Source organism: Anser brachyrhynchus, assembly GCF_964034855.1.
Source record: "Anser brachyrhynchus genome assembly, chromosome: 2".
Lineage (NCBI taxonomy): Eukaryota > Metazoa > Chordata > Aves > Anseriformes > Anatidae > Anser > Anser brachyrhynchus.
In genome coordinates, this window is record NC_137695.1 from 120,978,512 (window position 1) to 121,050,600 (window position 72,089).

The 72,089-nt window shown below is 42.3% G+C and overlaps 2 protein-coding genes across 5 annotated transcripts; one reads left to right on the plus strand and one right to left on the minus strand.

Annotated features, from left to right (window-relative positions):
- Positions 1–468: 468 nt before the first annotated feature.
- Positions 469–51,711, minus strand: PLAG1 (PLAG1 zinc finger). 4 transcript variants are annotated; one of them, XM_080579403.1, is made up of 4 exons: positions 51,529–51,711; positions 11,420–11,519; positions 7,374–7,732; positions 469–6,799 (listed from the first exon to the last, which is right to left on the minus strand). In XM_080579403.1, the coding sequence occupies exons 3-4, from the start codon at positions 7,613–7,615 to the stop codon at positions 5,536–5,538; spliced, it is 1,506 nt and encodes a 501-aa protein (XP_080435529.1). In that variant the 5' UTR covers positions 7,616–7,732; positions 11,420–11,519; positions 51,529–51,711; the 3' UTR covers positions 469–5,535. The 4 variants fall into 4 exon arrangements, with proteins under 4 accessions (XP_080435529.1, XP_080435530.1, XP_080435531.1 ...); XM_080579404.1 differs by lacking the exon at positions 51,529–51,711 and adding an exon at positions 50,584–51,483; XM_080579405.1 differs by lacking the exon at positions 7,374–7,732 and having other exon boundaries at positions 51,529–51,702.
- Positions 51,712–51,925: 214 nt separating this feature from the next.
- On the plus strand, positions 51,926–56,492 carry CHCHD7 (coiled-coil-helix-coiled-coil-helix domain containing 7). The gene is made up of 4 exons (XM_080579410.1): positions 51,926–52,067; positions 54,674–54,747; positions 55,334–55,432; positions 56,260–56,492. Exons 2-4 carry the CDS (start codon positions 54,694–54,696, stop codon positions 56,359–56,361), a joined length of 255 nt encoding a protein of 84 aa, XP_080435536.1. The 5' UTR covers positions 51,926–52,067; positions 54,674–54,693; the 3' UTR covers positions 56,362–56,492.
- Positions 56,493–72,089: the final 15,597 nt, after the last annotated feature.

A 72,089-nucleotide genomic window follows, 5' to 3' on the forward strand; every position in this document is an offset into this window, starting at 1 on the left:
CAAGCCACATATTGTGCCTGTAACACACGCCGCACCCTTACAGTTTACCCTACAAACTATAACAATCAATGTGAACTACTTGCATTAATCCGAAGTGATGGAGAATCACTTGCCTGCTTCTCCCACGAGTAGTCCCGCCATGAAAACCCCAAACTCACCTTCTGGTTTCTGACAGCATTTCAAAGCGCAATTTGATGGCAAACAACTGCTTCCTTCAAGTCAGATCTGCCTTGTCACAGACACAGTAGCATCATCCAGCCTGTTCCTTGGTGAAATCATGAAACGCAGACATTTATGCTTTAAGATTTTCTGAAAAACTGACATTTTACCAGTCATAAATCAGAAAGAGTTATACCTTTGCAAGATCAGAGTAAGTACACCCAGCAAAACTTGATGTGTTTAAAATTACTTACTGTAATCCCAAACATGCAGACCGAGATTATCTATTGAAATGCCAGGCATAAGGTATTCATTAACTAAAACCATTCTGTAATTTTATTGATATATTTTGTGGAGTTCACATATTTTTGTACAGCAAACATAACACTGTAGGCCACAAGAAGCTGCAGCACTATTGTTTAATAGCAGCAAGGTATATTTTATAATCAGGGTATGTGGACAATAAATAGTCTGTTTCTTTGGATGTGAATGTTTAAAATGAAGTTCTGCTGCAGCTTCATAATGTGATTGCTATTTTACAGAGCTTATACACAAAAATATATATGCAATCTTTTTGTCTATATTTTATACAAATACAACAGTAGTTTGTGAATACATTTTAAAGTACATATACATGATAAGCAACTCGATTTCCCATATCACAGGATAGCAAATTTTAAATGCAAGAAACATATACAAATTCAGTCTGGAATGCAGGGTTTTCTGTGTTCTTTTTTTTCTATATTTTTGACTCAAAACTTTTATCATTAAAACATTTTAGCATATAAGTCCAAACAATTTTTCCACTAGTTAAAAAATATAATTTCAGCAATCCGAGTCAGGTTTGGGTGTGTCACCATTCCCCAATACACTCTTTTCCCAGTTTTTGTCTAAATTCAAAGGCTTTTAGTAATATACAGTGTGTTCTTCACTCCACACCGTACAAAAAGCCCACATTTAATTTTAATTGTCATCTATTTTTGTGAACAAGAGCTGGGCTTGTCAGCGTTTAAATTTGCATGTCCAAAATGTTACTTTTGCAAGTGCATATGAATACATTGTGGTGTTGTACAAAGTTCATTAATGACAAATTAAGTCACAGTATAAAAATATATCATACAACTATAGGTCTAGTATAGTCCTTTTTTCTATGGGTAAAAATACATCTGAATGAGACAGGGAGGTTTGTAGCACCATGAGAGGAGTTGTATCCCAAGTTACATTAGCAGCATGATCCAATATAACAATATTGCAGGAGTGTTTCTGAGGAGATAAACATTCACTCTGGTTCAACTGTACCACTGAAGCTTATACTGAAAAGTGTTTACATATGATTAGCAATAGTTCTGTGTCACTTCCAGGGCTAGATAACTGTTATCAAAAGACACTGCCTTCCAACAAAGTAAGACACCCTTATTACATAAAAAGCTTTGGGACTATCCAAACACATTTTGAGCTACTGTGGCGTTATTTGCATGTTGAGTGTCACGCTAAGTAGGCTATGGTTTTAATTGTACACTGGGAAGATGCAGGATGGGCAGCTAAGTCTATACAGTTTACTACATACCAGGTAAGTACATTTATTTCAGAGGCTTATCTAGAGACCGAGAAGAATACAGGATAAGCTGCTAAACCAGTGTATGAGACAGACATAACGAAGGATGCAGTCCTGCTCCCCTTGACGTTTACGGATGCAGGATCAGGCCCTAAGTTAACTTCAGACAGCAGCATAGCGTTGATAGCATAGGATAAAAAAAATCTGCATCAAATACTGCGTGTTAAGTATTTCTGCAATAGTTTACCATCCAGAACTCCAGAGGACACAGTTTACAATTGGTGAGGACAAACTCCTAATATTTTTTTTTTGACTGGTATTCAAAATGGCAGTAGAAGACAGTGTAGTTTGAAACATGTAAACCTAGTAAAAACCATTGTAAAACCCTTAAGAAAGACACACTGGTTCTGTGCAATATAGCAAATTGATAAGAAAACACTGTAAAAATGTACCTGTTTAAAATTACAATGTCTACCATTTTGTACACAAAGCATTATACCAAAGGCCTACATATATGTAATCTAATGGCACTTGAAACAAATTATAATAAAAGGTTTTATAATAAAAAGCATAACCTGTAAGAAACTTTCTTAAAAGGTTTAGGTTTTTCTTTTGAAAGTGCTATATCTTGTAATATGTGTAACATAGAGGTTGACCAAGCTTTATTTTAAAAAATATTGGCCTATAATACATGTTTAGCTCACTAGGCAAATGATCCTGAAAATATGTACTCTTAACATTCATTATTAGCTTAATAAAGCAATCAGCTCTGGCTCATGTTTCAGTCAGTATATGGTTTTTAAAAACCGCTACTGCCAAATTAACAATAAATCACTCTATTCCACAATTTACTACTAAATAAAGCACAAGCAACAAGTACACAAAAATATATATATTAAAGAAAAAAAAAAAAAAAGACCTTACTAGAAGTTTAGAAGTTGCACAAAGAGTGGTGCATGATCAGCCAGCCCTCCCCCCTCCCTCAAAGCATCAATTTGAAACCTAGAAAACAGGGTCTAAAAACTGACATTTTAGTAGCGGCCAATAACGACTCTGCCTAAACATTATTTGAAAGCACTAAGGTGTTAACATTGCTTACAGTGTCAAACCTGCTTCCACGTAATCATACATCCTCGCTCAGCGGCACGCTAACTTGGCCGACTGAAGCCCTGACTGAATGAGGTTCAATATCTTGTCTGAGGTCCCTACTTCTCGAGTGAAATGTACGTCTACCTCTGAAGTGAAATGTCAACCCCTGCTCAGGAAGCTAAGGCACTAACCAAGTGGTAAGGACTCCGGCTAAGTACTGAGAACTGGGTGTTGGCCGAGTGTTTGTTGTGATGTGTGTTTTTTTTTTTTTTTAATCAAGTCTAATCAGAAACGGAGACTGATAAGCAGGTGGCACTGCCTCTTGTTGCATGTTAGATGCGCCACATCAAATCCCTTCCGCGACTTGTCTGGCAGAGCATCTGGCAGCGGCAGGTGAGATTAAACTTACTGGCGATGCCTGAATGAGCAAATTCCTCCATGCCATACCAAAAACTCCAGCTTTGAAGCTCCTGGTGCCTGCACATTCCCTGCCCAAGAGGAAGAGTGCTGCCCATCAAATCTGCAGCCGCTGCCAGAGCCGCCCGTGAGATGGGGAGCGCTCGCAGCTTCCCTCTGCCAAGGGGAAGCTTCACGCGGGGCAGAGCCCACCGGAGGAATGAAGTCCATTGATCTTCATTCCTAATTGATTTAAAAGACTGAGAGTAAAGCCAACTTCTCCCTATATGCATTGTGGTTGCTGATTTAAACCAGAATTACATTCTGCTGCATTCACCTTGTGCTCTGTTCACCTGTGTTTTTCTATCCTTTATAAAGGTGACGAGAAAAAAAAAAAAGCAATATTGAACAAATCATTCAACTAAAGATGTAAGTAAGCAAGCGATCTGTTTCATAGAAACCAGAGGAAGCAGTCATGAAGCAGAGCTAAAAGCCCACTTTGAGATAACATGCTCCTAAACCCAAAATCTAGGAGTAGTTTGTAGAATTTCAAAAGGTATTTTCCTTATTAATACATCCTTATTTTAATGCCTTTGGAACACAAACACATTTATAAAAATGTTATCTTTCAGTAATAAAATTTAAATACACATATGTATAAAATAGTAAAACTACACCTGCATATTGCTCCTAGAATTAAAAAAAAAGTAGGAGCTACTGATAAAACATCCGGAGCATGAGCTCCTTAAATGGGAGCAACTTTTGTTTCTGTGAAGTATATTTAGTTTAACCACTTAAAACCTTGTACGAATCCTCATTATTGTTTGAGAGATACTAATGTACTTGATTTCTATTTTTTAATTCCTTGTACAAAAATGACAAGGAAAAGCGTGTTATTGTTGAATTACAGCAAATCTAGTTTGCTTTCATGCATCACAGGTTTGTTTTTTTTTTTTTTTCTTTTTCCTCTTTTGGTTATTAGGGGTTGGGGAATAGAATATATTGCATTAGGTAAAAGTGGTGTAAGCAATATGCTTTTACTTCACTCCTAAGAGTCCTGTCTTTAAATCTTGGCAGTGGGCAAAAAGTCCCTAACCAAGTACCCAGGTGTAGAAAGTATGATTAACATCTAACTTGTTGCTTAGGAGGACATAACACACCATGTAACACAACTGAAAAGTTCATTCCAATAAAAAAAAATATTAAAAACTGGTATTTGCAAATTTACATTCACTCTCTGACTGCACACTAATATTGAACTGAAAATAGATACACACTTTCTGGCTGGACTCGATCCACCCTTTGGCGGTGGCAGCTGGGAGAAGACTGATGCCTACAAATGTGAATACGCTATTGGAAGATTCCTATGCAGTACTCTTTCTATGCTACTAAAGAGAAAAAACAGCAAGTTAAGAATTAAAACAAGAACTGCGACAAAATATTCTGCATTACTAAATTACAACACTTTTATATTTCAAGATCAGCCATTAATTTTGCCTGTTTTCCTCTACCAGAGTCATGAAAGCACAACACAGTTCCAAATTCAACTTGAAACTTTTGTCATTTAGGCAAGCAGAGATTCTCTGTTGAAATTCTGTTCAGCCATGATTTTACAAAATTAAACTATATTTTTTCTTCCAATATTCATAACAGGCCACAACAATTTAAGCCAGAAAATGGCAAAATTTGTAACACCTTTTATAATGACTTCAATACAAGTCAAAATGTTATATATATGTACATGTGTATATATGAACTTCTATATATACACATACAAGTTTTCAGAAAAAATCTGAATTCTATATTTATTTAAAAATTTAGAATTGTCATTATAGAACAGATCAGATGTCACCATTTGGGAAAAGTTTTTTTTTTTTTGGAAAGGGACTGGGGAATTTTTTTTTCCCAAATCTTTAGGAATCTTTGCGATACATGTTTGAACTGGATTCTTTGCAAATGCTGTAATATATAAAAGGTAAAAACGGTAGTTCCACCACTGACATCAATAAAACAGAGTGGCTGGTATGGTTGAAAAATTTTTTGAAAAGGGATGCATGTTGAAAGTTTGCTTGGGATGACTTTCTAGTGAACATTTTAAATGTGTTAATTGGCAGTGAAAATGAAAACAATACAATGAGACTTTAAAAAAAAAACAACAAAGTAAACACAGCTGAGAATAAACACTTTCAAAACATTAAAAAATTTCTTACTGGCTTCATGAGATTGGTACTGTACAAAAGCAGAGAATTTATAATGTCTTATAGTAGGCACTAAGTTAAAAATGGTCACCTAAGGCATTTCTACAAATAGACAGTAACAAGCCAGCTTTGTACATCCTATTGGAAAGCTTGATGAAATCGTGGTAGGGTGGTGGTTGTGCTTAAACTGCTCGTGAATGCTGCTGACAATGAGTGCAGAGACCCAAGACCTATACTATTGCTAGGATCTTGTGGATCCTGTGTTTGTGGTGGAAGTTGAGTCATAGAAGAATGTGCCTCCTCCTGCGTATAACTCATTCCAAGGTTTCCCACTGAAACAGAAGGATTATAGGGAGGGCCATTTACAGGTATGAAGTTGAACAGCTGAGAAAAGTCCAATGATGGGGTGTTTAGAGGTTCACTAATAGGAACAGAGCCCTTGGAAAGGGAAACCTCCCCAGACCCATCATCTAGTGGCCCTACTTGTGGATCCAGCCCTAGTTTTGATGAAGATGCTTGAGAATCCTGGGATGAAGAAGGCATACCACTTTGCAACTCCATTAAGTAACTTTCTATTTCCCCTTTCAATGGCTGTTCTTTTTCAGGCATAGAAACTGCGTATGAGGTAGAACTGAGCGGATATTTCAACGATAGCTGGTGAGAAGGGTGGACAGACTCCATATCTATTGGACAAGGCATTCCCAATGGTAATGATGTGGCAACCATTTGGTGTGCAGATGCAGAACTCTGCATGGACTGAATCTGAGTGTTGTAGAGATTTAATTGCAAAGTGTTTGTAAATGGCTTTGATGTCAGTTCACTGGAAGGTAAAGACATCACTGGAAGCAGCTCATCCTTAATAGGCACAGAAACGTTGCAGGTAAAGGGATCTAGAAGGTCCATTGGCTCTGTTTTGACCTTCAAAAGTTCTTGGTTGTGACTTTTCTTCATGTGGCGCGTTAGGTGATCCTTCCGCCCAAATCTCTGTGCACAGTACTGACAGAGGAAGTCCTTTCTTCCAGTGTGCACTACCATGTGTCTACGGACATCCTTTCGGGTGTAGAACCGACGATCACAGTGTTCACACTGGTGTTTTTTCTCCTTCACTCCACCCGATGACTTGCCTGCATGAGTTTTTAGGTGCTCCAGCAGCACTCCTGTGCTTTCAAAAGTCTGCAAACATACCTTACAGGTGAGGTCACCGCTTGTTGCTGCATGCAAAGCCAGGTGACGTTTGAACCCAAGCTTGGTATTGTAGTTCTTTCCACATTCTTCACACTTAAAGGCCTCTTTGTTGGGATTGTGTGTATGTAGGTGATTCTTTAGGTGATCTTTTCGGTGAAACATTTTCTCACAATAATTACACTTGTGGGTTTTCTCAGGAGAATGAGTAGCCATATGCCTTTAAACACAGATATATTCTGTAAGTAATTATTTTGATCAAAAAACACACGTGCTCATTTTTTAATGGCAGCTAAATACTACACTAAGGTTGCTTTGCAACAGAACCTTTTAACTGAAAGCATGACACTACAAAGACAGTTTGACAAATTAAAATATAGCAAAACACGAGCCATTTCTCTTAAATTGACACTTTAGTTTTGGTGGGTTTTAGCTACTGTAACAGGGGTATAAGGGCAAGTATGAAAGTACTTGTGTAAAAGTCCATAGCCAAAAAATTTCAGTCCATACTCTTTTCTTGTGACAATTCCTTATACAAATGAAAATTCTATTCTCATTAAGAAAACAAACAAACAGAAAACAAAAACAGAAAACAAATTAAGAAACAAAATCAAAGACATTAGCTTGCAAACTTATGTAATTTAGATTTCTAGAAACAATCCAATGGCTACTTTTAATTAACACATCCTCTCTGCAATCAGCTGAAGGCGTACACAAATATATACTTTTACACGGCTTAACACGGCCAACATAAAATAGATAATATAATCTGAAAGATAAATAGAGTTTAATACCTTAGTAATTTGTACTTAGAAACAAAGGCCTTGGTGCAGTCTTGTTGTGTGCACTTGTAGGGCCTCTCTCCTGTGTGAGAGTATGAGTGAACCTTTAATTTCTCAACACTGTTAAAGGCCTTGTCACACAGTTGGCAAGGAAAGTTTTTTCTTGGTTTGGTTTCACCACGCTTACGTTTCCCTGAAGGGACTTTCTGGGTATCTCTTACTTCTGACAAATCACCAGGAATGACAGTGGCCATCGCAGCCTAAACCAGGCCTTCTTGTTGGACACTTGGGAATTGCCCAACTCCACTAAATGATTTAGCTTTAGATGGCTTCTCAAGTTTCATGTGGTCGTAAAAGAAAGCAAAAGGGGACTGGAAAAAAAAAATAAGAAACAACTAGTTTGTAACTAAACTTAAATTTTGAAGTTTACTTGCTATGTGATGCTTCTGAATAAAACTTAAAAATAAAATTAGGTTCAGCTGGTCTAATGTAATACCTGTAGGTTTCTTTACACTATTTGCTGCAACTCTTAAAACGCATTGCTCAGGATGAACAGATCCACATATGCCCTGAAATTACACCTCACAACTTTCCCCTCAGGCATTGACGGAGAACAGCAAAGTTTCTGTCAGATTTCAGGAGGCATCAGACAAAGAACTCACTTCAGAACATATGAAGATGGCTTTTGGCAGCTTCAGGTTTCAAAGGAATTAAAGCTGTGCCTGTGGTGTTTGTACGGACATACACACACATGCACGCACACATGCACATACACAGTTATCAAAATGAAAATCTGTACGTCTTGAAACGCAACTGGGTATTTGAAAATCGATGTGAAAAGCAGTGTTTTGACAGCCTGGGGTGGGGGTGGGGGGCGCAAAGCTCATATTCTCTGATATACCGGCTCATTTTGGTTACTGTCTGTGTGCCTATTCTAGCAAAACGCACACGTTTCCAATAATTTGTAATGCCAAGTGAACTTCTCCTCTGCTAACGGAGGCTCAGTGTGTTAATAACAGAAACCTCACAGATTAGGCTTTTTATCAGCCCGGCACGGGAAACCCACATCCTCCTCACACCACCCTGCAAGGCACAAGGGTTTTAAGCGTTGAGGTTAGCTGGGGATGAAGGCTCCTGGCCCTCCGAGAGGACCCCAGCCCCTCCTGGGGTTCTGCACACTGTGAACTAAACCGGCAGCCTTCAGCTCCAGGAGGTGGGTGATGCTCACGTCTGAGTTGTTGCCAAGAACGGCTTTAAACTCGCAATCTGGTAACATATAGTAGCAACTGGGCGCCTGTGATTACAGGGTACTCAACAATCCTCCATTGTCAGAAGACGCTGACAGCTTTTATTTGATCGCTGGAGCACAATTGCTACTTTAGATACCCAAACCGGTGCTACCCGTGATGGAAAGGGTCAAAGGCGAGGTCTGCAGTGGCAGGGGCAGAGAGGAGGACGGCGGAAGGGCAGCACCCAACGCAAGCAGCGGGCAGGGCCGAAAAGCCCCCAGATTTGGCCTTTCTCTGGCAAAAGCAGCAATCCCCCCCACCCTGGTGTCACGGCCCTGCAGCTGCCACCCGACATGGCCTCCGCTGGCACAGCTGTGCGAGGGGAGGCCAGGCGGCAGCAAGGCCGGGGGCAGAGGCAGGGCTGGGGGCTCGGTGGCCGGCCACCCCCTGTCCCCTGGCAGCAGGGCTGGGGAAGCCGGCAGCTGTTGGGACAGGTGGAGCAGGGCGGCCAGGAGTCAGGCAGGGAGCACCAGGCAGCAGCTGCTCCGGCCTTGTGCCACCTCCCCAGTAAGCAAAACAAACACATCCCAGCTGGCAGCCAGGGGAGGCTCGGTAGCTCGGAGGTCCCTGCCATAGCCCCAGCGTGGCACTGGAAGAAAGCGGGGAGGAAGGAAAGCCTGTGTTTATGTCAGGACGCGGCAGGACAGGACATGAGGGGTGGGGTGACAGGAGGGGGAGAAGGGGATGTGCCTCTTTAATATCTGCATGTGCATTTTTACGAATGCTTCAGATTCGAGATTTCCATTTGAAACGCATATACAGAGCATGTCTTTGTCTATGCCTCTTCCTCCCTCCTCCCCGTAACTTCTCTCTTGTCTTTGTAAGAGGAGAGAAACACTGGCAGAGCAAGATGGAAACCTGCTACCTTTCAACCCTATAGTCTTTGAATAGCAGATTAAGCTATACTATACTCTTAAAGCAAGAAGTTTTGTAAGACCACCTTTCCTCCCCCAGATTTTACACGGAATCACTAGCCTCTTTAAAGATACCCAGCAACAGAAAAGGTGTTTCTTTAAGGACTCTTATTATTTCAGATTTGCCTCTGGCCCATTCCCACTCATGGGACGAAGCTTGGGGACAACGATTCCACGAGTGGGAATGTGCACAGGTCTTCAAAGAATCAGCTTAATTTCAGTTTCTGTCTCATAAGTGACATTCTTGTTTATAAGTGAAAAAAATTACAGTTGTTTGGAGACTTGAGACCAAAGCACTTCTGCAACAAAAGTAAATGAAGACCAATTCCAAACACTTCAATGGAGCTGCCAATGTAATCAAGAGGAGGATCTCATTCACATCAAAGTTGTGATAAGTTTACAGGTTGAAAGATTTTTCAATATAAACTTTAATGAGAATCTGGTAATAAAATTTACTGTGCGTCCATAAACAAATACACCGGTCTTCTATGCACATTGGCCTGAAGATAGAATGAAATCTCATTTTAGCCTGTTCTTTCCTGACAACTGAAGTTCTGAGGGAGAAAAAAAAATCCAGCCCCCTCTATGTTTAGATACAGCCTTGTGGGCACCTACGAGACCTGGTTCCCAGAGCGTCCTGAAACACCTACTGCCTCAGTGTGGGGAAGCAGGGCTACCACCTAGTGCCTCCCAGCCAAATCCCCACCTAGCCTGAGGTACAGGCAGCGTTAGTGGCAAAGAGCGAAGGAACTACCTCTACTGCTTGCTGTATGAGAGCGTGCTTGATTTGACCATGCTGGGCCACGGCAGCAAGTGGCTTCCATGCCAAGCAGATGACAAGAGGAGAAGCAGGCACAGCTGGCAGGATGCAGGGAGGGCAATACTGGGTTGAGACGGGACAGCGGACAACAGTACGGGGGTGCACAGACAGTTGTGGGGAGCACTGCATGGGGGTAGGAACATCTAAGGACAAGAGGACAGGGTACTCTGGTAACGCTGAGGGGCAGGCAGGTGGGGAGCTGAACATGCGTCGAGCTGGAGAGACACAGCATACCAGGCCATGCAGAAGGGCGATGCGCAGGGTCTGACGCGAAGCCAAAGGCAGTGTTTGTTGTGGAACAGCATATGGAGTTTAACTGTTAATTTAAACAACTATCAGCTTCTCACTCCTGTTCTAAATGCAAGGATCACATCTCAGGCTTGAGGCCATCCTATATTCAGGCCAATATTATGTTACTTTCATCTTCTCCAAAATTTCAGGTGATCTAGTTGCTGTACCAGATGCAACTCAGCACATTCATATGGATGACGAATTCAAGTTTTGTTTCTCTATGATCAAAACTAATTAAGCTGACTTTGAACTGTGTTTAAGTGTCCTTAAAATGCATTATTAGAACAAATATAGTATGGATTCAATCTTTGGCAATGACAGTGTTTTATTAAAAAAAAAAAAAAACATGTAAGTACTATTATCTCAGTATCATTTCTCAACAGATGAAGCAGTTAAGAACTTCAGTATTGGTTTCTGAATAGCAAATAACCACTTTCATTTTTTTTTCTTGTGGATATATAGACTGAGCAATGGAGATAAAACTTAAAAAAAACACTGATCCTCAAATATTACACTTTCCAAAGACCAGCTGAAAGAATTTTATGAGTAATATTGCCTCTCTGTGTCTCAACATAATATCACTTAAAATCCTCATTCTTATTGGTGCTTTCACAACTGCAGGATGAGTGATTATATGCAGTATCAAATATAACAAACACATTATACAAAAGCTCATATATAATACTATTTTTAAAGAAGCATATACTTAAAGCAGGAATAAAGCAGCCTCTGTTCAATGCACACCTGATGTTTGCCCACTAAAGTCCTCAGATTTTGGTCTTAACCAGTTCCGCTGACTCTTCTTGGAGGAAACCAGAATCCAGTACTTCCCATTTTTACTGGTCTGAAAAACAAAAGGAAGAATGGACTAGACTCTAGTGAAACCAGTATATTCAGAAAGTCTGGGATGTGGTAAGACCGGGGGTTGAAAAGGATCAGAAAGGAAAAGTTAAAAGGGATACAGCCAACCCATGCACAGAACATTAAGTACTGTTAATTATAAACTTTATGAATCAATTGCTCTTGCATTATCAGTAGCAATTAATGCACTTCAATTTCCAGTATACTTACATCATTTCAACTAACTCTACACTGGACAGTAAAAAAAAAACATAAATAAAATTAGACAAAAGCAAAGGAGTTTTCAATAAAGTTAAAACAAACCAAGAAATCCACAGACCACAAATAATTTAGAAATAGCAGTGAAACATGTAAAACGCTGGGCCCAGACTTGAGTTTCTTACTCAGAAAGGACTGAATAAGAGAAGATTTCTGGATTAGGCCCAACTTTACTAGAACCTAATGCCTTTATTCTGCTTAATTATACAGGAAATAGCAGCTTAAAAGGTGACCTGCAAAGGAAAATAAAATTAATTTAAAAAAAATAATAAAGCATCCTAATGATGTACGCGCTACAGGTAAATCCCACTAGAGGGCAAGTCTAGGTGTGCCTGAGCAAATCCAGAGGGCCTTTCTGGAATTTCCCTTACATCCCCCTTTTCCCTGCCACCATCCTTTTTAAAATTGCAGTACATCTTCCTTTTCTTGCCAGAAGGCCTCCTGGACGACACAGGTGTATACTGAAAACATGCTCAATGCCTGATTTTGGTGGAGAGGTTTATCCCCTCCATCTCCTCCAAGTATGCAAGGGCAAAGCCCTGTATAGCGCACGTACCCTATGTGACCTATTCAGCTGAAGGTATCTGATAGGAGCCCTGGAATAACACAACATTGACCCCCACACAGTTTTCCAGTCTCATTTTCCATTCTCTCTGTTCAAGTTTTCTTTATTTTGGTACCAAATTCAGCTTTGCGCAGCCCCAGCTTCCTCTGCTGGTAAGCACAAACGTAAGCTAACTGGCATGCTTGAACACCTGTCAAAGGCAGAACTGCTTCACAGCAACCCACTGAAGCTTTCTGGCAGCCGTGCAGCATTTATGGGGGGCTTTTTACGTACAGGCAGGTGGCAGAAACAGCTCCAGTACCCAAACCAAAACTGGAAGCTTTGCTTTCAACTAATGAGAAAGAGAGGAGACGCAACTCTCGCCTCCTCTTTCAGAGGTCCCCGCATCACTCTGTTTTTGGGAGAAAATGCTGATGACTCCTTGCTCCCTCTCCCAGCAAGACCATTGTAAATCAGTTACCCTGTGATGCCTATCTCAACATATCCCCCTGTCACAGCAGAAAGGAAGTGCTTCATTATCCAAATGTTTCTCCTAAAGTAGCTCACAATAAGCAGACAGCATTTCAGACAGCCACAAAAATTTAATGAATTAAGTCCTAAGGGACTCAGTCCCTTCACTATTGGTATTTACAGACTATTTCCAGTTAAAAAAAAAAAGTGTAAAATAATATAACAAATATAATGCTCTCTCAACTGTATTCAACGTTTTTCATTTAAATGCTTACGGTACTGAATTCTCACATCTGAAGGAGCTCTAGCAAAAAGTAGATGGCCTTAGGGACAGGCCATCAGAGGCATGGAAAGACTATCCTAGCAAGGGAAACAGGAGCAATGGGAGCAAGTAAGGATGGTAAATGCCAGATGTACTTAAAATACTGAACGGAATGAAGGTGGAAAAGTCAGGTGCTCTTTCTTATTCATTACCTCACAAATATAGCTAAATCTCAATGCAGTGGATCCAGATGAGGGCAATGCAGGATCTCAACTTCTACAAGACCATTATTAAGTCAAGGAGTTCAACAAGATACATACAAAAGAGGAGACGTTTGAATGAATGGCAAGAAGATCTGCCACATTTGATGAAATTAAACGAAAACACAAGATAAAAAAAAAACAATGCTTCATGGCAGTAAGTCAGCTATTGGATAAAGGACTTTCTCCTATACACAGGATACCACAGTTGTCCATTATAATGCTGATTTTTAGACCACCTTCTTCAGAAGCTTTTGGTGCTAGAAAATCTCTGAGGCGGAATACTGGACAAAGACTTACCATTCTTCTCGTAACTGCTTATAGTGTTACTAAGCTTTCCTCTCAACCAGATGAGATAGGAACAATTTTTAATGAATATTAAAGCTCAAATTATTCTTCACGTGAAGCAGAGAAGCATCACAATGCAAAATGCATTGTTACATGCACATACATGCCTGAAACCCACATGGGAATTTGTACCAAAACAGACTTCCATAATTTATCAGATTATAATTCTTAGAAATTATCAGATTTCTAGTATCCATGAGGCGTTAATTTTGCCAACCCTACAAACACTCAGATAATTGCCAGTTAGACAATATTTTAATTTACCAGGTCTAAGGAGTCAAAGGAAAAAAAAAGCCCCCAAACACTAGACTAAATCACTTATTCCTGCTTTCGATAATAAAAAGAGGGACATTTGTTTTTTCAAAATTCGCAGGTCATCTTTAAGAATCTGGAAAAATAGCTGCATTTGGAAATGTTTTAAAACATGATTTGTATATGTAAACTAAAAGGATAATGAAGACATTAAACAAACACAACCAATAATCCTCCCCCTAGCTTGCATTTCTTACATTTGTTGAGAGCGTCCAAACACAATAAAGGAAAATGTCAGTGTCGTGGTTATTTTCTTTCAAAATAAGGGAGTTATAATGAGAACACAGTATTGAGAACACAGTATCTGTCAGCAAGTGTCATTGCATTTTGAATACAGAGCAGTGCATCAAGTTTCGATTCTTGAAATTCACCAGTTTATAAAGCAGAACAAAGGTCTTAGAAACATCAGTCCTAATAATGACAGAATTAAATATTCAACAGCATTACAGAGTCATCTTGGGTTTTAAATATTTCTTTAAGGAAACAAAATGAAAAATGGTTACTTACCCTATGGAAACCGTGATTCTTTAAGAAGTGCTGTCCGCACAGATCCCAGGTGAGCAAGTACTCACGTGAACAGGACCAAGTTCTCTGAAGACAATAATGTCCATCCAGGCTGTGCCTGTCTACCCTCAACGACTGCTACCATCAGTGGCGTAAGGCAAGGGACTCCCAAACTGTGCTATGCACATCCTTATGACACCCAGCGTGGTGTGCAGCAAGAGCATCTCCAAACTCTGCTTTCCACGCACGCTGTGGGCTAAGAGCCATTTTGTACACGCTGCCACCAGCACGCTGCTTTGAAAAGTGGCCACCTCCAGCTTCAGCGTCTGCTCCCGGGTGGAAACACTGCCTGCTGCAGCCCTGCCGGTCCCAGTCCTGTGCTCCTGCCTCAGGAGTTTGGATGCTGGATGAGAGGGGGCTGGAAGGTTTGTGGTGGCTGATAAAGGAGCCAGGCCCTGGGCTTGGCAGGGAGAGGGAAATACGTGGGCAGAGGTCAATGGCCTGGCTGGGAGTGTGGCATGAGGTCAGGAAAGCTGAAACACAGATGGACATCCCAGTTTGGGAAGATGGAGGATGAATACGTGTAGCCAAGGAAGACAGGAGCTGCAGCTGCTAAGGATGGTAATGGAGAAAACCATTACCAAGTTTAGGATGACCCAGTCTGACCTCCCTCAGATTTGTTACTAAGGAGTAAAAAGATTCCTTCAGAGTGAAGGACAGATCGCTTGTGGTGCCTCTGTGGAGAACACGTCTGGAAGAACCACAGTTACTGTAGCAGAAAAGCCACTTTTCTTCTTTTCTTTATCGGGTGACTAATAAGTATTGGAAGAGGAGCTAAAATACTGACTGAGGAAACCTGCTCTGGCACACCGAGCAGTCAGGCGATGGCAGTGGTAAGGAGTAGCAGGGGGAACAGAGCTGAGGAAGCATCCAGCAGTCAATGCAGCCGCTTCCTTTGGTGTAGAAGAGCCAAGACAGCAGTCAGACAGCACCCCCACTACAGAGAAGCAGAACTGAACTACGAAACTCCTCACCAGGTCTGCCTGTCTCAGCCAAGGCCATCAAAAATGTGCAAATATCATCAGAGCTCCTGAAGATGAAGGAGTGGGTTAAGACAACTGAAGAAGGAGCACCACTTAGCCTCCTCACGCTTTCCTTGCTCTGTGGGCTTGCACACATGCTTGTCATTAGGCAGTTCAGTTTGCGGAGGTGTGGATTTAACCCTCCTTCCATCAAACTCCTCTGCTAGGCCACAGAAGGGGCTGTGAGCACAAGTGGCAAAGTGCTTGCAGTGCTCCAGGACAGCACGCTGGGACCTGCAGGCCTGCAAGGCTCCGCCATCCTTCCCGGATCATCAAGGGTCACCAGGCCTACTGCACACTTGCTTTGACCTCAGGGCAAGCGGTAGGTCTCAGTCCATCTGACCTGGTAGAAAGACACTTGACTTTTGCAGGAGACTTATCTTAAAGCAGATGTAGGTAGCAGGTCAGCCTCCAACATGGGTCTTCCAGAGGTGCCTCTTACTGAGAGCGATCTTTCGGTAAGGGAGAATCTCAGCTGGAAAAGTTGATCCCACCAATGGAAACAGTCAGGCACGTAAGAAAAATCCATGCTTAACTGGCAAAGATGCTGAAGTACTGATGACTTCAGGGCTGCCCTTCTCAGTGCTGAATTAAAATCAGTCTTCTGACAGATGCAGGGGTCTATGACACTCTTTGTTCTTGGCAGGTGATCTGATACACATTTATTTGAACGGCATGTCACTTTTTAAAGGAAACAGCCAGTAAAGCCTATTCACCTTTGGCACCCTTGTTTAGAAGGACAATCCTGTCACTGGTAGGAAGATTCTCCCCAGTTTGCTCCAGTGAGACCGATAACCAGAAGGTGCTTTAACCAGGGAGCTTACCGAAGCCAGGAGAGGCTCACTTCTGCATTTCCACAAAATGATACTTCATTTAATTTTCTGCTTACTTTATTGTGTAATTTGGAAGAGATTTGAACAGCAAACAACATGTACGCACATGCTTCACCCCTAAGCAAAGAAGACACCTGGCACGACCGTCTATAAACACGGCACTGCCAAATGGCAGGAGGGACAGCTTTCAAACCCCCAGAGCCCTGCCTTCAGCCATCGTGGCCTTTTGTATGGGAGGTAGCGAGAGGAAGAGAGCCAACAGGTACATTACCTCGTAGTAACAGAACTGGTTGAGGTTTTTACAGCTGCTCTTCTCTCACAAGCCTACGGGAAGAAGTGAAAAGTCCAAGGGATCCACACAGAGGCCCTTAGGGTTGGTGAGATGGCATTGACAGGTGGGTCTCAATGTCATCAAACTTGGCCTTTTATAGTTTTAGACAACAGATATCATAAATAATTGTTCAAAGATGTAGACACTAGCCCTATTGTACAATAGCATTTCATGTAAGGGGAGCACACACATAAACAAACTAATCACAAAAGAACTGATAAGTGTTGTTTTTTTTTTTTAAATATATATATATACACGGCCGTATTTATCTTATCTTGAACTTCTTACAGCAGGAAGCCAAGTTCAGAAGAACCCTTTTCCACAGAATCAAATTCTAGTCTACCGTACGCATGGTCCTTCATGGTGGGACAGCAGTGAGAGCAGGCATGGGCTGTGGTAAGACAAAACAAAACCCAAGCATGCACCAGGAGAATTGATCATTAAAGCTACTGCAGGAAAAATGAAATGGTGTGGGCAAAATAATGAAAATATCTACCCAGTGATCTTGGGTATAAACACAAGAATGACTTAGAGATAACAATACAGAAGGCTTCACCCGCAGGGAAACAGTCTAACAGCTAAAACATAAGGAATTAACATAAGCACTGAAACTAACACCAGGCAACCATCGTAGTCTATTGTTAGTGACAGCACACTGCTAATACCTACTGCGTGTGCAACAACGGCCATGCTGCAAAGCGTACTATGTACAAGGCACAAAAATACAAGAATTAAGATACTTCATCAAATTCAAAACTTTAACAAAGCCTTTTTTTTTTTTCTTGAAACACATCCACAAAACAGAGAAACTTGCTGAAACTGCATAAAATTGAGTGGGGATAAACAACCGTACCCTTTCAAACTAGTGTGAAAGATGGGTAGGCAAGAGGAACAAATGTGCTCACTAAGATGCCCAGACCCACTTCGTGTTTCCGTGAATAAACAAACAGATCCCACTAGTAAACATTTGTTAAATATACATTTTTTTTCAACTTAATAAAGGAAACATCTGGGGGAAAAAATCTAAATTGCTGTGGAACAATGGCCACTATATGAAGACAGCATTCATCTAGATTTGACTACTACATGCAACACTTTTTTCATGATCATGAAACAATCTGCAAATCTTAAAAAGCTGTACTACAGTCACGAAATATGGACAATCAGTTTTTTAATTTTAGAAAATAACTCATAACATGCTAGAAGGAGTATTATATAACTTTTTTTCAGAATATATAAAAAAATCCTATCATGCTTGTCTTTTTTTTTCTTCTTAAGTTTCTGGAAAAGTAGAAAACAAATTCACCAAAGTTTATTTTATCATGACTTAATAGTCTGTAATTTAAAAACAAAACAAAACAGAATTTCAGAATGCTAACCAGCATCTCTTTGTGGGCTTTCCATATTTTAAATTACTTAGGTCCACTTTAAATCTTGAGAGCTCAGTTTTGGTTACTAAATGTTCCAAAGGATTCCAAAGAGCTGCCTAGAGTTTAACCCATCTGATGCTTGCGGTTTTACGGGCTTTTTAAGAATCTCCATGGCACTGCTTAGAAGTTTCTCTAAAAATTTTGGAAAGATTGTGATACAAACAAAGTTGATGCTGTAATTATTTTTAGAATGTTTAAAACCTGCAAAAGTACTTTTCTGTATTTTGGAGTTAAAACACACACACCAAAAACTACCAGGAAAACAATCTACATTCATGATGCTACTAATGATTATGTGAAAGCAAACATTGGTTACTACACGATCTGCATATAGGAATATGGCATTTTTATAATAAACCCTAAACAAAAGCAAATCCTGCATATGTACAAGCAAACACAGATAGGAAATGTGCCTACGAGATCCTACACTACTACAATTAAGAATTAATTGACGTCCATATGAAACATTATTTTCCTTTGTCCCAAGAGTGAAACAAGACATTCTTAGATCTAAGAAGATGAGAGTAAGTGTGTGGGACAGATTAACAGTACATCTAGCCCAGTATTCTGTCTCCAGTAATAGCCAAAAGAACAGAACAGGTCACAACTGCGTGACATTTCTTACCAATACTCTTCTGACCTGCAACTATTTTCATGTCAGGGGCCTCCTGAACCATTATACAGTTTCTGTTAATTTAGCAACTTTCAGCACATCATTCTTCCAAGCAGTAGTTCAGGTTCCCCTTGGAAACCATATCCCTTTCTAATATCCACAGCATACTTTAGAAAAGTCGTCCCACAGGTCTCTCCGCTACCAATTTTATGGAGAACCTTTTGAAGGCTTAGAAGCAGCCTTCTCCCTTAGCTTTGTATGCTCTTTTTCTTGTCCTTCTACTGTTCTTCACAGCTGGCTCCCTTCTTCATAGTAAAGTTGCTCACCCACTTGCTCATCCCCTAACTTACACCATTTATGAATGTGATGAACAGCACAGATCTCTGTGGAATCTAAGTGGGACACTCCTTTAATTCTTTACTTCTTTTTACTTCTACCTTTTGATCCTACCTTTAATACGTCATTTATCTGTGCAAAGACCTAAAGACACTCCCTCTTGCATTATAGCTCCTTAGTTGCCTTAAAAAGCCTTTGATATAGTTTACTTGGGAGTTTTGAACCAGAGCATCTTTAATTCTCGCTGATGCCTCCAAAGAACTCCAACAGGACCCTAAAACAGGGCTCTCTTTTACTGTTCCCAAATCATACCTACCCAGGTGGCCACCAATTCTATGCTTTATTGTGGCTTCTATCAAAACTGACTGATAGACATTTCAGATTAACCTGCTGCAGGCCTGCCTGTCTCGGACCACCCCCAAAACTGATTTACATCCTTACATTTCAGATTTTTTTTCTAAACCTGCATACTTGAGGATATACCACTTAAACAACATAATTAGGTTGCAGAGCACAACTAGGTAGACAGAAATTTAAAAGCTTTATTTTTCTGAGAAAGAGTCATCTGCCCTGAATTATAATACAAGATGTTTTTAACAGTTTCAATGATCTGTCACGTAAAAGGGTTTCTGGTACCGTGGTCTGCCCGGTGGAATTCACAATGACACTGGTGAACTGAAAACAAACTCCACTCACGTCTATTACCATACAGCATAATCTTGTGCAGCTAGTGATCCCGGCTCAGCCGGAGACAGACAGACCACACTGGAACGGCACAGAAAAAAGCAGCCACCAGTCACGCTACTTTGTGCTGTGCTCATCATTTAAGCTGAAAATGTAAAACTTACCAAAGAGCTCAGTAATTTCACTTGAAGGTCTGCTATGCAGACAGCACAAAGGAACTGGCTGTACTGGAGAAATTAACAGGGTGCCAGAAGGCAGGGACAGGTTTTAAATAGCGAAGTCTGTAAAATAAGCATGGACTAGAAAGTCAGAAAACACTGGACTACAACAATCCAACCAGTGATTCATCCTTTGGGCTTGGAGAAATCCTCTACCCCACCGCAATTTTTGCCTGCTGAGGGAGAAAACACCCATCTCAGTAACACAAGCTCCAAGAGGGGCAAGGCGGTGGGAGGAAGTGTCTGAAAAATCACAATACCATACGGAAGCTGAAGTGACTGCAACAGGGCGAGACCATTCATAGGAGAGTTAGATTTGCCTCACGAAGTTAGGTTAGATGGTTGGGAAGCTCACACATGGGACAGACAACTCCTGACAGAGAAATAAAGTGACTGAGAGAAAGGGTAGTCTCCCCCCTGTACCTATGCCACATCCTAAGTTTACATGGTGTCTTATGCAGCAGCCCAAAGAACACAGCAGAAGCCCAGTCCTGTCCTTACTCACACAGCCTGAAAAACATTGGCTGCGGCTCAAACAGGGCTTAGCATTGCTTTTTTTTTTCTTTTTTTTTAAATAACCTCAGGTTTTTATATGATTTATTGGTGCTATTTCAATTAAAACATTGATCATGACTGCCCCATCTCCTCTGCTTCTTATCCCAGCCCCCGAAGTAAAGCAAAAAGTAAGAAAGAGTGCCCAATTTCTAAGCAGCAGCAAATCCTCCAACACACCCGACAGTCAAAGAACTGCTGCTCTATCTGAAAAGAAAACAACTTCATAAATTGCTGTAGCCTTACATTAAATAAGAAGTGTCACTTACAGTTAGCCAAGATGGCCTTTGCTACTATTGCAAAGATGCTGGATGACTGTAGCATATGAGCTTATGAGCTAAAACACAAAAGACTGAGGAAAGGATAAGTAAAGACGCAGAATACTTAAGGTAGAAACAAAGCATATATTCTGAGAGATTCGATAGGTTCTGCTGCTTGACATCTCAGGTAATGGTCTATTGCCACATGTATGCAAATGACTTAAAAGAGTATGGAGCAAGGGACAACATGCAGCAACGAAGCAAATCCCTCTTCGAGCTGGTCAGTTGTCTGCATCAAAGCTGTTGTCAACGAGCCTTTTGCAACCTGTGCAGCACAGGCACCGCAGGTATTTTTGATTCGGTTCATACATACCAGCTTCATCTACGCAGCGCTGTTAGCATACACATAACCAGCCCGCTCTGCTTATGCAGAACCCACAGGGTGCCTGCACGCTGTTGTGTTAAGAGAGCATCCTTGCTAATGAGGTAAGGACACAGCTCTGCGTTTTTTCCCATTTCCCATTCGGCATGCTGAGCAGATCGTGCGCAGTGCTCTGCTGCAATGTGTCATGCAACGTACTTTGGGGTGCATACCTGAGTCTGTAAGAACTGAGATGTGACGCCAGACTGCTGAACAACTAAAAGCACTCATGCATAATTTAGACCTAGACGACTGAGCGCAGCAGAGGGAGATGAAGCCAGGCAGTTAGGAACTGGAGCAGCCACCTGGAGAGCAACTTCTGGAATCAGGAGACTGGCAGCAACTGCTAGTTTCAGGCAGCAAAGGCAGAACTTCCCAAAAAGTCCATACAGAGCCTGCCCTGGAGCTACAAGACTAATCTGGGAGCTCCTATCAGTCTGATGAAATGTCATCAGCATGTAGTCACCAAACAGTTTTGCCATTAATCATCAGATAATCAGCTCGTTACTGGCAGGGCAACCAAGCCAGGAAGGCTCACAGCAGCGTGATGAGGTTGCTCCACGGCACGTCAATGCGCAGGAGGTCACGTACAGCTCTGAAGGGATAGGGCTGCTCACTGGCACAGAAGCAGGTGGCGAGAGACAGACCTCTTCCCTGCTCTATCCCCACCTCTGCCTCCCAAACGCACAGACTTAGGGCTTCACCAAGACCGCGTATTCCCTCACAGCCCTGCCAGACACAGTTTATCACAGTAAGCATTCACCAGCACTAATGTTAGGTGGTCTATGATGAAGATTTTGCATCCTGCAAAGTAATTTTTGCTCTCCGCAATCCAAGACACCAGTGTAATCAAGAGTTCTCTATTTTTTTTTTTAAAGCAACTTAGTCCAGACACCAGCTCCCTGATTTCCAAGCCTACGTGAAGTGACGGTAGAAACACGCACACATGACTTTGCCTTGAACAGCTGCAGACTGCCAGCGGGGCAGGCTTCCAGAAAGGTGGAAGGAAGACGGTGACAAAAAGGATGGAATAAAAACAGTCTTATGACTGTATGGTATGCAGCAATGTTTCATGCACGTTATGGGAAAAAATCCTGGAGGGCAGATGGAAACATGAAGTGGAGATGCTTTCGTGAGTCCCAGAGTACATTCCTCTAACAAGCTGTCCAACAAGACGCCTGAGCTCCTTTCCTGCTGCGGGAAAGTAGCTGTAAACTAGTGAAAAATTTGCAATCAAAAAGGTATGTTTTACTTTAATTTTATTTTTAATATGTTGTGACGGGATGAGCTTTACATAAGTCATGTATTCAACTCGTGTTTCAGACAAGTGTTCAGAAAAGGGATTTATTTACTGATTTAGCTGATGGTACTTTTTGAATAATAATTAAAAAAAGACCTTAAAAACAGTAGGTTGTGCAAGGAGTGAGATCCCAAATACTGTCAGGAAACATTTCTAATTAACTCAGCTAGCATAGTGGTCTCATTTTGGAACACCATCTATGTTTTGCTGGGTGCTGGAGGTAGATGTGAAATGCTTGACCGGTGTTTTGCTACAACTGTTTATGTTTAGCACCTTTGTATTGCCTGTTTCTTGTCCCCTTCCAGAACTGCATAATCCATTTCAATCTTCTGTGACTTCTCCAGGAAACCCTCCTTTCACCATTCTGCCTTTGCAACCTCCCGCTGAGCTGACAATTTCAAGGTTCAGATCCACCTTTCATTTATCTTCTGAAATCTGATGGCTATCTTTTAGCTAATAACTCCCCTCTTCATATGGGCTGCGGCTTTTTATGCGCTAAGAGAAATCAGAAAAAAATAAAGATGTTACCACTCACCCCACTTATTATAAGCTACTTCAATAATGCTAACTAGGTTCTTCCCTCTCGACCACATCCAAACTCTTTTCCCCCAACTTTTCTTTTCACCGTGTTCCCTTCAAAACTGCAGGATGCTTTCCAAATTACTTCCACATACTACATATGCTGTTGTAGCTTTTTCTGGGGCATACGGAATGGGGTAAGTTGGTTGCTATTGTTTCGAAACTTGAAATGGTCAGGCACTGCTGGGTAGGCATTTGAATATAAAGTTCTGGTTGTTTTTTTGTTTGTTTTTTTTAAAGAAAAAAAGACAGTAGGCATTATATTTGTAACTGTACACATGCGCAACTAACTGTCCTTATGCTGAAGGATATTACTCCCTGGCAAATTCCTGGGAGGTGCAAGGGCCTCATTTATAAAGACAACAGGCAAACTCGGATAATGCACTACAAGGTTACCTGCTAACAAGATAAATTAACATTTCCTAGAAGGAAAAAAAAAAAAAAAAAAAGGAACTCCTTTACCTTGCAGTATTTGTGTCAAACCTCCCTCCCACACACTCTTTTTGTGGCTCCTACAAGTTACTGTAAAGCACACTGGAAAATTAAGAAAAATCTGTACTAGTTGTTACGTTTACACAAGGCCACTATGCTAAATAAGGTTTTAGAAAAGCAAACCGGTTTGAAATTCCTCGGGCGCTTCACCCTCAGCACGCTAATGAAACTCAGCGACAGCGTAGCTTTAGATTTGAGGCTGCATTAAGATTTATAAACACTCTGAGCATGACTAAGGTCTGGAGCAGGGGGGCAGCATAACCAAAGCTGGGGAAGGCTGTGATTAGTGAGGAGGAAATGAGAGGAGATCAAATCAGCTGAGGAAGGAGGCAGAAAAGTGCAACTCGTGTTTGGGACTTGGCATAGCAAAGAAATGAATTGTTAAAGCTTTAACATCGGCCTGAGGAGGAGGATGCCATTTCAGTAGACTGGGGGGCAGGAGCAGGAGAAAGAAAACCACACGATATGAAAAACGCACAAGCATCAAAAAGCGTGATCAAGAGCTCCTGTATTTGTGGGGTCTGGTACTGAAAAGAGAAATCTAATAAACCCCATGTCACCAGCACAGATTGTCACAGATGACACTGGCTAGGAGGAGGTCAAACTCACGCTTCAAACTGAAGGGCAGCTCGCATGGGCAGAGGCGAGGGACAGGAGGCGGCGACACGACGAGTCCCACGTAACACCATCCATCCTCTACGACTGTGCCTCCCCCAAACGCACGCTGCCCTCCCTCCAGCCCCCCAGTCCTCTCTCCTTCCACCCACATGAGGGGCGAGGATGCTGGAGCGTGGAGTCGAGCTTTGCCGTGGCTGTGGCTCAGCTGGCACGGATTCGCTCCTCGCCACGTCTAGCTCTGTGCCTTCCCCGCACAGCCGGGCTCCCCTGGGAAGGCAGGGAGAGGGCAGCGTGCTCCCGGGTATGTCAGCACCGACAGCAGGGTCACCCCTCTGGTCCTTCTAGACCCCTCCGGGCGACAACCAGGGCAAGGGAGCTACAGGACGGTGACCTGGGCAAAAGCAAGTTTCATGCCACTCCTCATGGGTTGGGGCTCTTACACAGAGGGTAGAGAGGAAGGAGAAGAATCGGAGGTACGAGGAAGCTAAGACAGCAAAGCTTCCAAGAAGTCCTTCAGCAAACCAGGACTGACAACTAGGCAAGGTTAGCTGAGTGAATGAGCCGAATGTACTGGGTTTGACGTGCAAGAATCTGGGGGATGGTGGGGAAGGAGCACTAGCTGTAAGGCTGCTGTTCTTTGGCTGAGGTGTTAAGAGAAAAGAAGACACGCAGGGATCAGAGCTGGAGCAGAGAAGTTTGGAGGCGGCCAGTGAGAGCACATACGTGCGGATGAGGAGCCCGCAGCTTATAAAGGCACATGCCTGCTCCGAGCTGGAGAACCGCTGAGTTGAACAGCGAGGGGAAGGCCGCTACCTGCGCCAGGACGCTCCAACCCAGAAAAAGTAGTTTAAACCCTGCTGCGAAATTATTGTGCAATTGGGCATGCAATACTTACTGGATCGGTTTCCTCCTCCAGCCTCTGCAGGATCCTGTAGCTGTTTCTTGAGTATTGTTCGCATCTGATGAGTCACAGTGCTTCCAGCAGGCCCAGGCCGGGCCGGACAGTGTGGCATAGGTGAGGCTACTGACCTTTATTTGCTGGGCTTTTACCTGGTTGCCTCGGGCCTCTGCTGTGGCACTGTGCACCATCCGGGGAAAAAAATAAATAAATCACTCCTGGACTTGGTGGCAATGTCACCGGCAAAACCCCAGCCTGGGGATTTCAGAGGGCACTCATCGAGAACCCCGCTGCGTTCCTTTGTCTTCTGACGCATCCTTTGTGGTCTTTTGCATTGAAGCACCCCTGAGGCCAGACCCAGGTGTGCCCTCTGGCTTTCACTTACGTGGGCAGTGACCTGTACCTGTCCATCCCGTAATGATCCTCATCTGAGTAAGGACAGACATGCAGGGACCGGAGGCCACACGATTCCAGAGCCTTTGCAGACCCTTCGTGACCAGTAACTCGCCACAAGCAACCGGTTTACAATCGTTATCATAAAGAAGAGCCAACAACACGTATGAAGCATTTACATCCACTCTGGATGATCCTGGAGTGAAGAAGGACATGGACAGGGAGCCAGGCGGGAAGAAATAGAGTGCAGAAGTCAAACTAGCACATTATAAACCAGTAACTCAAAGAAACCTCGGAGAGGAAACTCACTCACTGCTACGTGCATTTACTGCACTAGTAGGCCTTTTTGATACGACTTTGAGAATTAAGTTCAGCACACACACGACACTGACAGGAACTAGTGTGGTCAAGGTAACATCCTACTGCAGGCAAAACCACAGTAAATTGTTAATTATTTCCCAGTGATCAGGAGTCCAGACATTCTTTCTCACTACCTCGATTTTAAGGTTTACAAAAGGACAGTTCTGCATGTTATTTGCTTGACTGAATCCTATGTTTCCATACTTAGGAAAGCAAAACAGAAGGAAAAAGAAATAAAAAACAGTAAATTTTTCATGCAGTTCTGTTTGTTAGGGCAAATCTTTATTGAACATACAGAAGAATATCATGCAGAAGGGAAAACAAAACAAGAACAACAATGAAAACCCAACCCCCCCCAAGATCATTCCTCATCCTCTGACTTTAACAGCCTACTCTAATAGGTAACAGAAACGGGTCCGGGCACCTGCAGTAACTGTTCTCAAGTGCGTCTTCTCAAACCACCGAGATGCCAAAAGAACGGGTCAGGTGGACACACATTTCACGTCTGGTAAGCCCCGGTCCCGTTTCTCTGATACCCCTCTGTATCTTTGAGCAAAGGGGGCTCAGATGTACTGCTAATCAGCTGGTGCGTTTTTATTAGCCTCCAATCCTTGCTTAAATAAAGAAACAAAACCACTTGATCATCTACCTCTCTGACGAGTATTCCCTTCCCATGCAACCTGACCTGCCAATTCCTACCCACGGGGCTCCTGCAGATTCCCCACCACAGCGCTACCACCGTCCTGCAAAGATTTCGCCTCTAAAACGGTAAAAGCTTCATCTCCAGGCTGCAAAAGCCTGTAGGCCACCAAGTGTTCAAGTTTTCTATTAGATATACAGGCTGCTTTTTATTTACAAAGGCTTGGATGTTGAGCCGACCCCACCACAAACAAAACGGGTATTTATTTACAGACATCACTAGCGATTTACAAGAAAATGTAATAAATGGGTCGCACACGAATGTGAAGATGTCTGAGCAGCTGAAGTGCTAGGCGGCTAACTGGGTATTTCAGCTATCTAAGTTAACTTCAGTATTGCATCAAATGCTCTACGAGAGCGACAGATCACTAATGCCAAGTTAGTCATTTTCAGTAACAGTTCTCATGGAATTTTTTCCTTCTAAATAATCAAAACAATTGGTCATTGGACCTTATAAGGAAAAGTGCCATACCGAACGGAATTTCATAAAATACAGCTGGTTTAACTTCATGGTTCCCCCTCCAGCGCATCCGCAGCACCTGAATATTGGGACTGTATTTTATTTTATGATTTAAACAAGAAGACAAGATAATACTATTAAAATAATTACCAGTAGACTAACTTGGTCACATAGTTTCAACTGTTCTTATGACAATGAAAAACATCCAATAACACCACAGCAGAGCAATTTTCAAACTAGTAAATACAAATACTTTATTTTTAACAGCAAAGTCTTAGCCTGTGAGATGCACTGCCAGAAGGCAACATACAGTCAGGCAGACAACACTTATCTCTATCTGGATCATCCAGAATTGTAACACGATTTTAAGAGGGCTTCAGAAAAAATAATAGCAACCCTCTTTTTCCAGGACGGGATCCAAACCAGCAGAGAGTTAAGAGAGGATTTGCTCCTCTGTATCTTATGGTTATACCACCCCCTGAAGCATCTGATAGCTGCTAATATCAAGACAAAACACAGGACTAGACAGAACAGTAGTCAGAATTCCTGTTGTGTCAGATCTAGAGAGGATAACACCTTTGTGAACTCCAAGCAGCAGCCTCCCACCGCTCCAGAGCGTCTCTTGAAACATGCAGTTGAGCTCGCCTCGAGTCTAGCAAAGTATATGTTTTAAGACCTCGGGCACTGGGACACCTGCCAAGTCACAACAAATATGTATACACAATCTAATCTACTTAAATTTTGAGTGGAAACTCTGTGCCCTTTAGATATATCCCTCAAGGCTACGAATAGCTTACTTGTTGGACAGGATGAAGTTTCCCTGTGTAAGTAATAACCGAGCTCGTCTGGCATCTAACCACGCCTCCCGGCTCCTTCCAAAATCAAAGATCGAGGAAGGAGGAGGGATGGGGATGAAGGTGAGGAGATTGAGGAGATAGGGGCGAAAGCAGAGTAAAGAAGAGGAAACAGACAAATTATAGGTGGATTAAGAACAACAAGGCTCCCTTAACAGAACAATTATAAGGAAGCAATTGCTTCCCTCCCCTTTATTTGGCGGATGACAAGTTGGTTAAAAAACAAAACAAAACAAAAACGAAACAGGGAATACTGTGAACGGGGGGAGGAGGGGGGAAGGGGGGGGGGACTAAAAAGCGAAGTGAAGCAAAGCAGAGGCAAGGCAGCAAGGTTTAACTGCGAGGCAATGCTCACTGTCCAACAGATCTGAACACAGAGAGGATTATTCACAGCCTTGGTATGGTCACCTTTTCTTAGGAAAAAGTGTCCAGAAAGCAAGCCAATGAAATCCTCGGGAGCCTGTGCTGGCTTCTGCAGCTAAAAATAAAATTAACAAGAGAATAATCAAAAGAGTTTAGTGTACAGATGGATGCAAATGAGCAGGGGCACATCGCACCAGCCCAAAGCGGTAGTTAAATAACTGTGGTGCTTTCTAAAATGAGCTAATGGTACTGTTTTTCTTTAGAAGCAGGTGACCATTGTGTTTGAAATTTCATACAGCACTTGTTTTTACGACCTATGAACCCTCTGCTAAGAAAAGCTAAACAACTGGATAAATTTTAAATAAGGGATCTTTGCATTTGGACGCTACAAGAAAATTTTCACCAGCAGCCTCGTTTCCTACCACTGACCAATCTCTTATAATATAACTATTAATCCTTTAAAAAGCTTGGTCTGATTGCACACAACAGTGGGCGGGCTTATCTGAAGTAAACCCGGTGCGATCCACACTACTTGTTTTAGCAGGATTTATTCTACTCTTAACAGATAACGTTACAACTACACGTTTCCCAGTGCAACCACCCTGCTTACACAAATCTGAGTAGCAGAGGGCAGGTGAGGGAGATGTGGAGGCTCACGCCCATGCCACCGATGTTTGTAAGCGCACAAACCCGCAATCTTCAGGAAAAAAGAAACGCTGCGCTCGTGAACACGAGGCGCGGGTTCATGACAGCGAGCACTGGGTAATCCAGTCTGACAGCACGGCACCCACCCAAGCTTTCCGTCGGCAGCACCATACGAGAAAGCAACACTCGGAGACTCGGCTGTAGAAATTAAGTTTCTTTCCTGCCTCCTATCAGATCGCAGAAATCTGCGGGAGCAATGAAAGGTATTCATCCCCTTCTCCTGCAGAGAGAGCTGGGAGCTCGTCTGACTAAACCACGCGTGCTACGTATTATCGGCCACACACGAGACACTTGTTTCGGACCCGTGGTGATGGCAGTCGTCCTCCTCACCCCCAGCTGCTGAAGGGATGGGTACACAGTGGCCAAAGAGAGGACGGGTTGTGTGAAGGAACGGCTAAGAAAAGCAGCTCAATGCCGAAAAAAAAAAAAAAAGGGTAGAAAGGCCTGATGATTTCCGTGTGTCCCTTTCTGAAAGCGTCTGTGTCCTTACAGCAGGGAGGTGCTTTTGGAGGGGCCTGTATCCCAAATGGGAGCTGAGAACATCAGACGTTTGTATTTCAGCCTCATCGTTACATCAGTTGTCACCAAAACGTTGGGGTTTGTACCCAAAAGGCTGTACGTGCACGGATGAGGGCTGCTACTTCACTTCAAGAGCAGGGCTGTGGGAACCAGCACTGAGGCACCTCACTTTTTTTTTTTTCCCCTTTCTTTTTAATTTTCTAAAAACAAAACAGTGAAGAATCACTCAGCGTGGGTATAGATACGGTACAGATAATTGCTGGCAGTTAACCTCAAGGCCTGATTCCTCATCAGATTTGATATCTGACTTGGCAAGCAGCTTCAGCAGTTACGTACCCCTCTCTGGAGCGGTCCCAAAAGCCAAGCAGCTATCTCTATCTCCAGAATTAGGTAACTGCGCCCAGCGAGCGCCTTGTTTACCGGGCCAGCCGCAGGCAGAGGACACGGTGCCCAGCCCGTGCCCCAGGCCGGCCAGACACAAGCCACCTCCTGGCTGCGGGCCGGGGCAAGGCAGCGCCAGGCCGGAGGGATGGCACACAGCTCCGAGGCAGGGCTAACAGCCCCGGGAGCGGGAATGGGCACTTCTGTCCAGCTTGCAGGCCAGGGCACAGGCTGGCAGAGCTTGGTTAACACCCTGAAGAGCTGGAGAAGAGAAGGTGAAGGCTTCCACCTCCAGCTGGGTTCCTACAGCTCCAGCTGTAAAAGTCACCACGGAACTGCACCTAGGTGTTCCCTATGCCCTCTCCTCACTGAGCAGGCCAGGCAGCAGCTCAGCAGCAGAAGTTTTAGCACCCCGCTAAGCTAAAACCCTTCGGGGCTCGGCACCGCCCCTCCATCTCACAGGCGTGAGGGCACGGCTCGTGGCGCAGCAGGCCGAGCGCAGCGGGATGGCAGAGCAGCACGGTGCCGCAGCTCGGCGGGGACAACAAGAGGCACTGGACGGCTAAACCCATGTCACCGGGGACACGTGCACTTCCCTGAATGAACCCGGCCTGCCAAACACCGGCAGCAACCTCTAACTACAAGGAGAGGCAACGGCGACTGTTTCAACTGGCTACTCCCACCACAGAGAAAGTAAGATAGAGGTTCACAGCCCTCAGTTCACAACCAGAGGCTGCTGCCAGCCTCCGAGAGCAACACGGGGCCTTCTGGAAGGTGAATCAATGAAACAAATCCAAGTATCTGGTACACAGACACAGCACCACCTCTGATACTTCAGCACTACCTTCTGATTTAACAGGAAGCAACACTCCCAGGTGATGACACGGGAGAGTCTCAGAACTGCATCAAATCCAGAAAGGCTTTTCTTTTTTTTTTTTTTGCCTCAGTTCAATATTGAGGAAAGGTGGAAAAAAGTTATCAGGCCATACTATACCTGACGATAGTATGGCCTCCTGCTTGGAGCATGTTTTGAAAGAAAGAATGAAAACACGAAGGTAAAGAGAAAATACAATAAAACGTAACATGATTTTTAAAAGCTGAACAATGTCAAACATCCAACTTTCCTTCAACATGACAAAATACTCGTTATACAAAGGAAGCACAACAGTTGTAGTGTAACTCAGTCGGACAGCTGATATACCACCACCTGAGCAGCGGTTTGCCAAGCCGAGAAGAGAGGGGTTAGTTCCAGGATCGCGAGGCAGGAAAAGCAGCAGATCAAGAGGAGATGACAACAGATTTCTCTCTGAAAAGTGGAAGGATGTTATTTATGGAGTCCTGCCAAGACTGGTTGTCAGTCTTTTTTGATTCAACATTTTCATTTCTATACGCACTTTTTTTTATGCCTGTACGTGAGCACTACCAAAATTTGTGGAAAATGCGAACTGAGGTACCGGAAGTTTAGTACAGACTGAAACAACCCATAAGAAAAAGTGCGACAAATCTTAAGGACAGCTGCGACAGAAAGGGGATGAAAAGTTGCAACAAAGGAGAACTTAAGGCACTTAGAGACTAGTGACTTCCGCTGAAAAGTGAGGAATCATTGCTTGGAAGTAGCACAGAAGGATAATGTCTGTGTATGACCATCCTATAAGCAGCTACTAAAAGTCACTAAAGAGAGCTGTTGCAGAAGGAAAAAAAAATAAAATGATTCAAAAAGCATCTGTATTTCCAGTGCAGAAGGGGACATACAGACATTACTATCAAAATCTTGCTAGGAACACCATGTACAAATCTGGTAATACAGATTTGAAAAAGATTTATTTGGGTAGCATGACAAATCATCTGACAAAAAAAAATAAATCACAAAAAGTCTTAATAATTACACCAAAGACAATCAGAAGGGTTGGCACAAAAGATAAATATAAACTTATCATAAGTAAGTTTAGGCCAGAAACTACAACGGTTCCTAGCCAATAAAACACTGCTTTTCAGTTTACTTGTCAAAAGACAGAGGAAAACACAGCTAGTTTGCAGGTGGACCTACACAGGGTCACAGACAGACAGACGGACGTGGTTCCTGGGACAGCCTGCCGCTCGTCCCAGCCAGGGCGACTTGGTCCAGTCCCGCGCCCCTGAACTCCCAGCACAGCACAATGATGGTCCCCGCGGGTCAGGCCAGGGGCCCAGCACCAGCCAACAGCAGACCACGAGGAAAGGCAAGTGTACGGTATTTTGGAGAAGTATCACTGTTTGTGATTCTGTGACTTCCTCAGCTAGGTATATTTAATAGCTCCCCGAGCACTTCTTTCCCACTATTTTGGTGGTCCCTTTTGGTACCCACATGAACTTTTTTACTCACAACATCCCATGGCAAGGATTTCCAGCTTCATTTCACATTTTATTAACAACTACTCTCTTTTAGCTTGCTCTGAACCAACCTCCCACTATTTCTCTTAACTTCTTGATAATTTTGCTCCTCCTTTATCTCATCTACGTCATTCACAATTCCTTTATGGTCTGTGATTTGAAACCTCTACTGTGTTCTCCCTTTTGTAGTCTCCTACCAGGATGAAAAGTCCAAGTCTCCTTAGACCTTTCCTTTGTGGAAGCTGTTTCACTACTTTGTTCATATTTACCACCTTTTCCTGTATTTTCTCCATTCTACTGCTACCTCTTGTATGGTGTTCAAGACAGGGACATTGTGGCTTGCTGCCTGTTTTATGGTATATGGTCTTCACATGCTTCTGCTGTGGTACGTCTTGCAGCAGGGTGTTCAGACACTTGAGCGGCTCAAAAGATCACAGGAAAAAGTTCATGGAAAAAGTCTAATAAGGTTAGTAAATAAAAAAAATGCCACATCTGGCCTTTGACCAGCAAATTACTGGAGACCAGAACACTCTGGGAAAGCTATAGTGACATGCTTGTTCCTGTGCCTGTCACTACATGTTTGGTTTTGCCACTGTCAGATACAAAATGCTGGGCTTTGATAACGCACCCCGGTATAATCATTCTTACTAAACAGATTTGATCAGCATTTATCAAGCTGATTAAAAGCAGGATTCTTCATCTCAGGCCTGCCTTAACTGGGCTGGTAAGACCTGAGATAAGAGTTCTCTGTCAAGCCCTGATTTGAAAGCAAGACAATTCCTCTGTTAATTCACACAAGAATTGACAGTGCTGTCAGTAGGTGCACGCGCTAGCTCAAATCCAGCATATTTTACTATTGGCAGAATTAGGAGTATCACATTTCACTATGCTGCCAAACACTTGCCATCATAAGACAAACTTCTCTACGTAAGACAACAGATGGCTTTGCCAAACTGCCATTGTTTGGGCTGAAGTTTTACAAGTTAGTGTCTGCTTCAGTATTTTGTTTCTTTACTTTTTATTCATTCAAAACAGTACAGACATTTAAAAAAAATCTAAGGAAAAAGAAGTTTTGCCTTCATCAAAAAGCTCTGGTGGATTTTTCCTACTTATCCTTTTCCTAGAGTTTTGAACCCCTGTTCTTTGGGATGGAGACTTGAAATCAGACAGAAATAGTGGTCAAGCTGTCATTCCTGTGAATTCTGCCCAAATCTGGCCAGATGGATTACTTTTTTTTTTCTTGATTACTTTTTCCACAACCCCTTTAGTCATTCAGAAACCAATCTTTTGAGTCAGATAATTGAACGCTGTCCTAGGAACTCAGAATCTACCGGAGATCTCTGTCATTTAAATTGAACACTATAGAAGAGGTCGTTAATTTTCCAGGTCCTTGGCATGGGTCTCCAAGGAGCGATTTGCAGAAATACTTAATGTCTGCAGTTGCAGTGGAAGGCAGCGAAAGCTGTGTTCTCAAAAGATTATGAAGACAATAGCTTTGAAAAACTAGGCCCAGTAATCTCAAAACAGGTTCTCCTGAAAAATGCCACAGAAACTTGATTCTTAATAAACAACCCTCAGGAAAACCACAAGAGCCGTTTACTTTATTTTCATGCTGGATTTTACCCTGGCCATGCATTGCAGGCTGTCTTGCTTTGGTATTGAAGTGCTTAGGGTGCAAGTCCCGCGGTGTAGCACCTCTCTCCATCACAAGAGCCAGAAACGATGTACCACCGCGTAGGTACGTCACAAGGGTACGGGCTGGGGCTGCAGGGCAGGGTTTCTCCAAGTATCCAGAGCCTGCGGCAAAACATCAAATGTGCTAGGGAGCATACCAGAACTCTGCATAAATATGTTCCATTGTCAAGATCCATGTATAAGTTTCCAGCCAGCAAACTGGCTTGTGAACTCCCATCTGCGGGATATATACAGCTCTGAGAACGAGCATCCCGCTGGGTACGTGCCTTCAGTGATCCAGGGCCTGAAACGCAGGGCAGCCCCGGAGCGCACATGGCAGTGACTGAGAGGAACGTAATGTGGCTTTGTGTAAACGGGGGACAGAAGATTTTACTGCTCGATTTAAAAACAGGAGCGTCACCCACCATAGCTAAAGTGACACACAAAATTAAACAGTGTGCATATGTGCAACTGCCAGTACTTTAACTGCTTCCCCCCCGCTTTCCTTTCCACACTTCTCAGCTCAGCTCTGTAAGCCTGACAGGGGAAGGACAGATGCCTGCTGTGTTTTCCTTTTCAGCCTCTAGTACACTGAATCCTAAAAATGGATGCTATTTTTTTTTTTTTTAAGCACGCGAACAAAGCAACACAACTCCTAAAGCCTCCTTTAGTTCTATTTATTCTTACACGGTCATCGGTGCTTAGAAACAAACATTCTTCCTGTCCACCGCTCTCCTGTGAAAGCCCACAGTATCTATAGTTACTGGAGAAGAGTGCTTCAGTTATCTAGGCTCTGCTCCTTCCCATGCTTTACTTTCAAGCTTGTCCCAGAAGGCTTCCTTTCTCAGAGGATACCACAACCACGATTTCGCTCTTTCTAAAGGCAGCGAGTGAAATTCTCTCTCCTCACTGGGAAGCTCATCGCTTCTTAAAACAATCAGATACTGCGATCACATCTGAGACCAACGATCTAGAGTCACTTCTGATCGATTTAACAGCTTTCAGCCAACCTGCCAGGTCCCCAGTGGTGCAAGAAAAGCTGAGAGACTGCAACTCTACCCCTAAGAAATGCTGCTGGGGAGCACAGGCTGAGAACAAAACAACAAACCAAAACGAAACGACAGCTACCAACTTCCCCCAGACCATTTTTTCCTACTTAGTTGTAGGTCTTCCTGTCAAAGGAAAGCATACGGGGTAGGTGGCACACACCACCACAGTAACGCTGCAAAATTCTCACCAGGACAGAAATAGCATCAGGAAGAGCACCTCAACTTCCTTCAGAGTGTCCATGGTTTTCTAACAGCCCTGAAAAGCCAACACCTCGACAACTCCCCTCTTAAGAATGGAGTGGCATGAGGGTGCAAGGGCAGAAGGACTGTATCAAGTAAAATGCTTTCCTAGTCCTACCTCTCTTAAGCCATGCTCGTTTACAAATGCAGTCTCACACAAATGAGAGAGACTTTCAGCTGATTTTGCTGGGCTGTTACCCCTTGGCCACTTGAAAATCAAATTTTCTAAAGAATATTTTGTGTTTTTAGATAGAGGTAGCATAAAAGCATTCCTCCTTATGAGAGGATGCTTCCCCCTGGTTCAAGGGGGCAGCAGCAATTTGTGCCTCAGAAATGTGGGGCATAATTCTGAACGGAGCGAACAAACAAGCCAAAAATCCAGTTCGCGCAAATATCCTCCCAGGACAGCCATTTATACGATTCTTCCAGTGGTGCACAAGGTGCTCTGAACAAAGAGAGCACGTTGCGGGAGACAAGGAAGCAGTCCAGCGCAAGCCACGTGCTACGGCAGAGTCCTTCCCCAGTGTGCGAGGTCAGAGCCCAGGGAACTGCTGTTGTACACGACCCAGGACAGCAAAACCCATGGCCTGAAACTCTGCTGGGAGATGGGCATTGCTGGGGGCTCATCGAGGAGAGCAGACAAGAATCCTCTGACGCACACACGTACTGTATCTGATGCATTTCAGAGGACCGATACATATTGCAGGTACGTCCTTGGTCACAATCTGCTAGCATTTTATCCATGGGCTCCTCACCATTCGACAAATACCCCTCGGTTTCCTAGTGCTCCTCTGTCACAGAGCACCATCCAACTAAGCAGGGAAGAAATAAGAACACAAACATTTTTCTTTTGCAAAGACTGAGTAATGCGTGACAGAAAAATGATGAAAGCAGAGTAGAAAAGCAATTTGGTACAGAAAAGCACTACATTAAAAACAGCAAGGAAAGATTCAGAAGAGTTTGAATCAAAACAAGTTAAAAAACAACTGAAGAATGCCTATAAATCAAAGACTTCAAAATACTAAACAATAAGAGACTTCATTATGAAGAAAAATAAACATAGAGAGACAAAAGGACCAGATCAGTAAGATGTTTTATAGTGCTGTTAAAACAACAGTCCACCTGGAGAAGGTAGTTCTCACTGACAACTCTGAAAAATTTTATGCTCTACAAATCAAAACTGTTGTTGAGGAACAGTTGCACAAACTTGAGATAAATGTGAAATATGTGTAACAATACAGGAAACAAGCCACTTCTAGACAGGCAAGGAGAGAAAGCAGAAACCCAGAAAACCTGAAGCAGGCAAAGAAACAATCAGTTTGCTCCTTGTGAAGGCAGTGGGATGCAGTGATGATGGCTAGGAACACACACCCTGGTACTCTTTTACTATAAGGAATTCATCAAGGGCTTGACCTCTTGCTTGCCTCGTCGTTTCAAATACAAAAACTCCTCTTTGGTAAATACATTCTCGTCTGTAAAACATAATTATGGTCTGAAAGTTGATGCTAAAAATAACTCTAAGGAGCTTCGCATTCATGTCTTCTTGATTTCTGTATCAATTTACTTGATTGCAACAGTCAAGTGTACGCCCTCTGGTCCTCAAGACTGAAATGAGTTCTTAGGAGGTTCAGTCTTTTCGAGGTGTTTGACAGGGTGACAGTTTTGCATTTACATCTGTAAATAATAGTTTAAACATTTGTGTGTGACTGTAAACACATATCTATAAAGGACAAAGCATTCACAAATGTTTAGTAACTTTCTTAAGAAAAGCAAGCATCTGAGTTAAAAAAAAAAAATTAGATTAGGGAAACTTGAAAAAAAATAAAAAAGAATACATATTCCACTAATCCATACTGGCATGCCAGGAAAACTTAAAGACAATTTGGAACGAACTTCACAAATTCTTACAATTAGGAAATACATGAGGAATAACATCATGAATAAGTCTTCAAATTAGCAAGTGACCAAGAAGTATACACTTTGCCAATTTCAGTTCAAATCAAAATACTTCATGATACAAGCATATTTTTAGTACTTTTACAAATAAATGATTTCTTTGGAATAAGATTCTTCACTCACTAACATTTTCATTTTTTTCCTGCAGTGTCAGAAACAGCCATTTCAAGATGACTTTCACGAATCTGCAAATTTAAAGGGACAATAGATATGCAACCTCACACAAAGTCGGTGCGTCAGAAAAAAAAAAAAGGACAAAATTCTTTTAAACAGGAATTTTGAAAAAGGCGTTTTTCTTCACTCTAAAGACTGCCTGAAACGACCACGGGGCTAACCTGATGACACATCTATTTACTATATTTTCTTATGCCCGTTATTCAGTTGTTGGCAGTAAGACAACTTTCATTTAGCAATAGCTTGGACCCCTCGTAAGGGAATGTGTACATAGTAGCTCTCTAATCTTGCTGCCCAGCTGCTAAGACAGTCACATGAGTCACTTGCTGCCTTTAGAGCAACACACACCACTTGCTGAATTTAGAGACAGTCTCTGTTTCTGCACTGGCCATACATGTAAACGGAGCAGTACCTATCCTAAACGCACACCAAAACGTCTAGGTGTTGTTTTTTCTTTTTTGTTTGTTTTGTTTATAAATGTGAAAGTGGTGAGCCAAAGAACAGTTTTTACTAATGCAGTTAACAACCCAGCTCCACAAAACGATTCGGGAGCTGTTTTTGCAGCAATCGTTTCCACACAAGTTAGGCTAACTCCAGGAATCGGTTCAAAGGTAGGCAACTTCATCTAATTGCTGAGCGAAAATACAGCCGTAGTGGAATGAGGGACTATCTGCCAGGACGATTAAGTATACAGCTGCGGAACAAAACGATTTACAACAATTCCTTCCTTATCAGTTTTTTAAACTGTGGCTGTTTGGAACACCATCTTATTCAGCAGTGTACTTAAAAACACTTTACAAAAAGACTGGCATAGCAACTTCCGCGCAGCACCATGAAACTCCTCGTCGAAAACATTAAAATCACCAAGATAATCTATACACGCTGCATAGGAAGTATTTTCACATACAAATAGCAGACAGCCTAACAACAAAGCACGGTTAGTTCTTTGGGCTGTCACTGCTTTCTCAGTGTAGGCCCTGTAATGTTCCGTTTACCCTGTACCACGTACTACCTTCCTTCCCATATTCTCCCCGTCTCTCACTCTGGCACTGCTGTTTGCAGGTGGCTGTGTACGAAGTGATCAGCAACACGAGGCATTAAGCTATGGCTGTACGTGGTCACAGACCACTTGTGTAACAAGCACAGAACCGTACTTCAAATTACAGAGCTGATCTCACCAAACGAGGACTCTCTTAAATTACATAAGATTACCCGCATCTCTGGTGCAAAAGACATTGGCCCTACTTGCAAAAGGTGTTTCAGTGTGCCTCAGGAAGCAGCACGTCAAACCCTACCTAACTCTATTAGTTTCAAGCATGGCCAAGTTCCGTCTCAAAACGTTCTTTATAGACATCTTGCCACTAGGAAATCACAGTAGGTAATGTCCCAGCTCACCAGTCAAGCAGCAGCACATTTTCAAGTTAAATACTCTAATCTGACAGATCACATCAAATCGAGCTGAATAACTAGCCAGAACAGAGTATCAAGTAGCAATAACTAAACATTTCTCTCATGTTGTACCATTCTGAATTAGCATTTGCAAAAAGAAAATGAAAATGATTATTGCTAAGCTGTTTCAGCAAATTTTGCACTGTAATTCATCTAAGTACAAGCAAATTCCTTGCCTTAATATCTAATAACTAAAAAAATCCCGGTCACTGATGCACACACAGTGGCAGTCAACCTACAGTAAAATTTCAGTCTCACACACGTATCTACTGTTCTTCCGAGTAACATCGAGCAGTTCTGAAGTGAAAAGATAAGACAGAACTTACTTTTCAGATGTACTTTGTGTGCTTTACAGACCTTTCTGCAAAGTCAGTATTGCTGTCTCCCACCTTTGTGTGTCTCTCTACACAGAGACAGTATAGAATTACAAAAACTGAATGAGGAAAATGCCACTTCAGGAAACAAAGTGTCAGAGGAACATGGAGCAAGATTAGCAACTGAAACAGGTAATTCCAATAAGTTTCCCAGTCTCCAATCCATCTAGCATAAATTCTCATCGGTCTTTAACTTCCATGTAATCAGTAAAGCATTCCTTCCGGGTATTTGGCTATCACAATCTAATATTCTACATTAAAACTAGGAATTGTTAATGCCCCTACACCGAGAAAAGGGGTTTGCATTCACCATTTTTAATCATCAATTTGTCTCAAATAGCCACAATGCTTTAAAACAGGCCAAAGAACACTGACATGTAAAACAATTATTGGAAAAAAAAGGCTGCAATTTGATAATGCATGCATTACACGTTCTATTAAAGAAGCCTCTCTCCTGAAGAATTTGAGTTTATGGGTGTATTTCTGTGATAACCTGAAACCTCTCAGACTGATCTAGTAAGAGACAGCTGCCTGGTATAAAAACATTCCCTACAGAATGATGTACGATGGCTTAGTGGATTAGCATGTTAAAAACATAATCTCTTTTAACATAACTATTTTTAAGCTGTTTAAAAAAAAATTAAAAAAAGTATAAAATATTAATTCTGTTTTCCAACAAACATAACTTTTGATCTGCTGAGTCAGAGGTGTTATGCATAATAATCACAGCAGGAGTACAAGGCTAGTTGTGTTTGCTTGGAAGAAAAAAGACAAGCACAATTCTGTGCAAATAATAATAATAAAATCACAGAGCAGAATTCAATTAAAAGCAAATATACCGGAGGGAAACAGTAATTCTGACAAAACAAAATATTTTTATTCCTAGGAACACTCCACAGTACTAGAAAGTGAAGTCTAAAGCCACAAAACATTTACATTCAAGTTTTGTAATACACACTCCCAACACTGGACTAAAATGCCAGGTGTTACCAAAGTCAGTACCATATCATTGTGCATCACATTTAATTCTGAACTCTAAGACACAAACCCAGTAAGCTCACTAACCTTAGAAAGCACATCATCATACCCTGTCTGAATGTAGTAGAAGAGCTCTGTACTTGTACAGCTCCCAGAAATAGTCGTGGCAGGGTTCTGAGTACCTCTGCCTATGTAGGTGTCTATCCTTTTTACCTCAAAAAAGGTTATGGATGTATACAACTTTCTTTCCATCAAGTTTTGTTGCAGAAAACTACACTTCTCTAAGTGAACATTATATATTATTTTTATTAATTTACTACTATAATACACATTTCCTTACCGAGGGTTTCAAACTATTGCTAAATGAATCCCAACATCTAAATGTTATTTCCTTGGTTGAAAAACCATCATCAGATTAGTATAGCAGTTATTTTTCTTTGCTTTCACGACAGTTCAATACTTCTCCAATATTTTTATTGAAAGGATTTTTGTCCTTTTCAAAGCACTCTAACTTCACGTGCGGTTACATTTAATTGACCTTTCAAGTCAACAGAGTTGTAAAAATTATCCCGAAGTGTCCAATTTTGATACTGCAAGAAAAAAAAAAAAAACTGAAAATGTTATTTAGTGAAGATCTTATTCCAGAGAATTCATTTATCTGTAAAAGCCAGAGTAAAGCAGTTCTCTGTTCATACTGCAGAAAGAGACCATTCCTTCACTGCAGGTCTGCTCCTCCCAAACTCAGGACATTGCAGTGCCATCATTAGGCAGTGTCCCCTGCTGAGAAGCACATGACTCCGCTGTTCTATAATGTACCCTGAATGACCACCAGTTGCTGAATGATGCTAAAAAAATACTGACTTTAACCTAGAAAACCCTGAACAGTTTGATACTTGGCAACCTAAAAGATCACCCCTTTTCGTGAAGGCCATCTGAAACTGTCTCAAATGAATGTTGTAATACGATAGAAAAAAAAGTTAAAAAGTGGGGAAATATCATTTGCTCCCCAAGAAGCGTTTCAGCTTCAGCATAAATCTCTTGCTCTGAGACAGGCTTATACAGACTATGCAGTTACTACTGTACTTCTACAAATGACATAGCTAGAATTTGACAGATGGAAATCTCAGATATTTGGAGATAATGAACTAGAGGCTGAATATCTTGGAGGTAGTAGTGAAGAAGTACTGTCAGCATTCAACTGGATTTTAAGCTTTGCCAGAAAAACCTGGGACATGCGTTTTTATGGACTTTTTGTTCAACTTCATTTGTTTTGATTTATAGCAAAGCACTGCTGAGGAGGCCAAGGAACCATGCAAATAAATGTGGTCAGAATCGGAAGGAAAAAAAGTCTCCCTCTTCCATCTTCAAGTTTCGTAGTTCAGAATTTGTCACTTAATAACTTTGCCAGCCACTGTAATGTACTTCTCAAAAAAGTATCAAGAAACAGACTTCTTAACTGAAGAATGTAACAGGTGAAGGAAAAAATAAGAACAAATTTCTGTCTCCACGGAACCAGTCTAAATACCCACAGCAAGGAGGCAGAATACCTGTTCTTATGTCCAGACTACATATTCTCTCAGATATACCCTCAACATAAAATCCTACCATGAATTTGTAAAGTTGTTAAATAACAGATAATCTCCATCCACTAGACCTCTTAAATCTCCTACAAAGGCCTAAGTTACAAGAAGTTTGGACTTACGCATGTACAGATGCCATTCAGAGCACTGTCAGCATCAGAAATGGACAATTTTATTCGTATTTGGGGAAGAAGAATTAATACATCAGTTAAGCCCCATCTTCTCCAAACTACAGGTCTTACTATCTCAATGAAACAAGTATGACTTAAATACTACTACACGTAACACTTACAGAGCACTTGCAACTTGGTAGCAAATTTCTGCCTGCCTTTACACTTTTTTCTTAAGCTATTTACATAAAACCTTTATGATAAAATCACCACCACCAAATATCAACTACTGCCTTCATGATGAAGGACAGAAGCTTAGCAGAAAAGGTTATTTTAGCTTCAAGCACAGTTTAACAACTAAAACTATAACAGGAATAGCCTCCAAGGTTTTTAGGACGTCCCCAAAGTCTTTGAGGGTTTGCTCAGAGAAAAGAGACTTTCTATGGCTTGATTCCTGATGAAAACATTGCCCACATTTGAAAAAAACATCACTGTACGCAAGTACTTATTAAAACAAAACCTTTAGGGTCCACCTAAGGAAGGACTGCGGAGTTCATCTCACGATAACAGAACGTATCACGAGTTTCAAGGTTGCAATGGGGCTGTGCAAGTGAAACCAGGAATTCTCAGGATCCATATCTAAAGAGACTGAGGGCCAGTGAGTGGTTTAAGTCATCAGAGCCCTTCCGTGACCACACCTCCCTTCTCACTCAAGGCTGGAGGAAAGATCTGGTCTCCTACATTCAGTGCTTTTATGAGGCTAACTACAGAAGAAATAGAAAATAACAACATATTCAACCTCCCCAGAGTGAAGCACCTTTCTGCCCCAATCAAATGGACCAGCGATCAATGCAGTTAAAAGCTTCTTAAATGCACTCTCCTTCCAGTACAAATACTTAAGTGTAATGAAGAGTATGAAGTTTGTTCTACATGAGGCACAGATAAAAACTGTACTAGAAACCAGAATTAATACTCAAGATGGACTTAACTTACTTGTTCTCAAATATTCTGAAGTGGCCAAGTTCTCAAAGGTAAAATAACGTTATACTACTGGGGATACCTCTAAAACCAGTATTTTTTTGAGGAAACCGATTCCACAGTTTACCATTTCTGAAAGCACAATCTAGATTTCTGTTTGCCCTCTGTGACTGATGCTAAGAGTGTGTTTGACGCTGTTCACCGCTTATTTGATCAGTGCTACAAGGCTGCAAAACCTGACATCTTTTCCTCATAGCTTAGTTTAACCTTCATCCGGTCTGGGGCTATTCCCACCACCCAAATACCACTATGACTACATTTTCCATGTTACTCTACACCCTGCTTTTTACACTTGTAGCATCACCAGCACAAGTCAGTTCCCAGCACTCCTCAGCACAATTTCTGCAGCACAAAAATGATCAGCATCAACCCTTAATGGGACACAGATTCAATCTGAGAGAATGAAAGAGATTAAAACAAGTTGAAGAAGTGCTGGGTTTTGAAACCAGAAGGAGAGGAAACACTTGTGTAGGTAAGACAAAACCTCTTTAAAAAATTACAACTGGGAAAACATTACAGTTTACAAGTAATGAGAAATTAAACTAGTTTGATATAAATATTTCATATACACTTTTTAAAGCAATTTCAACACATATTAAAACCAGCCTGAATAATTAGGATAATTAATATATTATGATTCTCAGTAACTTTTTAAGTAACAAATAATGTAACTGTTGTTTAGGAATAGAGCTGATTTCATTGTACTGGTATGCTTATAACCATACTTAAACACCATTTAAAATAGCATGTAGCAACACCATCCTTTGACATATGCAATAATATTTTTATTACTTTTTCTGAAACTGATTAAAATATAGCCATAAGCTATATGTTTGTGCTGGGGTATAATTAGAAGTGGTTTAGTCTAAACACAATCCCAGTATTCAAAAGAATTAAAGAAAACTGTCAAGTCACAGAGCAAAAAAAAAAGTCTGCAGATCCCCACTAACTGGCATCTATTGTGATCAGCTATGTCCAGGCTCTTCCCTAAGCTACGTGGTTGACAGTTTCTTAGTGTCCTAGATGAAACAAATTATGCTCGCATTGACCACAATAACTTCCAGAGAACAAAATAAGCTTGAACAATGCCTACGTTCCGCTTTTAAGCAAAGTACAGAACCCCACAAGAATTCTACATTGGTTTTATTTCAGTTGAATCCTCATTCTGCTTAAAGTACTTGCGAGGGCAAGAGCACCAGTAACTGATAACAGGTAGTTAACACCATAAATTTACACCTCTGTAGAGTATCATCCTATGAAAACATAAGGATAGCTGTAGGCAATTTCTACTTTTACATATTTATATTGTATCTATACCTCCACGTGATAAACACAGTATTCTTGTTCCGCCTCAAACGTAGGCAGCTGTACTAAATGCACAATTAGCATACATGAGAATTCCACACGTGACAGTAAGAGTTTGAAGAAACTTAACGTTTACAAACTTGTAAATGTTTTATTACTAACTATACAGGCTTGATTGAAATTTAATAGTAAGCTGCCAAAATTTTTCCTTCTGCCTTTTCTTTTTTGTAATAAGATCACTGGTTTCTTTTCAAAAATGTCTCTTTTCAAAAAAATTCCTATATTACAACTGATTCAAAAGACATGACATTCTTCCTAACCAGCCAGATGTTTCCTTCAAATATGTATATATATATGTAACGTTCGTGATAAATACATATACCACACAATAAACAGTTTTATTAGAAGTGACAAGCACTTGGTACAGTAAAATCTAATTTGCATACACAGGGTTTTTCTCCTGTTCAAACATTTAGTGTAATGAGATCTCATTAATTCAGAATCAGATGACTTGCAGGGCTTTTTAAAGTACTCATGCCCTGGTAAATCTGATACCCTGTAGTATACAAATACATACTCAATAAGTGAAGAGGGAAGATAAGCTTTCTGACTTTTTCCTTGCTGTCTGATTACTTGGCAATTCACAGTGAATGTGCACAAGACAAAAACCAACCCTCTACATCTCATTTCATGAGGAATACTTTAGATTTGGCAGTCTCAGAAGTGTAATGTGACCACGACCATAAACAGAAGCTTTCAGGGTGAAAGTCAGCAATACACAGTGCTGGGCTACCAGGTAAATTACCTGTACGATGCGAGTAAGGTACACTCTCTGTGCAAGCTGCACAGCTAAATGGCATGAAATAAAAATATTCTTTACAGAAGTATGGAGGAGATTATTATAAGTTACGTTAACTTTGGTAAAAAAACAACTTTGACAAATAATTCCCTTTAAACACCTTCTAATCTGATTTCTAGGGATATTCTCCTCTGAGAGGGGAATTTAGCACATTAAGTGCAAAAGAAGCTTATAGCAATAGAGTTTACTGTAACAGACACTTTTTTTCATTTTTCCAAGTTTCATTACATAATTATTTCTTAATTGCATTTGATGGCAATTCCAGATTTTTCTTTCCTGATTCCCACTTGACTTCTCAAAACTGATTTGAGCTGTTTCACTCTGGAGTTTTGAGTTACTGTTCTGTGCATTATAGCCACACTTGTCTACATTGATTTGTTTTATCTGTCTCATTTTTTGGTTTTATACTAGTTCGGTCCTGGATTTTTTAACTTTATTTTTCCATTTTCTTTCCTTTAAACAAATAAAATAAAATTATGCACATCAGGGCGCATTCTACTCTCTTCATGCCCTTGCAAGTCTATCAGAACTGTCAGGGTTGGGCATGTGTAAATTTGTCCATCATTTTGGCCATGCATTTGGATGTATTTGACAAGGTACCTACACTCTGAACAGACAGGGGGGTAGAAAAAGAACAGAATTTATTACAAAGAAGGCTATAATATAAATCAATTTATTCCTTCGACATAAGAATAACTGCATAAGCTTTCCCACTCTTAACTGTCAGCTATGTACATATGCTGTCATCCCAAATCACTGCTATGCACTGTGGTTAACTTTAATGCCATGATCCTACAATAACTGTTTACAAGACACGCAGGGTCCATTTAAATACTAACAATTTTTATATATTCTATGAGAAGGCCCCATCATTTATAACTACTTTTAAAAGCACGTAATATCTCATTAATTTTTTTAAAAATATAATTCTCTTAATTTCTGCTAATTCAGCCCTGAGATGAGACAATAACAAGTGAACAGTGATACTGAAGTAGACAAGAAATACTTTAACAAGCCTGTCTAAATAAAACTCAGCTTGCAGTAATGGTGATCAGCTTTATTCAACATTAGGTTTTCATAACCTGCATACGATTAGAATTTTTCACATTTCATGTTTGGTGGACAACTTTTCACTGAAAATTCATTAGTATTGCAGTCTGCTCAATTTCAGGCAACAGGCCACTATGTTCCTTGAAAAATTAAAAATAAAATATAGGCATCTGCATAAGCAATTCTACTGAGAGCTAATCAATACATTTTACATTCCAGTTACAAGTTTGTATAATTTAAAAAAATCAATATAAATTTAATTAAATTCTAGATGTGATTTTTTGATTAGCAAGAAAGACACACAATTCCTTACGATCAAAATGCCCAGAAAAAAATTTAAAAAAAGTCCCTGATACTTCAGAAACTTAAACATTTTACATTTGGTCAATACAAAATGTTACTGTGCTCTCCTACTTGAATTATTTTTAAATAGTTTTTCAAGGCTACCTAAACATTTGGTAATTGGATAAAGATGCTCAACAGTTCAGTGGATAGATGCTGCACCTTTCTTTCAAAAGCACTGCAAGCTAAATCCTCCCTAGCTGCAGATATTTGGAGTACCTCTCCTTGAAAGCAAGTGCTCTGTCACTTCGGTGGAGGTGGCTGCTAGCTCCTTTTAACTCTACATTGCCTTTGAGAATGGCCTCAGTGCTGCAACATACTTCACATTTTCCAGAATATTTTCCCTTGGTAAACAGATAAACTTGTTCAAGAACCTCCCCAAAGGTATTTGCCTGCTCACAAAAACTAGTTTTAAATACATAAGAGGTTACAGACACAAAATGTAAAAACTTTGTTTTAGCCTCTGAAACAAAACCTCCCTTTTAACAAAACAACCTTAAACAGTTACAAACAGTGGTTTATTTAGTGCATGAGTAGTGCCCTCTTTAACCCATTAATTTTAAAACATATGCACTGCCCTGAAAGGAGGAGACTTAAGGGCACCATTTTGACTGACTAACTGCAGAGATGGACGACCATTAGAAGTGGCTGCGCTTTGGATGCGGTGGCTTTTTGAATTTCAGAAACTCCTGCAAAGTTTCTTAATTTAAATCTCAAAGTTCTACATTGGAAAAGTCATTTTTCAGGCTTACTAAGTAAAATGTACACACCAAGAAACACACTTGAACTAAGCATTCAAGAATAGTTTAATGCAGGTCAATTTAAATTCCTCTATTTGCTGTACTGTTGTAGAATACTGCAATTATTAACTTTTAAACATTATTGAATAGGATTGAGAAATATCTTAAAAGCATTTTAATACATTTAGAACTCCCCAGTTCACCTACAAGAACTAGGGTAACTTTACCAACAACAGCCCATAGTATTTGTTTCTTCAGGTGTTTTAATTTTAGAAAATATTGAAATATTTTACTGAATCATGTACAGAACCAAAACAACATATAATAGAGAAGATTATCTTAACTCTTAGAAGTAAGGAAGCTTTGACTGTTACTTCTATTTTTATTAAACACCACATCATCCCTGTAAGAAGAATTCAGTTTTCTTCAAAAAAAGAATAATTAAGTTTGTAAAAAACAATCCTAAACAACATTTAGCTTCTGCTATTATCATCATCATCTGGATTATACTTTAAAATTAAGCCCATTTAGAAGAGTATCAAGCACTGTGAGAACACCCTTCCCTCCTTCCTCCTCCCTATGTCCTGAGTGTTGCACTGTGGTTGGACATACTGGATTTACTTTGTAATGCATAGCTGTAAGTCAAGAGAGAGACTCCACAACATGTGTGTCTTTCATATTGCTATGATCAGTGCCTACACCTTTTTTCAGTACTGCTAAATTAAGGATTTAGAAGCTCTTAAGCGGGTATAAAGGTTGCAACATATTAAATATTTTGTACTGATTGTCACAGATGCAGTATTTGAAGAGTTCTTACACACTGTTCTCGGCACCATTAACTAGTTTAATACAGTCAGTTCTGTAAATCTACCCATCTACCTACCTACCCTGGTACACTAAGGAAAAAAAAAAAAAAAAAAGAAACCACACAACAGATGATGTACTGTTATTAATTTATCAACTTTCTATAAATTTTAGGATAATGTTCCTTCACTCAATAAAAAGAAGAGACCAGTGTAAGAAATATTTGGAAAGGAACTTTGAAGTAAGAATCCTCACTAACTATAAAAAAGATCTCCAAACCATGAAAGACAGCTCTGGAAAAATGTTCAATTTCATTTCTTTATACAAACTGATTAATCTTTCTTCCTTAATGAACTTCTTTTCTAGCCTAAGAGTAGCTGATCTGATTTAATTTTCACAAATGTGACTCAGTGGAAAACTTTGAGATTTCTTCCAAAATCTCTAACCACAAGACTATCCTAGTCAACAACTACTGTACTACAGCTTCTTTGGCCACACTTGCAGAAAAGGTAGAGATCATTTGTGAACAGACACTGTTAAACACCGAGAGCTACCACAACTGATACTCAAATTCCAGAAGTTCAAAGAAAGCACTTGCTGGAGTAGCCTCCCTGCAAGTTTAGCACTCCCTCTTCCCTCTCTAGAACCCCCTACCTGCCTTCAGCTTTTCATCTAGAAGCAAACACCAAGACTGCAAAAACAAAGGGTGTGTAAGGGAAGCACTGAAACTCCTCATAAAGCTATCAAATTGCCAAGTTAAGAGGCGATGTTAATTTTTTAATAGGATATTTTACTGAAAATTAAAATCCATAGGAGGTAATTTGAACAAGCAAAGCATTTCACATCATTACAGTTCAATACTTCCAAGTTAAAAATTCAGCAAAAAACTGTACCAGCCAAAACCCATGCTAAAAGCACGCATGCACACACACATGCACACGCATACCATGAAACCAGACCTCGGTTAGGATGATTTTTCTCTTTTTTAAACAAAGCCAGAGGCAATTCTTCCAAGTGATGCTATAATTACGCAGGTAAGGTGTACTTGTAAAAAGCCCCCAGTTTGGCCAACTAAAACTTACAGTTATTTTCACTATTTTTGAAACCTTTTGGAACTGTTCAGAAGAATTAGGTGTAGAACAAGCTCTCCAACGCTTTTCAACAAACTCAGGTGTCCCCAGCAAAACTGCATTTATTTAAAGTAGAAATAATGCACTCCACAACTTTTACAAAATGCCTGTGAAATCGCACTGTACACATAGGTCTCCTCCCAGGGAAGTCACAGCCAGCAGAACAGCACTAGGGTTTAACATAACAACCTGAGACCATTTCATTTCTGCAACACCCTTTCCAAAAAAACGCTCTCCAAAACACAGCATTTTAATCAACACACCAAGAAAACTCCCCTGAAGACTCGCTACGCACAAAAGAATTGCTGCGATCCGAACGAATCTGCACGTTTCCCCCAGTTATCTATGATTAATTTCTCAGACCAGGGCTGATTTGAGACCTTTCCATTAAAAAAAAACCACAACAACGAACCACCCCTCTGCTAGAGGCAGAGGTACTGCAGAGGTGATGATAACCATAGGAAAAGAGAAGCTGTCTCTTTAAAATGCCCTGATCCCACGTGGAACCAACATCAGCAGCACTTTCGCATTAACTTCAATGTGAGGCAAGATGAGGCATCATTATTTTATATAAATAAAACGAGGAGGCTGCGGAATACATTCTTTGTAGGACACAAGCAGGTGAACTGGACATGCCAGGGAAATCAGCAGCCACCCGCAGAAGAGGTGCCCTGCCTCTGAGCACTCTGAGCTCTCCCTATGGAGCATTACCTCAACCCCATACTACTCTGAAGAATCCAGTTTAAAGAGAGGAGGGAGCCACCACGAAAACTGGAAATTCAAAGGCAACGAAAATGCACTTTATAAACCGGAAAGGTTTACTCTTTGCCTCACACATCCTAATTAGATCAGGAAAGTGACACTACAAAGGCTTTACATTCCGGTCCGAAAAAAAAAAAAAAAAAAAAGGAAAAGGGAAAAAAAAAAAAAAGAAAAAGACAGAGGAAAAGAAAGGAGCCCCCATCTCCAAAACTCCCCCAAACACACAAAAAGCATTAAAAAAGGAAGTTATAAAGCAGCATATAGAGCATTTATCTTATCTAGGATCACTGCACATTACCCCAAAGTTATGCACTTTCTGCACTATCATCTCCCCCTACCTCTCTCTCCTGAAAGGGATTTTCACGTTTTCTCATTGTCGGTGGCGAGTTATAAGAGGCTTTTGCCTTCCCAAAGAATTCATCAACAAAAAAAAAATAATAAATATTAACTCCTTGCTCCCTGAAACCTTAAAACGGTCTCGGGAAGGCAGGGGTTTTATTCTGTTCCCTTGAGGAAGAAAAGGGGGAGCAGCCCCGATTTTTAGGTATTTTTTGGCATTTTTTTCTGATTTTTATTTTGTTATATGCCTCAGTTCTCCCTCCATTTTGGTTGTTTATGATACTGACAACAAGCTGTCCCTGCTCTCTCTCTCTCTCTCTCCGGATCTCTCCTGCTTTCAGTTAGCAAACCCCCCTCCCCAATGCAACGCGACTCAGCACTTACTTGGGTTCACACTTTTCTCTAAACACACACCGATGGGGAAGGGGAAGGCTTCTGGGCCACTCGGAGGGGGAGAGCAGGCAAATTCGTTTCTTTATTACGAAAAAAAAAACTTTTGTCCAAAAAACGACGGGGAAGGGGGGTCGAGCGCCCCAAAGTCCCTCCGGATCCCCCCCAAAGCCGCGGCCGCCGGGTCCGGGGGACACCCTCCGGGTAGCCGGGTCCGCGGGGGAAATTTCTGTGCGAAATTCGGCCGGTTTGAGGCGGGGGGCGAATTTATATTAATTTTTTCCCTCATTTTTCGGCACCGCGGGCTCTTAATGTCTTCCGCTCCCTCTTCGCCGCTGTCACTGCCTTCGCGGCACAGGCTCCGGAGAGCCCGGGAGGGGAAGGGGGGCGGCCGCGCAGCTCCTGCCCCTGTCCCCCCCCTGCCCCTGCCCCCGGCCCCGGCCCCGGGGGTCGGCGGCGGGCACCCCGCGCCCTCCTCGCCCGTCCCCCGGGCAGCCCGCCGCCTCGCCCCGCTCCCTCGCCGAGCACCAGAGCGCCGCGGGGAGGGAGGGAGGGGAGGGAGGGGAGGAGTGGAGGAAAAAAGTCCGGAGAGAGGTTTTCGCTGAAAATCATCTCTTTCTCCCGGCCCGGGGAGGAGGCAGGGAAGGAGGGAGGGAGGCAGGGAGGGAAGGAGGGAGGGAGAGAGGGGGGCAGCGCTCGCCTCCCCTGCCCCTGCTCCCCGCTCCGCCGGGGGGGTCCGGCGCGGGCCGCCGGGGGCTGCGGGGGCCGGGGGGCGCGGGATGGAAGGGAGGGATGGGCAGCACCAACTTTTCCTCGCCGCTCGCCGCTCCTCTCTCCTCTCCCCCCCTCCCGCTCCTCCTCCCCCTTCATAATTTAAATAACCCTGATATTTCCCTGCTAAACCCCGGCGCCTGCCCCCCAAACCCGCAGCAGACTCACCGCGGGAGCCTCAGCATCCCCTCTGCGCCCCGTTTCCACCCTTTACAGTGTTCTCCGATTTTTCTGAAATTTTTTCCCCATATTTCGGGCTGGACGCGGCGGGCCTGGAAATTGTTTGCTTTCCCGTCCTTCCAGCAGCCATTGTAGTGTATGCGCTGCGGTGCAGCCCAGCCTGCCGCACACGCCGCGCCCACACCGCCCGCCGCCCACACGCACCGCGGGTTGGACGCCTCCCCCCGTCACTCAGCGCCGCGGCCGCGCCCCGCCGCCGGCGCCTGCGGCCCGCGCCGCCCGCCCCGTTGGTGGAAGGAGGCGCCGCTCAAGGCCGGGGCGGGCCCGCCGCCGCCGCCATTGGCCGCCCGGCCCTGCCGCTCAGCGCCGCCGGGGCGTGGGCGGCGGCGGCGCTGGGCCGGGGGGAGCCGCGAGGCCGGGAGCGGGGTAGGCTGCGCCCGTACTTAAGCGGGCTGCCCGAGCCGCTGACGTCTTTCGAATTGGAGACGGGGCTGCCCCCCTCCCGCCGCGGGCTCCCGCGGAGCGAGGTGAGTGCCGAGCCGCGCTCCTGCGCCGCGTCCTGCCCCCCGTTCCTTCCCTTCCCTGCCCTCCCTTCTCCCCGTGCCGGGCGGCGGCGGCGGCAGGTGGGGCTGAGGGGAGCCCGCGCGCCCGGCCGTTGGGCGCCCGCGGCCGTTGGGCGCCGGCCGTTAGCCGCGCGGGGCGGGGGGGGGGGGGGCTCCCCCTCAGCGCCTGAGGGGGGACGGGGCGCCGCTGCCCCCCGCGCCCGGCCCGCCGGCGGGGCCCGTGTGGGGTACCCGCTCCCGCCCCCCTCGTCTCGGCCCCGTGCGGCAGCCGGGAGAGCCGGGGGGGGGGGGCGGGGGGGTTCGTACGGGCCGCGCTGCGGGGTTCGGGGTTTAATAAAGCGGTCCGCGGCGCGGTCAGCGACCCTGTGTGTCCGTGCGTTATTAAAAAAAAAAGCTACCGACTGAACGCGCACACGCACAATAAGTCACTTTTCGGCTGGGGGAGCCCATGGAAATAAAAAAAAATAAATATCCCGGTGGTTTACGAACTGAAAAAGCCCCGGGGGAAAGAAGTGCAAGCAGCAAACGTATCTCTCCGCCGCACGGTTTCTAACCGCTAATGTGCTAAAGCGTAATTAGGGGCTGCGGCACCGGAGGAACCCCTGGTTGTGGCTGGGCTCGGACCTGCGGGCCGAAAGCAGGCGCGCGGCTCCGGGTGCAAACCGGGGGGACGGACTGCTTCCTGCCAACCTGCCGGCCCGGTCAGCCGGCCGCGCTCGCGGGGACCGCCTGCCCTCCCTAGCTGATACAGCCTCACGCCCTGAAGTGCTGGGGAGAGAGGGGCTGTCAGCCCTGTGTGCAGTCATGGGCTTTTCCAGGCGTTGTTTGTCCGCTCACGGCTGGGCAGCTCTGTGGGAGCCTGAGCTGCCTGCTCGAGAAGTCCGTGTGTGTGACGTGCGGTGTGCATCGCTTCTCAGTCTGGGGGTGTCTGTGGGCTCCGGCAGCGCGGTCAGACTGAAAATGTTAACGGCCGTTTGTATAATGAACAGCGATGGTGGTGTGCCCTGTGATGACTGTTGTTTCAAGAGGGGAAATCTGAAGTCAGGCTGATACCGTACGCCTTAAGACACGCTTGCTTTTGTAGTACTTACACTTCTATTACCAATGTAACACAGCGTTGTGACTTAGACACATGCAAACATCTGAAAACTTTCACCGTAGTACTGACTTGGGTGAAGTATCGTGGTGTGCTTCTCTTCTACTCTTCCTCCTCCCTCTCGAAGACTGGGATTTTGCTATTGTTCTGCATGCATGCGTTTCCATTTTAGTTAGAAGTTCCTGATCAGAATCCTCTTGCACCCACAAAATAGCAAACAAGCCTAGCCTATAAACTTAACTTGACCAGCGGATAGTTCTCTAAGGAAAGCAGAAGGCTTTCCTGATGCTGTTTTTTAAAAGGCCCATTTGCAGAGAGTTGTCATGTGGCATGTAGAAAATAACCCAAGCGCCTGGTGAATATAGTTTCACAAGAGGTGTGACATCTAAGGCTTATTTACTTGAAATAGCTTACTCTTAGCCAAGGACAAACCTTCATTTAAAATACCCTGTGTGCTACTGAGAGCAATATTTGACTTTTTGGTAGCTGATACCAAGCCAAACTGGCTTTTTTACTGCAGACCTGCAGTTATCAGTTTCCAGTGTGAACAGTAAGAGGTTTAAGTTCAGACTTAGCAGCAGTATCTTTAGGCAAAATAAACCAAGGTCAAGTGAGGATGCTGTTCCAAAGTCTCTTTAAGAAACTGTACTTTTCTGCAAAGATTTCTCCTTCGGTCCTGCATTTCCGCTTCCATTGTCATAAATAGTCATCCGGTCAAGGTTAATTCATATTTTTGGCTAGAACTCTTCTGTTTTGAAGAAAAACCCGAATGACCACATCAGTGCCGGAGGCGATGTATGGGAAGCAGTAAATGGGGTGAGGGTCTGCTACTCTTCTCAATATCCTCATCATGGATAAGTGTAGATTATTGGCATTGAAGTCTCTCAAGCTTATAGTTCTTAGAGCCAGTGTCAAACTAGATGAAAAATGTGACAGAAGCTGTCACGCACGGTATAAGGGGGTCTGGTCTCCTTGTGGTGAAACATTTCTGTTTTGTTAAATGTCTGATACAGCAACGCAGCAGAAGGCTGGGCGATTCTGTAGACCTGGGCACAGGTGATGTGATCCACCTAAGGAGGCAGCACAAATCTGAGAAGGCTTATTAGTGCTTTGTTCGCTCTCTCTGTTAACTGAAGTATCTAAAGCGCGTTGGTTGTGAACAGTTTCTATGTAGCTGTTTCTCCCAGATGTGGTTGCTTCCTCAGCAATTCTTCACCAGCTGAGATACTGGTGTAAGTCACCCCAGTGGCTCCATTTTCTGTAGGAACTTATCCAAGAATAAGGAGACCTGATGATAAGCCAAGCTTGCCTGAGCTGTCTTGCTGCTAGTGCTTTTAAAATTTTGGACAAAACAAAAAAACACAAAACTGCTCTGTGTGCGTTATTAAAGTCCTTCATTAGATGCTGAAGTTCAAACCTAGTACTTGGTTACTATTAAAAGCAGATGCTTAACCTGTTTCTTTTCTGTTTCTAGCCAGGGTCCGAGTGCCTATAATGTCCAGGCATGCACAACAGCTTAGAGACCATGACAGAAATCCTTGCATAGCGGTAAGATAATCAAATTGGGATTTCTGTTTCTATGCTTCTAGGTTAAAATGCAAAAATAATTCCTCTAGAAATTGCATTATGGATAACACTCATGCATTGTCATTTTGCATTACAAGTTCCTTAGAGTCTGAAGATGGGAAAAGCTGAAAATCACGTATTAGAGTATATGTGAAATAGCAACCTGTAATTCCATATGAATGGGAGCAATACAACTGATAGTAACTGCTTTGTTTTTCTGTCCTTAAAATCAGAGCCTGAAATCCTGGTTTGGCAAGCCCAATGTATGTGTTGTTGTTTTTTTTAAATAGCCCTTTGTGTGTTATACCACGAATCTTTGTAAACAATTATTTTGTGGAATATATCCTTTCTATTTGAAGAGTATAATGTTTGTTACAATTTCCAAATGAAGTCATTGCTTGGGGATTACTGATTATCTGCTGGGATAGATGTTCCTTTGCTCCCTTTGATGCTATGCTCATCTGAGGAACTGCCTCCTATCTTCATAGATATTCTGGGACTTGTTAGAACATTTAGACACTTATACAGTGACTTCACTCAGCTCTGAAGTTTGTTTTTCCTATTAAAGGAAACAGATGCCTCTAGAAAATGTATGGATGACAACAACTATAAAAAGGATATGTGTACTGATTATTTTTTGAAGTACAAAAACTGCAGAAAATTCTGGGTAAGCAGGTTTTTGTAAGCATCACGGATTCTGTAAATTTTATTCCACACCTTGCTTTAAGTGTGTTACTTGTGATACAGTGCTTTCTGAACTCTTTGGACTTAGCTAGTGCTGACTACTGCTGCTGTTCCTACGGTGACTTACAGACATTGGTAGAATTCCTAGGTAGTCTCAGTATGTGTTGCTGGACGACTTAAGGAGATGCACATCAAAATACTTCACTTTGTTTTCCAAAGTTTACCCTCTTAAATTGTGAGTCAGTGTTCTTGTGGTATGTTTCTCTCTAAATTAGTCAGATATTTCTGGCAATAAGTTCTGTTTTGCAACGTGTGTAAGGCTTGTGTTCTGAGATGTAAGACAAGTTCATCTATTTTTCTGTTCTTATGGGTCATATTCACTTTAACCTAAGATAAAGCTCAGGAAGAGTTTATTTGGTGGTTATTTCTTCTTTCTGTATTGTGGCAGGAAAGTATCATTGGGAACTGTGTGCAGTTAAACTGTTCTCTATTGTCATTCCTCATGCTATTGTAATAGTCTTTTAGCTTATGCCTTTAAGTACTTGTGTAAGCCACCAAAAGCCTGTTTACAGACAATTGCACGTTAGTCTGATGTAGTGTCATGGGAATACTGTAATCTGAAGCAGCAGGGTGAACTATCAGGTAGCTTCGGTTAAATACTAGCACATCTATTTGTCAGCTAATCAGATCTAGAATATCTGGCTCCTCATATATAAAGAGCACTTGTGTTGAAGAATCTCATTCAGTAAGAGCTCAGAGGCAGAGACTTCTGAGAAATGTGTTCTCATGCTTGCTTTCTTCTATTTTCAGCATGACATAATGATGCAGAGGAAGAGAAATGGTGTGAAACCAGAGATGCCCTCAGCAGAAGAGAGAAGGAAAATCTTGGAATCGATAGAGAAGCCGTACTGACTACAAACTTGCACTGTTTTACTGTTCTCACTGTACACATGGAGACTGGTCAGCAGCGAGTTGGCCTGTTATAAAGCAGACTTCACTGTTGCCATATCTTGGATTAAAATCAGCTCCTAAATTTTGAAATGCGTGAGCTTTCTGGCATAGGACTGGTTCTGTGTTCATACTGTTATTCCTCATGGGATCTTGGCCTCTCACTGGAAGATGTGGGTACCAACACAATTTGTCTAGGCACCTCGGAAGCAGAAACTAACTTGCTGTGAAATGCTAAATATTAAACCAGTGGGACTCCCAAACAGTCTGTTTGAAGGGAGGAGGGCGGGAGGGGGAAGGTACAACGTAGTTCCAAGGGTGGGGGTGGCCTAGAAAGATCAGTATGAGCAACATTTCTTGTATCCAGCTGTTCTGATTAATATTCTGAATTTATCACGTGTGGCCCCATCACTGTTCTCACACGAGTTGTATTCCGTGTCCCTAGTTTAAATACGACTGTTCATCAACTAAAATCCCAAATCCAACAAGCTGTCATTAGGCTTGCAACTGCACTCCTCAGTGAAATTGGAAGGTTGCTATACATCAGCTGTGCAAGCTTCGCTCACTACGAGGTTAGAGAAGTTGGTGAAGATGGATGTGAACTCTCGGGTCTGAACCGAGTAGTGCCTTCTACTGATAGTAAACAGATACTGGGGGGGCTGTGTTAGGGGTGGGACTTGTAGGCATGTAAACATGCACTTGGAGTGACATAGCAGGTTTAACTATAGTACATCTAAGACTCTGGACAGCTGAAGCTCTGCGTTTGGAAATGCTTACTCATACGAGACTACAAAGCTCAGTCTCCTCAGGCACTCTAGTCTTAAGACCGATTCCTTATCTACACTGGATAGCTCGGTTGCTGCCTGCGAACAGTTGTTTTCTCTACCTTGAGTACTTCTTGGTGTCCTGGCTTAAAAAAATCACACCCTGTGGTAAAACAGGAAAAAAGCCACTGTCATGAGCTCAAGTTCCATGTGAAAACCTTTAAGACTTGCTGCGATTAAGTTGGCAGAACTCTGGCTGACCTCCTGGAGGATGGTGTAAAAGTGTTGTCTCTATTTAGACTGTTTTGGAAAGACTTCATGGCTTCCTGTTTCTCCTTCTGTCTGGCTTGTCTCATCTCTTTCCACTGGAGGCCTATTTCTATGCTTAGTGGGATTTTATGCTGTTTTCACCTTCCCTCTTGTCATTTGACCTGACTAGTAACTAATAGAGATCTGCTTTTCCTCTCTTTCTTTCTGGCTGCTCTCCTTTTACACCTGAGTGTTGAAGTGGATCGATCGTGCCATTTCTGTTACTGGAAAGTGTGTGTAACTCTATGCCTTCTGAGTGCACGGTGCTCTGAGCATAGCTGTCCAGCCTCCAAACCATGTCACAAGTTTTCTAGTGAGTTCCTGGCAAGGGAAATAGACCTTCAATAAAGATCATGAGATTCTTTATTTTGAAATGTTTTCTCTCTACTTAACATTTAAACTTTGCTGTCGCTGTTCGTTGTGGTTTTTGTTTGGAGCAGAGGTGAAACTTTCAGAGCAGACCCAAAGGCTCTACCTTGCCCACCACTTCTAAATTTGTTCAATATCCTCTTATTTACCAGGTTTTTCTTCTGAATTGGCACCGATTCTTCCTTTTACTGGTTTGAGCATTTTGGCCTATGTTCCAGTTCCAGCTTTTTTCTAGTAGCTCCATTCTTTCTCTGCCCTAATGTAGTCCTGCAATGGCTTTCTAGTACAGATTTACTTCGTGAGGATCCTGTGCTCTCCTGAAAGGAGGATCTCTTGCTTTCATTAGTCAAGCTTAACAGCGGTACTTCCTCACGGGCCATGCCTCTCGTTAACCTTCCTGTTCATCTGCGGTTTTGGAGGAGCTGGCTGTCCGCTTCTCCTTAGGGTTGTGTCTCTCCGGACTCTTCCAGCATTGCTGCTGTGCTCATCTAAGGGCACCTTCTCTCCCACGTGGCGCAGGCTCGTCATTTGGCACCTCAGCTGCATCTTTGGGCATGGTCTCTTTGCTCCTATGGCTTTAGTTGCTATTCTAGTGCTTGCTGTTTTCCTGTTGCTGCACTCAAGTTTGGAGATTATGCTTAAATCTGCTGTATGCTTTAATTCTTTGCAACAAATCAGCATTTCCTCTTTGGGATTATGCTTTTTTGGGCTGATGCTTTTCTGCATGAGCTCAAGTCTCTCGAAACCATCTCGTTTATTCTAGGTTCTTCCTTTCAGATTTTTGACTGTAGAAATGCCTCTTCTAGTTCGTGCATTTACTTTTTTTCTTTTCCTGCTAATATTTGCTTGGAGAGTTTCCACTGTTTGTTTTCCCTTGGAAGATGATTGACTTACAGTATAACAGACACCCTGCACAGCTTTGTGTCTTTACAAAGAACTAGGACTGGACTTCAGAAAGCCAGAAGAGGAGATGCATTCCCTGCTGGAAGCATTTCGCAGTGCAGAACTGGGATTGTAGGGCAGGCTAAGGCGCATATAATACAAGGACAGTTTTCTAACATTAGACCGTCTGATCATCCGTGGACACTCATGGTAAGCTCCTGGGAGTTAGGGCAAACCTGATTTTAATGAAGATCTGAGGGCAATGTAAGCAGTGACCTTGTGCGTTTCATTCAGGTAATCAGTCGTGTTTTTCTTCCATTCACTGGAGGTTGCTGCTCCTACTTCTGAAGCTGAAAGATGATAAATTAATAGCCAAAACAGGCTCTTATGTATGAAATGGTTGATTTGTTTTCATTATTGTTTTGTCGTGTGTTTAACTGTCTTTGGTTGTGAGCCAAAGATAGCAGTCTTTTCCTCATATCTGGGTTTATATTCCTCACTTCACTGAGACACTGAGGTAAGCTGTGGACTGCCAGTCTTACTGGGCAGAAGTAAACTGGGCTGGGCTCGTCGTCTCACTAAAGCGAACACGTTCCTGTGCACTAACCTGGGAACACATCATGAAGGACCAACGCGGTTCTCTCAGAAGAAGGGAAAATACCTCCTGTGGGTTTTGTTTAGCAGCGTTAATTCTTAATTTTGTTTGTAGTACAAGGGCCAAATCTGGACAGTGGTGGTAGGATGTTTCATTTTTTGTTTGACAGCTGGATGGTGCTGTTGCACAACCGAGACTATATGAAAACAAAATCACTACACCTACTGCTGGCTCTTTCTAGCTTTTTTAGCCTCTTCCCACGGAGATTAAAAAAAAAAAATATGCAGGAGGAAGGGAGCCTTGGTGTTGTTTCCACGGTATAAACAGAAGGGAGGCTGGAGTCTCAGCTGCTGGAGATCAGGGTTTATGTGCAGCCTGAGAAGTCTTGGAGTCTGGTCCTCAAAAGAGTATTTTTTCCACTGTGGCCATTTGATCAGAGCTGAGCACTGAGCCAGCAGCAGCTGCAGGCTCTCTGCCAGGCCCAGGTAAACATCCAGACTCGCATCTGTGTGTTTTACCAGCTTGTATTTCCCATTATTCTTCAGCACAAGACTCACACGTTTGGCCCCAGAGCTTTCTGCTGCCGTGGTTGGTATGAGTTTGTGCTCCTGGAGGTGTTCGTCATCTAGCTCCAGTCCTGAAAACCAATTCACTAAAAGGTGAAGCTTTGTGAGGCATGGGGTCACATGTGCTGCAGCTGTGAGCCTAGTTTATGGTCTTCCCTAAACAAAACCGGGCCCCTTCACCCTTCTGTGTGACCAAGGGCATGCATATCTAGGGAGGCTTTGCTCAAACTTCTGTAGAAGAGATTGGATGAATTTGGTGTGCAATATTACTCTGCTTTAATGACTTTGTAGGCAGCCCTTAACTTGTGCTAAATGTATTTGCGTCTTTTAAGGCAGTCTTCCAAAGGAGCTATGAAAAAAGCAATCATAGTAAGAGAAAAGCTTGCAAAAACTGTATAATATTGGCTGGTTATTTATTCTCTTTCGAGAACTTGAGGCAACTGGAGTAATTCTGTGAGTGTGAAAAGTAATAGAGCAAAGCACGCAAACTTTTTTCTAAATTTGTGTTGCAGCCTATTTGGTAGAAAAATGCGAAAGGGATACACTACATTTATACCTACTTAATGTGGTGGGTTATCAAAATAAAGCTTTAGTAAGTTTACATACATGGTATTGTGTACTTAACTAAGACTTATCAGATTTTGATTAAACAGAATCCTGAAAGAGGGAGAAATTACCTTGATGCTTTCTATCTCGAAAGCCTTTTCTCACTGACTGCAGTTCACAGTGATCTTTAAGTCACGCTTACTTCCATTTCAACACTCAAGCCACTAAACTGAATGCAGCTGCCTTGTAATGCCTGTACACCTTGCCTGTCTCCCCTTCAGCATCCCCTTCACTAATTTCAACCTCTTGCCTTGCACTAATGCCAAGTTCTGCCCGTGAACTCTGTTCTCCTATTACACTAGTTTTGTGGATTTTTTTCCCCAGGTACAATGCTATTTTATCTCATGATTTCTCTATTACTTCCTTCCTTTTTATCAATAACTTTCCTTCCTCACTTGTCCCATAACTTCATGATCACCATCTATGTACAAGGTGCACAGTTTGTTGCGGAGGTTTCATTCTGCAGCTTTATCTTCCCTAACTGTCTTTTGCCCAGTCTTCTGTCACAAGCTAGTTTCTGTTAGCTCTGGCTGGGATATCTTCCTGCTTATCTGTTATACAACTTCTTTTCTTAGCCTTACATTTTCGTAGTATACAACTTTTTTTTTTTTCCTAAGCATTTCTTACAACATTAGCTTTTACTTCAGCCCCAAAATGTGCCCCTATAGCTCACCTCTGGTGATTAAAAAGAACAGGTTACTCCAGCTTATGTATGGGAATGTCTACACCTATATACGTATATCTATATAAATTGTTAATTGTAACTAGTGAAAGCATCTCAATATTTCTTAGAAGTTCTGGTAGCCCTTTCTCAAAATAAAATAATAATAATAATAAAAAAAAGCCTTTGAGTCTTATTTGTTGTATTGTATGGTGGTGCCTTGTGTTTAGTGCAGGCTGTCGGTTCCTTCAGCAGCATCCTGCTGTTCCGTGTTAGTCTGAGCAATGCTCTATGCAGCCGTGGCACTGTAGGAGCAGTAAAAATAATACCAGAGTTATAGACCAAGAGCTACAACCGATTTCCAAACCTTCGCAATGCTGAAGTAGTATGGCAATGGACTGATTATTATTAATTGTTCCTTCCCTGGATAATCTCTTCTAAAGAGATGCGAGGGCTATTTAATAATAGAACATCCTGAACTGGAAGGGACCTACAAGGATCATTGAGTCCAAACACTTTCTGCTGATGTTGTCTGTGGGAGTAATCACTAATGTATTATATGTTATTTAACAAAATCAGACAAGTTGGAGAGGCATGGCTCTTCTGTAAGTAGGAGAGAGGTTTCTTTTAGTGGTGGTTTTTAAAGCTAATAAAATCTTCATTGCCACTGAAGCTACTTTTAAACAGTATTTTTAACAGTACTTTTATACACCTACTTTTAAAATTAATTTTTAGAGTTGCTTTTTTTAAATTTAGCTATATATGTTTTTTTCTCTTTTACTGAGGTAATTGAAAGATTTGCACGTCTAGGTCCTTTATTAACTCCAAAATAATATTTGGATTCACAGTCTGCCTGTTTCAAGGACTAAGCATTCAATGTGAGCAGATTCTGTCTGAACCTCCACTCCTGATCTATTCAAATCTGCAGTTATTCCACAACATGTTACTGTTTCATACTGTTGTGTTGGTGTTTTTTTTTTTAAACTTGAAGATAGCTGGTGAATTAGATTTTGTACTGTTCTCCCGATCATTGCTATTTCTTTCAAAGCCCTGGTACCCTTGAGCTACCGCTTTACTGTTTTTTACTTCGGTAAACAGATGCGCTCTGCAAACATTTCCTGATAGTTAAGTGCCTTGGCAGAACTCAGACTTGAAACTGAAATGAAAATCTGTAGTTGTTCAATCTCTGCTATTTTTCTAACAGTTTTCAGTTTCAGTTTCAAAAAGTATCTAACCTCCTCTTATTTCATATTTCCTCTGGTTACATCAGTGGATACGAGCTATGGTCCACCTTTTGAAGCTGCTAAGTAACAAATGCTTTCTGTTAATGCCAAATTCGTATTTTATCTGGAAAATGTTGTTACCCTTTTACAGTAAACAGTACCACGAACACCTCCTCCTGTTTTAGCTTTTTCTCTGACCTACACTTGTCATTCCCTTTTAGTGAAGATGTCTTGTTTCTAACATCCTTATTGGCACTGAAATGTATCCATCTTTGACTATCTCTTTATCTCAATGTTTTTAATTTACACCTTCTCCCATATACTTTGTGTTTTTTTTTTTTCTCAAAGGCTTTTAAATTCAGCCTTTGCTTTTGGAAAGATGCAGTTAAATTCTTGGCTTTTTTTTTTCTTGCTGTTGTTACTTTGTTTTAACACTTCGTGTGACACTTTCCTGGCACAATACCGGCCCTGAGTGCCAGGGAATATTAATGTCATCCATTGTCCTGTAAAATAAGAGTAATGGCCCTCATACATTGCAAAACACCATTTCATGCATGCTATGGATCAGTAATTTGAAATAAAGTAACCAAGCAATAACAACAGCAAAAAGCAACCCTCTATAAATTTATTACTACTGGAAGGGATGAAAATGAAACCTTTCTTTAACTGGTTTTCTATCAAAGCAATGGCATATGAATATCGGGTGATGTTAATAATACTCCTAATAATAAAGTACTCCAAACTTTGCAGTTAGGGAATTCTGTGGGTCAGTTATCAGATTTTTGTTGTACATGCATACAACAAAATTGAATTAGGGTCTATCAAATATGAGTATTGCCTGTGTAGATAACACTATACCATGTTATATCAGTGGGTTAAAAATCGTAAGCAGTAAAGATACTTACACTTTAAAGTTATTCCAAAATAGAAAGCGATTGCAAAATAAATAAGAAAATGTACAATGACAGGCAAAAAAGCTTATGCTCAAGATAGAAAAAGTACTACTAAATATACTAAAAGCAGTTCACACTTGTAAGACAAAATTAGACGAAATAGTAGAAATAGGGCACGTCAGCTCTAGCTTGTGAACAGTTATAAGCCAGTGAAGAATTTAAGCATTTTTCTTTGATGATAAAAGATTGCAACTGTTTGTCAAAATAGATTTTGCATTATTTTCACAAAAAATATCCTGCTGGCAATAGTGTTTATTATGACACGTGAATCTCAAAACGTGTCTTGCCTTTAAATGTGTGGACCCCTAAGCAGTCCTTGGCGTTGGAGTTGCACATAACTGATGAAATGGTCGGGGACAAGGTTGCATACAGGAATTAGGGTGACAGGAGTCATGCTTGTGGTGTTTTCTCCTGAATTTTGTTGTCGAGTGCAATTGAATGAAGTTGCTGCACTGGAATATCCTGGTAATATTCAGTGCTTGCTTCAATGCATAGGTAACAAGGAAGGGATAAAGGGGTAGATCCTAAGGTAGGGCGTGCACTATGAATTTGCCATATCCCGCAGTGTCAGTCTTCAGTACTTTGGCTCTAAATTTCCTATTGGCTGGAGGATTCAAACAGACTTTACTGATGGCCTAAGAAATGCTGTGTCTTAGTATTCCACTTGACAAGTTCAGCAATTCCTTAAATAAAAGATGATAATTTAAGATTCTGGGCTAGTCCAATCCTAAATGGAAGAACTGCTTTGGCTCTTAAATTGAAAACATAGATCCTTAGGGGCCTGTTTGCTCGTCAGCTATCTCTGTAGACGGTGAGAACCTGTGGCTGCCAAACGCGTCAGTATCAGAAGTCCCCGGTGCTTCGTGTTGTGCTGTGCGCTTTGGTGCTGCTGGGCTGGGAGCTGGCCTCAGCTCAGCACCGCTGGGACTGATGGAGCAAGTGTTTTGTTCTGCCCATCCTGGGGAGTGCTCGTGGAGTCTGCTCAAGTGGGGATGAGGGGAAAGAAATTTATTTTTCTGCAGGGTGTTATGTGATGCTCATGTTTTTAGTGATGCCTTCAGTAACTGCCTCTCCAAGTCTCGTGTTGCTGCCCTCCATCTGGTCCCTCGTTGTCATCCCCACCACGAGCACTGGTACAAGGCACTAGCCTGGGGAACGTAGGCAGCCACAAAGCAGCACAGGAAAAATGGGGAGAAAGGGAGGACCATTGCTTCTCAGCCCAGCTGGGCACTTCACCATGCAGCTGCAGCATCACTTGTGCCCCCGGGCTAGAAGGGACGATACAAGGTGTCCAAGTGAGCAGCAAAAGACAGGGAGCAAATGCTGAGGCCACTGCTACTACCCCAGGTCAAGCAAGGCATTTTGTGCCTCCTAAAGGAGGGTTTCGGTATCTATACCCATGAGTACACAAGGGCTGTGCTTCTGGAGGTGGCAGGCAGCTAAAACCAGATAAAACCTAGAAGGAGCAAAGAGCTCCCACTCTCTCCAGCTGGGCATTTTAAATAGTCTTCTTGACAGTGTGCTGGTCTTTTTAGCCCTGGACGTGATCACATTGCAATTAAATGCTGGAAACTTACGTATGTGAGGAGCAGAAAAGCAGTGGAAAGGCTTAGTGGTAGGTTTCACCTACCCACGTGTTAAAAGCAATTTTCAGGTTTCTGCCCTTTAAATTTTAATGTTCAAAACCCCAAGAATCAATTAGGTTAATAAATACTTTAACACCTCAGCTCTTTTAGGGTTGCTGAGGGACAAGAAGAGTTCACAACGTGCTTCGGTTTTCTGTGGTGTAGAGAAATTGCCAGCCAGGGGTTGGCAGAGATCACCGCTATCTCTCTTAGTCTCCTCCAGTTGGCAGCTGCAGGGGATTGTGCTCCCAAAAAAGCTGCTGTAAAGCCGCCTGCGGACATGTACAAAGAGCCAGGTGGTCCTTGTGGTGGGGAAAACCAGTTCTCAATTTGACCCAAATGGGTACAGATCTGCCCAGTTTTGTGCTGGTCCAGAAATGCAAGTTTCTGAGTGTGCTGGTGAGGTCGCAACAATTTGGCATGTGTAAGACAGTGACTAGCTGATGACGTTGTCTCTGAAGTCACAGAATCTGATGATTTAAAACGTTAATGGCTTCACCTATGTCTTGGTTTGCAGTCTTTGATTAGGTAAAGAATTGCTGTTGACTTGTGAATGACATTTTGTGCGTGTTTTTCCTCTCGTTTATCTCCAGGTCCGTATTCACACTGCTAGATTCTGTGCAAACCCAAGAGAAATCGAATTCCCCATTCAGTAGGCGATTAATACTTCTCCTGAGATGTTTCTGATGCAGGAGGCTTGCAGATGTTCTTATACAAGCCTTTAAAAGGACATTCAACGTGTGGCATTGCAAGAACAGATTCAGCAAACTTTAGGTAAGCAAATTGGCTTAATTTAATGAGCCAATTTTCATCAAACTAGATGGGGCCAGATCAAGTGCTTTGCCAAGAAACTTACTTTTATTGATGCAGTATACTTCGGTACTTATTAAACTACCAGTTTTATGCAGTATTTTTGATGGAGAAGGAGCGGAGCTGTTGGAGTGGGGAGATTTCCCACCAAAAGAGGGCGTGATGGGGATGGCTCAGCTGAGCACAGCAGGGCTTATTGTGAGCTGGTAATTCAGGTTTTCAAAGCAGAAGTTGATACAGTGCTCCACAACCAGTCCGTGGAGCTCCAAAATCGTCATCTGAAACTAAGCCCAAAGCAACGTGAGCTATTTCACGTGCCCGCCTCACTGCTTTCTGTTTCAGCACGGATAAATCTTAATCCTCAAACAGGCTGGAATAGGAAATTGTCGCAAAACCAGAAAGCATCCTTGCACTTCTCTTCCCACAGTAACTTCTGGGGGTTCCTAACAGGGCAAACCATTCACCGTGTTAAATTCACGTGCATAAACCCTTTTGTGGGTAGTGAATATTTTGGCATACTCAGAGTTGCTCCCTTGAAATCTGTGTGGAATAGGGGCTTTTGACATTTCTGGCCAGAAATCAGTTCTCTGCATCCTGAAAGACTGAGCCTAGTGATATGGTTTAGTGGAGGACTTGTTAGTGTTAGGTCAGAGGTTGGACTCGGTGATCTTGGAGGTCTCTTCCAACCTAGGTGATTCTGTGATTCTGTGAGAACCACAAACATTAGTCATTTTTTTAATTAAAAGTGTGAGTACTCCAGCAAGAGATGCTTGCACCATCAGAAAGGATTATTTTTTTTTTTTCCCTCCTAGAAACTGCCTCCCCATCTCTCTTTCTCTACTGGGGGTTGTGTGTGTGCTTCAGTCTGCTCTGTGTTCTCAGTGGGTCTTTGGAGGAGACCTTACTGACCACCTGCTTTGGATTTAGCCTGAAACAGCCTGTCAGGCAGCTTGCAGATAACATTGATTCCCACAGTATTTAACCAAATGACCTTAAAATGCCTAAATAAAGTGTGTGTGTGTCCTCTGCACCTCAAGCCCCTGAAGTACAGCATAAAGATTAGGATTTTTTGAGAGATCAGAAGACTTTTTTTAATATTTCTCTTGCTTATGTTACAGTAATTGATTGATTTGTCCTGCTGTCTCTGGGCATACAGCACTCCTGGAGCACAAAACACAGTTTACCAGACTATTTCATACCCTATTATGAAGGCAGGTCCCTTACAATTGCTTTTCTTGAGTAAGACATCCACAAGCCCTTTGTTTCACTGCCTGATTCCATTTCAATACATCACTTGTACCTTCATCAACCACCGTATGCTGACTATTTTCTTAGGTAGGGTAATAAGTCTTCCCTGAATGTGTGAAATAATCAGGCGAGCCATTATTAGATGTCACTGCTTCAGCCACTGGAATAAAAGCTTTGTTAGCAAAGTGAAATAGAAATTAATTTTACTTTAAATATTAGCATTTGGTTGTGAGGGCATCTGTTTGCCAAGTTATTTTATGTTTCTTCCTATACATGTTCCTTAGACTGTACCATTGTTTCCTGGTTTCTGAAGCTGAAAGAATATTGTTTTTATCAGTCGCATGGTTTTTGTTAAAAGGGAACCTTGATTCGGTCCTCTTAAAATTAGAAGCATATTTTGATACTATTTGGTTATTTTTTATGTTAAACAACCCGGAAAAGAGAAATTTCTAAAAGAAATTTCTTAAAAGGTTCTGGACATTTCCAAACAAATATAACAACACTAACTAGTTGTCTTTAAATTATCTCATTGTGTTTTATTTTCTCTTCTATTTCTTTTACTGCATCACCCCCTAATATATCCCAATAAAGGCATTTCAATCACCATAATCATAAAGCACTCAATTTATTAAAGCACATCCATATTCATGCAATCTATCCTAAAGAACAGCCAGCAGCTTACATTCCTGTGAAGCATCTTTACTTTCACTGACGGATCAGAGGGAAGCTGTTAGCAGTCAGTAAGGACTGAGCTGCAGTGCTGAGTCCTGCTGGGTGGTGGGAGAAGGAGCTTAATCTGTGTGAGGTGGACAAGAAACACTTTGACTATCAATACTGGGAACATGTAAGAAAATGTGTTGCTTGTGTCAGGGTGTTCAGAGGTTATTCTTCTTCCAAATGAACCTCAGAATGTCCCAAGACATGATGATAGCAGCCTTTTGAAATGTTGTCTCTTTGCTAAACAGAAGGAAAGCTGTTTGAGAGCGATGCAAATGTGACAACCTGCTTATTAGCAGGTGTGTCACCTGCTCCTAACAAGTTACCTGGGTGTAGAGCAAACAGCATCCCTAATGGTCAGCTTCACCTACAGACATTAAAAGAAAGCATCCAATTAACTCTCACCCAGCAGAGTTAAGGTACATTTTGTTTCAGCAAAGATGCCAATGGAAAACCAAAGTAATGCTTTCTATTCCCAAGAAGCCAGGTTGGGAACTCTCTGGTACTCTCCTTCCTCAGGAACTCCAAAGACCTAGTCCTCAAGAGAAAAAAAAATAAAAAAATATGTCAGCCAAGATTTTATTAACTTAGAGGAGAAAAACAACTTCCAAATTCCTCAACACAGACCATGTTTTACCAGCTGTGCTGAAAAAATGATCTGGGGAATGCCGGTTAGTGGCACTGCTGAAGAGGCCATCTCACCCTATAATGAAGACAGGTAATTTCCCAGGTAAACCTATCCTAAGTAATTTTTTACTTCATTTTTCAAACTTCTAAGCTGTCTTCGTACTTCATGTGCAGGTTTTCTCTCTGTTGTGGCAATCACATTTTAGTTCTCAAAACCAGAGGCATATTTTCCCCTCTTCTTTGAGACCTGTTTAAACTATTTGGATGTTATTAAGCTAAGTATCATTTATAAGGATAATTCAAGCAACAGGAGACAGAATGGAAAAATAGAATAGTTGAGAGTATTTGCAGACTTTAAGAAATATATCTTGCTTTAGCATTTAATAATAAAGTTATGTTTTTATCTTTAAAAAAATCCCCTGGAAGAGGATTTTTATTGCCAATATAAAAAGATCTAGGCCATAGCTACTTCACTTTCTTGAATAACAACTAGAAGTCCACATACACCTGTAGCATTAAAGCTCCCAGGTTAGCAAGTGAGAAGATCTGGCACCTTGATTATGGCTGATGCATGTGGGCAGGGAGCACTGCAGTCTGTGCCCTGTTCTTTGTAGACCTGTGGCATCCCCAGTGAGGCCAAGGACTCTTGTATTTGTAGACCCAAGGCTACGAGTTTCAGACCAGGTTTTCAGAAAGAAAAGCTGTGATTTCAGGCATTTTCTTCCCTCTAAGTGTTGGGCCCTCTGCCTATGTCTCAGGCTATGCTCATAGTATGGAAATGTTTGGATGCTTGATGTGCCTCATATCCTGATGTTTAACTGTTGATATCACACTCCTGATGCTTTTACACCTTCATTTAGCTTCCTCAAGAACCTGCACCACATGCTAAACTCCCAACTCCTCCTCCTGTCTGGGGAAGTGGAGGCAAAAAGGAAGAAGAGATCCGGGAAATCTTGCCTCCACTCGTGCACTCACAGAAATTGAGCTGATTTGGGAACCTGGAGCCTACTTTTCATCCAACTTTCTTGTCCTGAGGGTAATCCAAAGCTAGTCTTCCCTTTGAGAAGACAAGTGTGTCCACTCCAGTCACCTCAGCCCTTGATGGTAGAAATTCACCCCAGGCCACGCGGTCAGAGTGGAAGTGCAGCGGATGGTCCTTTGCCATGGAAATGACCGATCAATGCGATTTTCAAGACATATTTTGACTGCAAGCAAGTGTGCTGAAGTGTTACATCGTCTGTGAATTTGGCTTTTCTGCACTGTGGGTTAATGAGTAATCCACTGTGTACCTTTATCTTGCAGAGTTTTGTGTTAAATTGTTGGTTGCACCAGAAGGAATGGAACTTTTTATACTAATTAATAGTGATAATTTTTGTTTAATATGGCAGCTGAGATCAAGAAACAAACTGTTCTAAAGTGAATTAAATTGGAGGGCTGAGTTATCTAACAGATTCCTGTTGTCAAAGTGGGGAGATCCTGCCCCCTTTCCCAACCCTTCTTCCCCTTGCCCAGGGACAGGCTCACCTTCAGCCCTCCCAGTTCCCACACGTGTGGGATCCCTCACTGAGCTGATCAAATTTGCTAAGCCAGCAGGTTAAAGGGAACAGCTTCTGTGGGGTTAATGGCTGGCCTTATGTAATTTCACGCTTAAACAAAGTGATTGTGCAAGCACTGGGACACGTGAGCCGCAGGCACGACACGGCATCTGCTCACAGATGATCATTTGCGATTGCTTCCCCTCTCTTCAATTATTAACATTTGGGCCAAGAGACCTCCTGTTTAAGCCTGGGTTACCACAAACAAAATTGATGAGTCAAGACTCCGCAACAGCTCATATCCTCTGTGGCTCACCAAAGAGACCTCTAACACCAAAAGACTCCAGTTGCATGACATGAGGTTCAATTCCAATTTTCCCATCTAATTGTTTGACTTCTTACCAACAATAGTCTGGGAAAAAAAAAAAAAAAGCAAGAAACCAATCTTATGAGCATTGCTTCCTGTTTTCTGAAGCTGACTCCAGAACAACAGTTTGTGTAATGATGATGAACTGTTAAATATAATTAGGTCTTTTTCCCTATGGATTTTGTAATAAAAATTGTAAACAATATTTTGCAAATAAAGCTGCAGGCCTACAGGCTGTCACTCCCAGATGGCATGAATTAGCGGAGGAAGATTTGTTGTGCTTCCTTTCCCCGGCAATCCACCCCTCCCTTGGTTCTGGATGTGCTAGCCCTGGACAGGGATGACTCAGCTGCTGGTTAATCACCTGCTGAAGTGCTAAAAGTGATAGCTTGGCTCCCTTTCCTTAACAGTGAGCTGTCGAGGCAGACCAGCAAGAAAACGCTTTCCTGCAGCTGGTAGAATTTTCCTGCCTTCACATCTAGATTCACTGCAATTAGAGGTTGGTGCCTTCATCTGCACAGATTTTACTGTGATTCAAGGGTCCCTGTTGAGATGTTGTTTAATAAAAGCTTCCTGGTGCACAAACTGCTTGTTCATGATAAAGATGACTTTTTACAAGCATCTCTGTAAAGCTTTCATTAGCAGAAGAGCAATTGACACGAACAGCTCACCCACAGTGTAACTGGAGAAATACGGGGCAAGGATGTTTCACTGTTTTACGTCTGACAACACGGAAAGTAAGAGAGGATTTCCAACCAGAGAGACTGTCCCCCAGAAGAGATCAGATCTGGAAGCACATTCCAAAATCTTGCAATTTCAAATTACTGCTTTCTGGATTGATGACGGTAGGGAAAGAGAGGGGAAAAGCTACAAATCACATGGGAAACTTTACCAGCCCCTACATCCCCAAGGGACCATATGTGTCCAACAGCTGCTAGGGAGAAAAACAGGGAGAAACTATGGTCGTGTTTTGACAGGTCTCAACATCTTTTACAAAGCAATTGGGACAGCGTGAGAGATACAAAACAAGCCCAGTTTACCACAGTCAGTTTTAATGAATGCGATCCAAGGTCCTCATGGACTATTTCTTTCGGTGTCGGTACCTCCTTCCCCTAAATATTAGAAGGAACGCAGTGTGTGAGCCAGCTGCCTGCTCTCAGCGCTAGTAACACCAACCACCCCTGCTGACAAGCAAGCAAATATTGTGAGAAGATCATCTCCAAGTCTCTGCTGTGAACCTTGGCAAGAGCCAGCGTGTGCTTTGTGTTCTCCACCTGCTGCGGTGCAGATTTGTACTGCTTAACCTAACCAGCAACAGTTCCTCGAGTGGCTGAAGTTTGAGGAAAATGCAGTCACAGTTACCTTAGCTGCCCACCATCTAAAGGACAGAACCTATTAAGTGCAAAGGAAAAAAAATCGAAGCTTTATTTACAATGGCAAATATTTTGCTGGATGTATTTTACTTTGGACTCTACTGTATGACTGAATATATTTGGGAGAATTGGCTCCATCCTCAAGAGAAGAGCATCTTCAGCGCTCCTCCCTCCCATGGGGATGGCAGCAGCAGTACTATGGCCCCTCTTCAGCCGGTTGACCAGATCACCCATTCCCAACAGATATTTCCCATCCTCTTTGTCAGGGTCCTCCTAGCCAAAATTCTCCTGCAAGCCCATGGTTGCACAACGCTGAGTAAATTTCAGTCCTGGAGGGCAGAGAAAACAGTGCCAAAAAGCATTATTCAAAGTTACGGGTCTGTGTAACTTCTCATTGCAGCGATGCCGTCGTAGAAAAAGTTCATCTCTTGGCAGGGTCAAGCTAAATGAACACGTGTAATT

Bases quoted from the DNA above. Each gene is read 5' to 3' on its own strand.
- PLAG1 (XM_080579403.1), bottom strand. From the start codon at position 7,615: ATGGCCACTGTCATTCCTGGTGATTTGTCAGAAGTAAGAGATACCCAG. The intron at 6,800-7,373 runs GTATTAAACTCT...CTGTGTTTAAAG, and splicing joins TCTAAGTACAAATTACTAAG to GCATATGGCTACTCATTCTC.
- CHCHD7 (XM_080579410.1), top strand. From the start codon at position 54,694: ATGTCCAGGCATGCACAACAGCTTAGAGACCATGACAGAAATCCTTGC. The intron at 54,748-55,333 runs GTAAGATAATCA...TTCCTATTAAAG, and splicing joins ACAGAAATCCTTGCATAGCG to GAAACAGATGCCTCTAGAAA. The intron at 55,433-56,259 runs GTAAGCAGGTTT...TTCTATTTTCAG, and splicing joins AAAACTGCAGAAAATTCTGG to CATGACATAATGATGCAGAG.